Source organism: Mesocricetus auratus, unplaced genomic scaffold, assembly GCF_017639785.1.
Source record: "Mesocricetus auratus isolate SY011 unplaced genomic scaffold, BCM_Maur_2.0 Super-Scaffold_2245, whole genome shotgun sequence".
Classification (NCBI taxonomy): domain Eukaryota; kingdom Metazoa; phylum Chordata; class Mammalia; order Rodentia; family Cricetidae; genus Mesocricetus; species Mesocricetus auratus.
In genome coordinates this window covers 14,251,937-14,324,025 of record NW_024429180.1, presented here as the reverse complement: position 1 = coordinate 14,324,025, position 72,089 = coordinate 14,251,937, and positions in this window count along the sequence as shown.

The following is a 72,089-nucleotide window of genomic DNA, read 5'->3' as shown; positions in this document are numbered from 1 at the left end:
GGAGGAATACCTATATATAACAAAGTAGTGATATCTGCCTCTACATTAATCATGCTAATTATTTTAATGAATTATTTAGATTGTGTTTCCACTGGAAATGTTGAGGAAAAAATGAGTGCTCTTTTTAGAATAAAATAAAGTTGTAATTAATACATAAGCTATAAACCTATGAAAAGACAGGGAAAATAATCATGTACCTTACTGCCAAGATAAGTGCTCAACCATTATGCTTTTTAAATCTCCAATGACATTTACTGGAACATTAGAAAATGTAGATCATAAAAACCCGTTGCTGACTTTGGACAGTTGAAATAATTAGTTCAAACATAAGTTGGAAATGAATATGAAACCATTTTTAGAGATAATATAGGAGTAAATATTGCTGAGAAAGTACATTAGATTAGTATGTTGTGTCATGTGTGTATATGCCAAAGAGTGATACTACTGAATTTTTTTATTTTAATTTTAAATAGCTTGTTTTACATGTCAATACCAGTTCTCTCTCCCTCCCCTCGTCCCGCACTCCCCCATCCCCCCATCCTCCCACCCTATTGCCAATTTCTTCCGTATAGGGGATATCTAGAGTCTATTATTTCACTCAGGGTAGGGTCCAGGCTCTTCCATAAGAGTCCAGGCAGAGAGAGCAACCCTCTTTGTGTTATGGACACACGATGTCTGTTAGTATTTGAGGGATAAACACTGATCCACTGCTCAGGACCCCATAGGTAGCCCAGGCCTCCTCATTGACTGTCACATTCAGGGGATCTGGATCGGTCCCATGCTGGCCTCCCAGCTGTTGGTCTGGGGTCCAAGATCTCTCCCCTGTTCGGATCAGCTGTCTCTGCTGGTTTTGCCAGCCCATTCTTTGCCAATTTGCTCATTGGTACTACTGAATTTTATAGTATATTTAGTTTTCGTTTCGTGTGGATCCTCTATAAGGGTTCCTCGTTGTGCACAAACTCTCCAGTTGTTGGTGATCTCAGGCATTCTGACTGTGATGGAATAAAATCTCAAAGTTCTGAAAGAGATCTAGGGGATGCAAACTGGGAAAGAAGAGTCAAAGAATCATTATTCTCAGATGGTACTGTAGTATAAATAAGCAAGCCTAAAATTTTGACTAAGGAACTGCTATAGACGAAAAAAACCTTTAATGACTTAGCTGGGTAAGAGGTTAACTCAATAATAGTACTACTACTACTACTACTACTACTACTACTAGTAGTAGTAGTAGTAGTAGTAGTAGTAATAATAAAGCCATAGTCCCACTAAACACAAATGACAAATGGTCTGAAAAAGAAATCTTGGAACTAAAAACAGTAGCCACAAATATATATCTTGGGGTAACTTTATCCAAGCAAGTGAAAGATGTGTGTGACAAAATTGTTATGTAAAGAAAGAAGTGAAAGGCAATATCAGAGAATGGAAAGATTACCCATGCTTATGATTTAATAGGATTAAACTAGACAACATTTTCATTTCTCCAAAAGCAATCAACAGAGTCAGTGTAATTCTCATAAATATTTCAACAAAATTATTTATAGAACCTGAAAGGATCATGTTTCCCTTCATAAACAAAACAAAACAAAACAAAAAACAAACAAACAGCTAGGATATCTACAACAATCTTGTGCAATAATAGAACATCCAGAGATATCACCATTACTAATTTCAAGCTCTAGTATAGAGTTGTAATAATAAAAAGTATATGGTATTGAAATAAAAACAGAAACATTGATCAATAGAATCCAATCAAAGGACTCAGAAATAAATCTGATACCTAATTTTTTATAAAGAATTAAGAAAATCACAATGAAAGAAATGATACATCTTCAGCAAATTGTCCTGGTCTAACTGGATATATGTATGTAGAAGAATGCAAATTGATCCATGTATAATACCATCCTGTACAAAACGCAAGTCCAAATGAATCAAAGACTTCAACATAAATCCAGATACACCAAATCTAATAGAAGAGAAAGTAGGAAATAGGATTGAATGTACTGGCACAGGAGACAATTTTCTTAACTAGAACATCAATATCACAGACACTAATAACTATAATCAATAAATGGGACCTCATGAAATTTAAAATTTATGTAATGAAAAAGACACTTTTTAAAAATTCCTTACAAAGGACTTGTCTTTAATAGTAGAACAAATACAATCATTGGACTTACATAATTTTGAAATAGCACTGAATTTTAGAAAATACATTAGTTAAGATTATTCAGAATTCTCAGAAAGAAACCCTACCTTTTTTTAAATCATTTTTTATTTTAATTTTAAATTAATGGGACAAAATGGAGCATACAGAACATGAAAAGTTTTCCACCAACTTTAAAACCGACAAAGGTCTAATATTCAAAATATATAAAGAACTCAAGAATGTTGGCATCAGCAAACCAAACTAACTAATTATAACCCGGAGTAGAGATTCAAACAGAGAATTCTCATCAGAGGACTCTTAAATGGCTGGGAATCATTTAAAACATTGTTGAACATCCATAGCCATCAGGGAAATGAAAATCAAAGCAACTTTAAGATTCCCTAGTACACCTGTCAGAATGGATAAGACCAAAAACACAATAGCCAGCTCATGCTGATGAGTATGTGGAGCAAGGGAAACACTCCTCCTTATCTTGTGGGAGTGAAAACAAGTAAAGCAGTATGGAAATCAATATGGCAATTTCTCAGAAAAATAGGAATTTATCTGCATCAAGATTCAGTTCTATTACTCTTGAACCAATATTAAAGGCATCCTACTAAGAAGACACTTGCTCAACCATATTCCTTTCAGATTTCTTCACAATAACCAGAAAACAGAAACATCCTACATGTTCCTCAAATGAAGAATGGATAAAGAAAATGTAGTACATTTACACAATGGAATATTACTTGACTATTAAAAACAACGACATTACAACATTTGTAAGCAAATGGATAGAAATGGAAAACATCATCCTGAGTGAGGCAATTAAGACCTGGAAAGACACATATGGTATATGCTCACTAAGCAGTGCAAATTATCTTTTAAGTAAATGTTAATCACGCTAAAATCCACAGACACAGAGGCAAGAACCAAGGAGAGCTCGGGGAATGCATGAAATCCATGGCAAGGGAAATAGATTTTGAGAGTGGACTGGAGATGGGTCAGGATGGGAACAGAAGGAATTAGATAGAGGGTTGTAGGGATAAAGGGACAAAGTACTGAGAGATCACTTGAATTTGTGTTTTTCAGAGGATGACAGAAACTGCTGTAGTGGAAATTCCTTGAAATCTATGAGAGTCCCTCCTTCCACCTTCTCTGGGGTGCCATGTATATCTGTCTTGGGGTGCTTCCTGTTTCCCAGACTCTTTGGCAGTGGGATTGTAGGCTGACACTCTCCTGAACCATGTCAAAAATCCATATATGAGGGAGTACATACCATGTTTGTCTTTTTGTGACTGTGTTACCTCACTCAGGATGGTCTCTACTAGTGCCATCAATTTGCCTGTAAATTTCAAGATTCAATTTTTTTTTTACCACTGAGTAGTATTCCACTGGGAGCATGGTGGGAAGGGGAGAGGAAGCCAGGAAAAAGAGAGGAGGAGAAGAGGAGGGGAGCAGGAAGGTTGAGTTGGGAGAATAGAAGAGAGCAGCATGAGAGATACCATAATAGAGGGAGCCTTCTAGGTTTAAGGGGAGATCTGGCACTAGTGAGATTTCCAGAGATGTATAAGGATGACACCAGCTGGCAAACTAAGCAATAGTGGACAGACTACCTTAAATGCCCCCCCCAGATAAGGATTTTGACAACTATTTCATATACCATACTAGAACCTCCATCCAGTGACAGACAGAAGCAGACACAGACACCTACAGTGAAACACTGAACTGAACTCCTGTAACCCAGTGATGAGCAAAGGGGTCAAGACTGGACTGGTGAAATCCACAGAGACAGCTGACCTGAACAAGGTGGAGATCTTGGACCCCGGAATGATGGCTGGAAGTCCAGCATGGGATTGATCCAGACCCCCTGAATGTGGGTTTCAGTGAGGAGGCCTAGGCAATCTATGGGTCTTTGGGTAGTAGATCAGTATTTATCCCTGGCATACAAATGGACATTGGGCACCCTTCCCAAAACGAGGGATTCTCTCTCAATCTGGACACTTGGGGAAAGCTCTAAGTCCTCCCTGGAACGAAATGACAGACTCTAGAGATCACCCACGGAAGATCACACACACCTGGGGAACAGAGAGGGGTTTGGGTGGGGGACGGGGGGTGGTGCTATGGGGAGTGGATGTGGAGGGGAGGGAGAGGGAGCTGGAACTGACATGTGAAGCAAGCTTGTTTCTAATTTAAACATAGAACAAAAAATTAAAAAGAAATCTATAGGAGTGATCTGAAGGAAATTATATGTAAAAGGGTGATTAAAAGATGATATAGAGACCCAAACTGACTATCATCCATAGTCAGGCAAGGCTCTGAATAGTGGGACGGGGACATTAATCTGGTCACAAAACCTTAGATTTACAATTGGGCCTGCCTGAAAGATGTGCTGTGGTCATTGTTGTGCAGAACTTGTAGAAGGAGATAACTCATGGCTGGTTCAACTTGAGGCCTCACCCACCTTGATGACAAGGAACCAGTGGTAGGTCATTGTTGTGCAGAACTTGTAGAAGGAGATAACTCATGGCTGGTTCAACTTGAGGCCTTGCCCACCTTGATGACAAGGAACCAGTGGTAGGACATTCCCGAGACCCAGGATAGACTCAAACATGACTAGCTAAACAAAACAAAGCCAAAACTAAGGAAACGATTTCCAATGATAATTTCCAATATTCCTGGATAGGCCCATATCCCACTCATCATCAGAGAAGTGTTGTCCAACAAGTGTTAGGTGCAGATGCTGAGACCCATAACCAAACACTAGGCAGAGAGTCAGGTGAACCGTGCGGAAGAGGGGAAAAAGGATTGTTAGAGCAAGAGGATTCAGACACCATGAGAACAGGTACACAGAATAAAATAAACAGGGCTCATGGGGGTCACAGATACTACAGCAAAAATCAGGGATCCCGCATGGGTCTGAGCTAGGTTCTGTTCATGTACTGTACGGTTGCTTGGCTTGCTCTTCTTGTGGGACACCCAAAAACGTGAGTGAGTCATGACTCTGACTCCTTTGCCTGAGCTTATCATCCTTTTTCTCTTACTGCGTTGTCTTGTCCAAACTCGAAATTGGGGGTTGTTCCCATTCTCAATGTATCTTGTTAGGCCATGTTCACTGGGTATACCTTGGAAGTCTACTGTATTTTTAAAGGGAAAGAGAGGAGGATTTGATCTGTCAGAGATAGGAAGTGGAGAATTGGGTAAAAGCAGTCAGAGAAGAATAAAATTAAAGAAAAAGTACTAAGAGCAATTTGTTATCCAATAACAAGTGGCTATAACATTATAAGTACTGATACTCCAACGAGAGCTTTCCACTGTTTTTTACAAGAATATTGAAATTAAGGAATAATCTAGATTTAAAGAAAACACAGTAGGTTTTTGTCTTATTAGAGAGAGTAATAGGTATATTATTTTTAAAGATTGTGTCATTTTGTAAACTTGAATAAAGAAGTTTCATACACGCTACCTTCTTCTTTCCCAAGAACTTAACACCCTCTATGGTATTACTATGATTTAAAACAAACAAGTGAATAACAACAATAAAAAAGAAAACAAGATCCATGAGAGGGCAAGGTCAGACCTAAAGAAACTGAATGTCTGAATAGGACTGACTAAGGAACTGAGGACTGTGGTTGTGAAAACAGGCAGTTGCAAATTAAAATAAACACCTTCCATTGTCTTTACCTTCTTATGACAACCACCTTTCCTTATTATGACATTTTATCTCTTTGAACTTATATTCAGAAAACTTTGTGCCAAGCACAATGCTAGGCAGAGGGACTTACAGAGCTCATGATTTCTGACACTGGCTTTACGCTTACTTTGCTGTTTTTGATTCCCCCTTTTATTCAGGCTTCCTCATACTTCCCCCGCCACCCTATATCCAGATTTCAGTTTCCATGTAAGCATAAATCTACAGGGAAACATTCTGGCCAGGATTGTCATTTCTTTGAATATTGATTCATCTCTTTCAACAGGCAATCGATGTTTCATTGTGCTTGTCTTCTGTAAACTTTGCATGAGAAAGTGTAGTTCAACATTGCTGAAAATCCATATCTGTATCCTCTAATTAATATATGTACATACAAATGAACGAATGAAAGGGAACCTTATGATCTCACACAGAGTAAAAAGAAAAATTAACATTCCAAGTAAATGAGCTTTGTAATGGCAAAATGTAAACTATATTAAATTTATAAAAAATAATTGGGTCCAGTCTTTCTAAGATAATAGGTGATATTTCCCCAAAAAAGGTCCATCCTGAAATATAGACAGAGGAAATAATGAAATTGGTAAACTGAGGCACTAATTGAAGAATGATGAGCTTTACATGTTGTTTAACAAAATTATTAATAATTTCTAAAGAGCAAGTGAAAAGTGTTTTCTATATTTTATAATTCATTCATAAGAGTTTCCTTCGAAAGTCTGATATTAACCTTAAAGAAACATAGCCAGCTTCTATGTGTGTGTGTGTGTGTGTGTGTGTGTGTGTGTGTGTGTCTGTGTCTTCATACACATTAAATGTCATTAAAAACTCATGTATCTTATTCACATGTTAAGAAATTAAGTCTAAGAAATACAGTATGTTTGAGGAAGTGGCTTTAGCATTGGTCATGTTGGGGGAGACATTGTTGCCCTTTAATTTTCTGTCTACCACACAGAAGAATGTTTCATATTCTCTCCAATGTGTGGCTATGAGGATGGACTGGTTTCTAGAAGGTGTTTTCAGTTACTTTTACAAGGCCACAGGTAAATGTACAAAAACGTTATGCAATCAGATCTCCAGATATGTCCTACTTTCTATGAATTTTAATAGAAAGTTCAAGTTTATGGCAAATCCTATGTGGCTTTAGGTGAATGACATTTATTTTCACAGAAACTCTTAAGATTGTTGTGGCCTAGCCCCAAACAGGGTCTCTGAGTTGTTTGTCAGCTGATAGCCACAGGTGCATCCTGTTTTCTAGTCCTGGCTTACTGTCCCCACATTGCACCACTGACATTAACATCCAGCAGGAGGAAAACACACTCTGTTCCATCTGGGGTTTTTCCACTGTGCTGTAAGCCTGTATATGAGACTGCTCCCTCCTACAAGAGAGACACTTGCAATAGACACACACGCACACACACACTCTCTCTCTCTCTCTCTCTCTCAGCAATAAAGGCAGTACACGCATTCTCAAAGTACAAACAACTGGATATCTTGTCTTTCTTTTCCTGATAAGTTGGACTTGCTTGTGGCACTGGTGCCGCATAAGATTTTATAAAGAGAAATTTCCCAATATAATAAACAAGCAAATGTATCTTATCATAAAGAAAAAAAGAGTAAAATTTCTTCTTATAACAAAATTGAATGAAAAAAATCAATACTCCATCTCATCTACACATAAGAAAATTAAAACAAGAATTTTATATGGCTTTGTTTTGTTTCTTTGAAATCTGTGTATGACAATTTAGAGATGCAATTGTGGGAAAATGTTTGACACAATAGTATAGGTCTGATTGCATATTTTCCTTATTACCAATAATGCTTTTTCTTTCTTGCATGTATAGGAGCACATCTTGTTTATTCATCTATATATGCATAAGTATGCATATGCATACATATACATATTATGGGGGTACAGTCAAAGGGACAGTTGTGCCTCAGGTGCTTCCGACTTCTGTAACTGACAAGTAGGTTAAGCCGACCTGCCAGGACATTCTGCCATCTTCATTCATACACTTCTCAAGTATTTCATAATAAGTTTCAACAATTATACTAAGCCTTTGAACATGGTTCTGGGTTTTAAATATAGACTATTTGGTGCTTGTCATTGTAAGGCAAACATGTTACTAACTGAGCTATCTCCAAGCTTAAGTGTTTTTTCTTTGCTGTTGTTTATGTGTTTAGAGACAGGATCTTACTGTGTACTTCTGCCTGTCCTGGAGCTTTGTCAAGCTGGATGACCTCACCGTCACAGAAATCTCTCTGCCTGCCTCTGCTTCCCACATGATAAATTGTGCTATATTTGAACAGAAGATACACATGAAATGATTTTATTTTTTTGTAGATAAACAAGGAACATTTTAGATCATAAAGATGAAATATATTCAGTTCTCTGACTACAGAATCCAAAAATATATATAAATGAATATAAGGTTAAGATCTACTAAGATGCAGAACATACTTATGATATTGTTGCATTCAAATTATCACAACATTGTGTGTGGTGATATCTTGTTTGCACAAGTAAAACTTCTCTGAAGATCAGACGGTGGAGCTTTCCACTAGGTAACCATAGAGGTCTGGAGGTCTGTACAGACAGACAGGAAGTGACATGGCAGAGAAAGAATGTACACAGGAGAAGCAGGAACTCAGTCTCTTTTCTGCTGGGAAGCAAATGAGGTAAATGGGGCTTTGGCTTCTTTGTTCCTTCTTCTTTCTGATCTCTCAGCATTTTCCCATTATCTGACTCTGGGCTTCTTTTATTAAGACCTATTAGAACTCAGGTTACCATTGTGTTCTTTTTAATATAGTTTACAAGTCCTGAGTTTTCAGATTGCTATTTATAAGAATTTAGCATTTATTCATTGAATCTTGAAATTCAATTGTATTATACTGGAATTATGTACTTAAAGATTTTTTATTGATTTTATGCTCCTTTTATGAATCCATAAAAACAATAAGCTGAAGGTCATCCTTTGACACTTCAACAATATATAAACAATTTTAGATTTATTCTTTAATTTGCATGTGTGTTTTTCCTCCATATGTGTAGAATATGTCTGTTTTGTGCCCATGCAGTTCACAAGAGGATTTCAGGTTCTCTGGAAATGGTGGTAATGGCAGTTGTGAAGTGGGTGAACGCTCTGGGAACTGCATCTAGGTCCTCTGTGGAAGCAGCACATCCTTTGAACCACCAAGTCATTATTCCAGCACAGATATATACACAGTTACAAAGGAAAATGTAGTACAAACTTTACCAAGTATTAAAGATACCACAAAGCAAGCAATCTATCTGTATCACATATGTTGATACCACAAAGCAAGCAATCTATTTGTATCACATATGTTAATGGGTAGCCCGATGAGCAAAAATGGTTAAGGTTTTTGTCAAAAATAACTCTAACTTTAATATTACTCCATCATTACTGACTAAGTGCTATATACACAGTTGTCTTCCAATGGTTACTATGTATTCTATTATACAAATAAAAGCATTAGTTCATTATAGACTTGGATGATAAAAATTGGATTCATAAAAAGTATTCTTGAACATTATCCAAAAAGCTAACACCACTGAATGCAAAAAATAACTAACAATCCTGTATTATAAGTTGTGATTTATATTGTGAAACAGAACCAATGTGCTGCTTGAAATGTTTTCATATTATAATATGATTGCACCATTTCCTACCTTCTCCTTTCTCGAGGAAAACCTCCCCTTGTTCTTATTCAACACATTGCCTCTTTTATTTAATTTTTTAATATGTTTCCTCATTATAGAAATATATCATGGCTATTCTGTATAATGTCAATTGTGTGTATATGTTTCCAAGGAGGAGTATTTCATAATACATAATCAATTGATAAGCTCTTCTCAAGAGAAAACTCTTTCTACCACTCTCAATATTTCTTAGTTGCCTATAGTTCTTCCTCCAGGGTTGAAGGTTATACAAGTTTCTTCTTAGTTGGTGTTGTCTTTATTTAGAGTCATATAACTGGTCATATGGTGGATTATTTTCAACTTTTCTTGGATCCTCAACATTGATTTCCTGAGTGGTTGAGCCACTTTGTAATTCCCAGCAACTATGAATGAGTTTTTCTTAACCATTATTATTTCCTTTTTGGATTGTCATTGCAATCAGCACATTCAGGGTTACATCAGTATAAAGAAATTTAATAGAAAAGAAGTGATTTATTACATGGATTTTATTTCTATGATGTAAGCACTCTTAACTTAAAATGATAGAGGAGAAAGTTATAGTTTAAAACCAACACTATGTATCCAGGTGTGAAGTCCCTGTTGGCATTTCGGCTGGATCGGGATGGTCAGGTATTCTGGCACTCAGGAGTTACAGAATACTGAATGTTACACAGCTCTGATGGAAAGGGTATCCTGGAGCTCGGGAGCCAAGCACCACCACAGGTTGTAGAAGCTTAGCAGCTTACAGCCTTGCCTCAGGACAAGGCTTCCCCAGTGTATTTGCTCTGCTCCTTCAGGACAGGGTCTTCCAGCTGGGGATAATCGCCCAGCATAGCAGTTGTGCTTGGCAGGAAGTTTCTCAGGCAAGTTGTTACAGTTCAACTCTGCTCCAGGAGAGCAGAGAGTGGAGAGGAGCAGTGAGCAGAGTGTAACAACTCTGCTCTGCCAAGGTAAGGTTTGCCCTGCAAAAGTGTTACAGCCCTGCAGGCTCTGCTCTACCCAGAGTCACCTCTGCTCTTTTGTTGTCACCACCTCAGCCGCTGCAGCAGCTGCCACAAAAGAAGACCTTCACCCAAAGCTCATTGAAGGGGTTTATTGGAAGGAAGAGTCCAGGAGAGTGGCTGCCCTCTGCCAGAGTGGCAGAAGACAGCTGGGTACCAAGAACAGCCACAAACTGTACAGACACAGGATTTATAAAGGTCTTCCATGGTGGGGATTGGTCAGATTTTAGTGTTGAGCTCAGATTGGCTAGAGCTCTGCTCAAAGATTTGTTAGCTTTCTACATAGGATTAGGGTCAGATTTGGCTCTGGTTTCAGAGCCAAAGTGTGTTTTTTCCTCTTGTCCTTTTTAGCCTTTTGGCTCCAATTTTAGAGCCAGGGTGCATTTCTTTCACTGACTCTGATTCCAGGGACAAAGTGTGTTCTTTTGGCACTGGTTTCAGGGTAAGGGTACATTTCTTTAGTTCTGATTGCAGGGCCAATTTTTCCTACAGTCTCAATATTTAAACTTAGTGGCAAACTAGCAGAATGATCATAACTTACCATCCAGTGTCAGAGTAAATAATGATTCAAGTTCTACTAGTGCTTCTAAGAAATAAGCAATACACAAATGACTGATAGTTAATATTGTAACTTAATTTCTTAGGAAAGACAGGTGATATAAAATTCCTTGAAGGATTCCATATTGTTTTCATGTCATGAAAGCATACTCTATGAAACATCAAATTTTACTAAAATTGGATATTGACATTACTGAAAATCATTTTAGCCTCATTTTCCCTAAAACCTATTAAGCTAGTATTTAAAATTCAGTGCATATGTTGAGGGTCCATCAGCAATACTATTGTGCGTAGACCACTAACGGATTTTACACCCCTGATAAAGCAAAGATGATATAATCAAATGTAAGCTAAAACTTATGTGTGTTCCATCTATTTATCTATCTATCATCTATCTATCTATCATCTATCTATCTATCTATCTATCTATACATAAAAGGGACTTTCATCCCTTGAATCTGTACACATTAAGTCTATAATTCATAGACTAGTAATTCTCATTCGTTTAGATGTTAAAAGTGCCAACTAATTACTTAATTCTTTAAGTGTTTAATGATATATAGATAGACAACTAAACATATTTTTGCTGCCAATGCTTATTAAGGAGACAATATATCAAGCTTAGTTTTCTAACAAAGGGGTTAAAATTGTATATTCAGACATTTTATTGCAAATCCTCTACATACCTGCATTTGAAATCATCTTTTAGTGATATTATTTTCATATTGCTGAAAGCATTGTATGATTATACTTATTCTTCAAAGATGCAAAACATATTAGCATATTAAAATGCTAACTTGTATATATGAACTGTTACTGTTGCGTAACCTAAGTTATTTGTCTTTAAACCTCTTAAACATGTATGTCTATCTTATTCATTTATTTGTTCACTAGCCTATGCATACATTGATGTGCATGTAGGTTCTGTTCCTTCTATCCACCTTGTTGGTCCTACGCATCAAATTTCGGTCCTTAAACTTGGAGTCACGTGTCTTCTTCACTATGCTATTTGGCTAGTTTTTAATTCTCATTTTATTAGACCCAAATACCAACCATAGTTGGAGTCTTTCTTGGAAAAACTTGGAACTTGATATAGTTCATCACTATATATATATATATAGGTGTGTGTATGTATATATATACATATATGTGACAAATTTTGCTATTGGACAATTTAGTAGCTGTGTATAATATATACAAATCATCTGTCTCCTTTACCCTCTCCTACTTATTTGCTTCAAACTCTATCACCCTCTCTTCGTTTATACTAAACTTTTTTCCAAGACTAATGACTTGCTTTTTTGTTTGTTTTGACTCATTTGTTTTAACTAAGGCCATTCATGTAACTATTGTCTTTGAACCACCATTAAATTCAGTGGAGTAAATAGTTAGATTATGCAAAGGAAATGATAACTACTGTCCCTGAATCTATAACCAGCATAGTTCAGCAGTAAACCATAAGAGTCACTGACCTTCTTTTTCTGCTCTCCTTTCCTGAGTGTTCACACACCTATTCTAAAACATATTTGGTACAGATATCACTTGACTGCAATGACTGTGTCTTGCCCAGGCCATCATTTGTTGTAGTTAAACTCTGTAACTTCAGACTCCATATTCTTCCCTGCTTTCCCCAATGCTTCTAATGCCTTATAGAGATTTGCACAAATGTCTTTTTCAGCGATAAGTATCAATCTATGACATTGGATGTCCTTCTGTAGGCTGCAAATATGTGTTGCTTTTGCTTGTTGATGAATGAAGCTGTTGTGACCAATGGTAGGGAAAATATAGCTAGGTGGGAAATCCAAACAGAATTACTGAGGGAAGGAAGGCAGGGAAGGTGTGAATATGTTATAGAAGGTGTGTCCATATTGTAGGAAGTGTGTCACTAGAGGTGAAATTGTAGGTTTCAAAAATCATCTCCCAGTAGCCTTTCTATCAGGATATAACTCTCAATTAGTACTCCAGAGCCTATGGTTTCCAAGCACCACTGCCATGATGATAAATGGAGAGATATAACCATATAAACTTTCTCAAACAGTTCTACTTCCTAATTACCAAGCATTCAAATATATAAGTCAATGGGACCATTTTTATTCAAACCACTATATTGAGAATTATTTTATAACATTCTGAAGGACACTTAGTATTCTGAACATATTCAATTTTTCATTTCTCTACCTCTATATCTAATTATGTACTGATATATACATATTTAAAATTTAATATACTTAGAATCCAGAAAGTACCTAAACATAAATCTTGCATGTCTTGTAATATTATAATAATATTTACAGTGTGGCACATACAGTATATCCTCACCAAATACTGAGTTTTTGCAGCTCTGTCTTTTTGGTACTTTCTGCAGAACTGATAATAGAACTCTTTTCAGTAAGATCAGTTACTAAAGCTAACACCAGAAATCTTTGCAACAATAAGTGTAATTAGAAATTTTTAAAGTGGTTGTGTTAATTTTCCCAGGCTAGTGAGTTGACTAATGTACTATAGGAAAAACCTGAAGTTCATAAAAATCCTTTCTGGAAAGCATTTATATTTTTCAGTCCTAGAATTTAGCAATAAAACATGATTATTTTTAGCATGAAACTTCAGAGCCTAATTGATGAAGATGAAATACAGTGATATGCAGTACACTGTCTTTGAAATGTACAATGAACTATGGGTATTCTATTTCCTTTATATTCTCCAGGAATTTCTAGCCTATGGAAAAAGGAAAACTCTGGTATTTAAATTACTTCAAAGCCTTAAAATTTCGATTATCTTGTCCCCATCCCTGACATTTTGTCATATTTTCTGTGGTAATAGCTGCATATGTTATTGAAAATTTAATTCTGAAAGTGTAACTTGATAAAAATTTGCATAATTCTTGATTACAAATCAGGTTTCTGAGGAACAGGTAGTATGATAAATATAATGGCTGATATACTTCTCAAGGCTTCATCCTGGAAACAATTCCAGAACACAGGAAATAGGAAAATAACTGAAGCTTTCTGCTGAGCGTAAGTAATAATATACAATGCGTTAATGTCATTATTTAACTGGGGACTTATGACTTCTCTTCAATGGAAGGACTTCTCATTTTATTCTTTAATTACATGGGTATAGAATGGATATTAAACCTTAGGACACTGATTTCTATAAGAATCTTTTTATCAACTCCCTATTTTTCTTGGATTTACAGTAATACATTTAATTTTTGCAATTTATTTTTATTGCTAAATATTCCATATTGGTGATGGAAAACTAATGGTGAACATCAGGCTGTAATGTGATATTTGTTTGTGTGGGTGTGATGTATACACGTGTGTATGAGGATGGAGCCTGAGGTAGATGGGAGGTGCTTATCACTTGTCAATTCCTTTGACTGAGTTGCTGGCATCTAGGAAGACCCAGTAGTTTTCCTTTCCCCACCTTCCCAGAAAGAAGACATGAGGCCATACAACAATTTGTTGTGTTCTGAGGATTTTAATTTGGGGCCTCATTTTGCAGCAAGTACTTTCTTTGCTTACTGAACCATCTCCCAGGTATATGCTTATTTTTACATTGTGAAACCAGAATCATGGGTAATTTATTTACTAAATTTGCATGTATTAGCAGTTGAAGTGTTTTTGCCAGGCAATCTATTAGAGAGGTTATATTCACATTTGTTAATAGGAACACAAATATACACATATGCCTCATTTGTAATAATAAGTTGGGATTCCTTTGAAAGAATAATTTGAGAGCAAGAAAACAATTTCAACTCAATATAAGGCTTCAAATATGTAGGGAAGATTTTACAAATGAATAGATGTAAGTAAACTTTGTTTAGAAGTAGTAATGTAAATAATACTTAAAACTTTAATTAGTATTTTCCCAATTAGCTCAAGAGATCTTGTCCCTTTCCTCTTCTCCGGGGGAACCACATATGTCTCTCTTTTTTTTTATCATTTTTTATTTTAATTTTAAATAGCTTGTTTTACATGTCAATCCCAGTTCCCTCTCCCTCCCCTCCTCCCACACTCCCCTTCCCCCCTCCCTCCCACCCTATTGCCAAATCCTTCCACATAGGGGATATCTAGAGTCTGTTATTTTACTCTTGGTAGGGTCAAGGCACTCCCCTAAGAGTCCAGGCTGAGAGAGCATCTCTCTTTGTGCTATAGGCACATGAAGACAGTTTGTATACCAGGGATAGACACTGATCCACAGCTCAGGGCCCCATAGGTTGCCCAGGCCTTCTCACTGACACTCACATTTGGGGGGTCCAGATCAGTCCCATGCTGGCCTCCCCACTGTCGGTCTGGGGTCCAAGAGCACTCCCCTGTTCAGATCAGCTGTCTCTGCTGGTTTTGCCAGCCCATTCTTTGCCAATTTGCTCATCACTCCTCTCTCTCTGTCACTGGGTTCCTTGGGTTCAGTTCAGTGCTTAGTTGTGTGTTTGCCTCTGCTTCCATCAGTCACAGGATCAAGGCTCCCGGATGGTTATAGACATCAAGTTCATTATCAGGAATGGGCATTCGAGGTGGTCCCTCCACTATTGCTTAGCTTGCCAATTGATGTTATACCTTTAGATCACTCGAGGTCACTCTGGTGCCTGATCTGTCTTCGATCCTATGATTCCCTCTTCCCCCTATTCTACCCCCACCCCCTCAACATGGTATGTACTCACTCATATATGGATTCTAGATATGGATCAGGATAGTGCCAGTCTGCACTTCCACAGATAGAGAGTCTGGGAAACAGGAAAGAACCTAAAAGATATGCAAATATGCATAGTACCCAAGAGAAGAGGGTGGAGACAAGATCCTCTGAATGGATGAGGAACACGGCGAGGGGTGGGGGGGAGTGGGACCTGGGAAGAATAGAGGGGGTAAAGAGGAAGGGAGTTGGTCATGCACATATGTCTCTCTTAGGGTCTTCTTTGTTTCCTAACTTCTCTGTCAGTGTACATTGTAGGCTGGTAATCTCTGCTCTATGTCTAAGATCCATATATGAGATAGTACCTACCATGTTTGTCTTTTTGTGACTGGGTTACTTCACTCAGGGTGGTTTCTTCTAGTTTCATCCATTTGCCTGTGAATTTGAAGACTCATTGTTTTATTGGTTATTTTTTTATGCTGAGTAGTACTTCATTGTGTAAATGTACCACATTTGCTCCATCCATTCTTCAGTTGAGGGACATCTAGGTTACTTTCAGGTTCTGCTATTGCAAATATCAGATGTCCTTGTTGTATGAATGTGCATGTTTTGGATACATGCATAAGAGTGGAATTGCTTGATCTTGAGATAGACTAATTTGCATTTTCTAGAGGAACAGCCAGACTGATTTCCAAAGTGGGTGTATGAGTTTGTATTCTCACAAGTAGTAGAGGAGTGTTCCCCTTTCTCCACATCTACTTCAACATAAACTGCCACTAGTGTTTTAGTCATTCTGGTATCTCAGAGCTGTTTTGATTTGCATTCCCTGATAGCTAAGGATGTGGAGCCCTTTCTTAAGTGTCTTTCAGCCATTTTATATTCCTCGATTGAGAATTCTCTATTTAGTTCTGTACCGCACTTTTTAATTGAATTATTTGGTCTTTTGGTGACTAGCTTCTCTGTGTATTTTCAAAATCAGTCCTCTGTCAGATATGGTGTTGGTGAAGACCTTTTCCCATTCTGTTGCTTGTGGTTTTGTCTTGTTCAAATTGTCCTTTATCTTACAGAAATCTCTCAGTTTTCTTTAATGCTTTAAATTTAAAAAAATGATGCTTAAAAACATGGAAAAATATACAGATATTGTGAAGATTTTAAAATTCAGCAAGTATAAGAACCTTAATTTTACCATAAACTAAAGATAATATGATGACAAAAATGTTTATATTCTGCACAGTGTTTAATGACTATCAAACTTGAATTACCATTTCTAAGCTCTATGGTTTCACTGTTCATCATGTTGACCTACTGTACAAAAACACATAAATACATGCAAACTTGTAAAGAAGTATTAAGGGCTGATCAAAAAATACACCAAGATAATTGTGTTTCCATAAGATGGTCTAATGAAGAATTATCAAATAGCAAGAGAGTAGTAATATATCCTGATGTTTCAATAATAGGGTTGAGGCCAGAGAAGAAAATGACATGTTGTCTTTACTTGTAAAGTATTAGAGATTTTATCTATGAAATGTTATAAGGTCAAATAGAGGTCATAATTGTGCTACTTCTATTCAAATACAGAGAAGAATTTTACTTTAGAAATCTACAGAGAGAGACAATGACACTGGAATGCATGCTTGGAATGTCATTTTTTTTTACTCTCTAAGGTTGATACACTTTATAAATTTCCTAAATATATTTGAAATGAATGGGTCACCTGAGAGCACATGGGTTAGTTAAAACTGCTATGAAATAGGATCTTATCTCTTTTCTTTTATAAAACTTTCATAAAATATATTTTCATCATATTATTTTTCCTTACCTAACTGCTTCTAGAAGCCCCCACTAACAAGGGTCATGTTCTTTTTCTCTATTAAAAATTAAAACCATCATGGTACATACTCACTCATATAGGGATTTTAGGCCTGAAACAGGGGAGTGCCAGCCTTCAATCCCCAGTCAGAAAGTCTGGAAAACAAGGAGGAATCTAAAATAGATATACATGGTAACCCAGAGAAGGGGAACAGGACAGATTCTTCTGAGGGGACTAGAAGCATGAGGGGAGAGGTGAGGAAGCTGGGAGAAAGAGAGGGGGTGAAGAGGAGGAGAGAGCAGGACATGGGGGAGCAGGAGAGTTGAGTCAGGGGAAGAATAGAGGAGAGAAGTATGAGAGATACAATAATAGAAGGAGTCATTATAGGTATAAGAGAGATCTGGTACTAGTGAGATATCCAGAGGCCTACAAGGAGTGGAGAGGCTACCATAAATGCCTTTCCCTGATAATGTGTTTGATGATTTTCTTGTGGACACTCCTAAAGCCTTCATCCAGTGGCTGAAGGAAGCAGAGACAGACACCCATAGTTAAACACTGAACTGAACTCCTGGAGCCCAGTTGCAGAGAGGGAGGAGTAATGAGCAAAGGGATTATGACTTGGAGGTGAAACCCACAGAAACAGCTGACCTGAAGAAGGGAGAGCTTGTAGACCCCAGACTGATAGCTGAGAGGCCAGCATGGGACTGATCCAGACCCCGTGAATTTGGGTGTCAGTGAGGAGACCTCAGCATCCTTTGGGGCCTAAGGTAATAAATCAAAATTTAACCCTATCATCCATATGGACTTTTGGAGCTCATTCCCCATGGAGGGATGCTGTCTCCACCTGGGCCCTCCCCCAGATCATATGACAGACTTTGGAGATCCCCCAAGAAGAGCCTCACCCATCTTGGAGTGTGGGGTGGGGATTGGGGAGGGGTTAGGAGAGGGTTGAAGGGGGTTGGGAGAGGAGGGGAGAGGGAGCTAGGATTGACATGTGAAGAAGGCATGTTTCTAATTTAAATTAAAAAATAAATTAAAAAAATTAAAAAAAAGATTATAATACGTAGTAAATCTGTAAAAACTAACATGCTATACTGTGTCATACCATATTATATCACACTGTACAATGAAAGAAATGCCTTTATAAAATAAATTTAAATAGATAAATATTTTTTTAAATTAAAACCAAACACCTCCCCCCCCCACACACACAAACACACCAGTGACAACATGGAGTCTGGAAGGTAACTGGACAAAGCTTAAAACAATCATCCTGAGTAAAGCAACCTGACCTAACCACTCAATCCTTACCTCTTTGCGCTTATTTATGAATGTTAGGGTTTAAGCTTTAGATATGTGTACTATATTTAGAATACACCAAAGTCAGATAGCTAATGAGTGACCAGAGGCATGGAGGGCATCTTCTAAAGAAGGGAAAACAGAAAAGGGATTAAAGGTAAATTGGAGTGGGAAGATGAAAGGAAGTAAGATGGGAGGCTGAACGGGTGAGAGAACACACAGAGTTCTAATTGATTTAAGACCTTTTAAAAAAATCTTATGGAAACTAGGTGCTGTTGAACACTTCTAAAGTATATACATATGAAATATATTTAAATGGAATTATCCCATAAAGATTGAAACAATGCCCCCAGTAGACATTATATGTCATGCATAACTCCCACAGTAAGAAACATGGGTTGCATCTTTTAAAATCATTGCCTAAAGGGCCCCAATAAACTCTACCAAACACTACAGAATGTGGCCTGTGTGATTGGTTATCTTCTACAGCATAATGGAAAGACACTATTGATGAAGACATCCCATATTTACATAATTGGACATGAAAAATTTAATTGGTGCTTAACTGAAGCTTCACACCTACTGACTAGTATTCATAGTGCTGGACTCTATTATGCACAGTTCAGGAGGTGGGGAATGATATAAATCTCACTCAGGGCCTAAATAAGCAAACTGCCTGAAATATATACCCAGGGTACAAAAATAGCACAAATCTCACAGTAGTGGACCTCCCCTTTTTGATGGGGTTTAAGGACAGATCTGTGAGATGAAACTCATACTTGGCAGTGTTAATAAGTCAAAGAACCTGAACCTCGATATTCATGGAAATATTCCCTAGAGGAAAATCTACTGCTATTATTCTATGAAATAAGAACAGCAATAAAATGACTCCTAATTATATATTTCCTAGACATACATCAGAGAATCCTTGACCCTTTCTCAGAGAAACATCTTTGGTAGACATTTATTAATACAGAAACGAACAATCAGAGGTATTGGAATAGGCCTGGGGCACTCAGCATAAAAGGCCAGAAGGGCCTGGATTTTGATTGATTTTATTTTAAAGTCTAATTAGTGAATATGTATTATTTGAATCTTTTTTTGTAAAGGAATATCTTGGTTTCTCTTTCTATAGTCATTAAAGCTTTGCTAATTATAGTAGTCTGGGCTGGCATCCGTGGTCTCTTAGTGTTGGTGGAGAAGAGGAGGAGGAATGTGGGGTGCTTAGCCTCTGCTGGGAGGGGAGACTTAGTGGTGGTCCCCAGAAATTCCCCAGGCACTGGAAAGCAGGCCAGGATACAGGCCCCAGTTTACCTGTTCCAATGGGTGGAGAAGAGAACCAGGAAGTTGGGGTGCTTAGGCTCTGCCAGGAGGGAAGACTCAATGGCAGTCCCTAAGAAGTCCCCAGACACTGGAACTCAGGTCTGGATACAGGCCCCGGTTTACCTCAAAATCAATAGTTTTATAATTAGATATATGGTATAGTAACTATTATGTTTATATGCCTGAAGCAATTAATATATTCTACAAAATCCCACATATTTTTGTTTATATCATCATTATATATAATAGATAAATCTGTAAGCATCTCAAATGTCTATTGCATGAAATAAGAAGGCATGCATGCACATAATATAATATTACTGAACTGCAAAATCTAGTAAGGTACTGTACTGGCTGGTTTTGTATATCAACTTGACAAAAGCTAGAGTCATCATAAAAGAAGGAGTCTCAGTTGAGGAAATGCCTAGATGAAATCTAGCTGTAAGGCACTTAGTGATCAATGGGGGGAGGTTCCAGCTCATGGTGGGTGGCGACATCCCTCAGCTACTGGTCCTGGGTTCTAGAAGAAGTTGGACTGAGCAAGCCATGGACAGCAGACGAGTAAGCAGCTCCCCTTCAAGGCCTCTGCATCAGCTCCTGTCTCCTAGATCCGGCCATGTTTGAGTTCTTGTCCTGACTTCCTTCAGTTTTGAATAGCAATGCTGAAGTATAAGCCAAATAAACCCTTTCCACCCCAAAATAGTTTTTAGTCATGGGGTTGTTTCTCATCAATAGAAACCCAAAGACAAGTATTATATGCTACATGAAAATTATGGAATTGAAAGAAATAGCTATCTAAAAGTGATCCTATTCTTACTGTTTGGCTACCATAGGTAAATTGTAGGGATTATTGATAATAAATGAGCAAAATTATGAGATAATGAACCATGTTTTAATTTGCATGCATTTTTGTCTAATAAAAATTCAAATATGTGTACATATTAACAAAGTTTCTATACTGTAAATCTATCACCAAGACAATTACCAACAAATATAAAATGGATGTTTCAGGATATTTGATTCTTAAGTTAGTTCATAATACTGTGGACCACCATCAGTAGGAATGTTTGAATGCTACCTAATAAAATTTTAACAAAATTGGCAAAGTTCTTTACTCTGCACCCTTTTCTGTGTTAAGTATTTTTGAAGATCTTGTTTTTCTTTAGTTATTTCAAGTTTATTTGTAAATAACTTTAGCTTTACTTACTTAAAAACGAGAACACTAAATTGAAGGTGTGGCATATTGAAGGCTGCATCATTGATTTGCTTTAGAAAATGTGAGAAGTAGATAATAATGGTCACATCATAGCACTATTTTCACTATTGTGTGAACAAGTCCATGTAAAATGATCAGCACAGATGAGATGTTAGCATAACATGATTGACTTTTTCATTTAAGTGAGGCCTAGGTAGCTACACATTTGGATATAATTTCATTATACTTACTTCAGTGAATGTAGTTTTTGATGAAATTAGTATTTCAATAAGTTCGATTTGAGCAGCCTTGATTGCCATCCATGATGTGAGTTTACCTCATTTAATCAGATAAAGGACTTGGACAAAAAATAAGGTTATCTCCCACTTGGGGTGTTGGTTCTGCTAATGAAACAAGCTGCAGCTCTTCCAGCCTCCCATGCAGTTGGGAATAATAAGTATCTGCCATAATCATGCATGCCAATTTCATATTAGCTTCTGTCTATTTCACTTAGAGAGAGGCGAAAGGGGGATACCTACTATTAACATACCCTAATTATTTTTTGCTGTTTGAAAAAGAAAATCCGCAGAGAAAGATTCTGTTTTTATACAATAAATGTGTTTTCTACACAGACAAACATATGGGACTATTTTATGTATTACATTATAGGGAAATTGATTCAGAAAATTCCCTATACATTTCACTGGTTTAATATCCCTCAGAACCCTGTATAGATTTTGTTGTTTGAATGGAAAGACCTGTAAAATATTTAAGAGTTTTTAAAAGATTTAGAAACCAATAAAGCAAGTAACAAGAACAAGAAGGCATCCTGAGAAATCTGTGTTCCATGGATTTGGAGACACAATTACTTGTAGCTGGGCCGTAATTGACAGTAACATACTAGGAAAGGAAGAGAAAGAGATTTGTCATGCTCCAAATGGAGGTATAAAAGTAAAAAATAGAAAAGATGTAAAGTGAATATACATACTAGCAATTTTTCTGGGTGCTATTTTGGTTCAGAAGTACTACCACAATCTCATAAATAATTTAAGCAGTGTAAAATTCTTACTGTACAGAATGGTATCCAAACATGTATAACAGCCTTAGTACCTATTTGAAAGCTTTAAAAGGCCTGTAGGGTTCTAATATATTTATTTTCTTCAGCTAAGGTTTCCATTATTATGAAACCTGAAATAATACATTCTTTTCATTTCAATTAGTTTCAACTCTCAAAAATATCTCTGTAATAAACTATGTAATATTTTTAGGAAGTAAAATGATTCTTGTTTTGAGTTCTGAAAGTCTTTTTTTATCACTATCTCTCTAATATCATCTATATCTGTGTGCCTATTTATCTATCATATATCTGTCCTATTTTGCTTTAGTCATATCTGAAAACTAATTCCGGGAAGAAAATTCTTGCTCACAGTCATACAGCAAATTGATAGCAAAGCCACAAATAGAATCTAGGAATTCATGGTCTCAGGTCCAGACTTTAATCATTGAAACAGAAGAGTTTCCACTTTCTCTGACTGATCACTCTTAGCTGAGGTAACATAATTCAGAGTTTCTACATGGCTTATATAACAGAAAAATGTATGTGTGGAATTAATTTGCTGAGCTAACAAAAATTACAAAACTGAAGTATTTGGGGTGATAAGCCAAAATTATGGTTAATATTTTATGGTTGCTAATGGGAAGCAAATGACAAGGATATAGCATATGTTGTCACAATAATCTAGAAGCCCTACTCTCTCTGTCTAATCACACAGTGGTTGGGAAATAAATGGTAATGAATTATTTACCAGAAATTCTGATACAAATTGTATTTTCAAAGTCTGAAAATACATTTCTATCATCCCAAGTGCAGATACTATTAAATCTGGAAGAGCTAATCTTGTGTACAATAAAATGTATAAGCTAAGCCTCATGAACTAGTAAAGGAAATACAATAATCAAGGTGACTGAATATACCTAACACTGTGATTCCAGGTGCTCTGTAAGGAAGGATTCCTGTTTGAAACGGTGACTGATTTTTATTCTCAAGCTCAGGCCTGGATATAGCTTATTTTGCTTCCAGTTAAATTAGCAAGGGAGGACTAGCATACAATGTTCTTAATTGATTGATGATTTAGCATCTATGATAGAGGGCAATGAATACAACAGTAGATTCTTTTACCTTTAATACTGTAATTTTCTTTCTTTGTTCATCCATCTCATTTAATAGCTCCGTAACTTAAGGCCCTCTGGAATATTCACAGTGAAACAATCATATCAGATTAAATCTATGATGATAGGAAAAGGAAGAAATTTCATACCAGGTCCAAATAAAACTGCATTATTATTAATATTAGCAGTAGTAATATTTGTTTATTAGTACAGCTCCAGGACACTTTGTGTACATAAGCATGTGTGCCTTGTCATAGGCTTTACTAGTAGCATTATGTCTAAAAAATTTAAACATATGTATAGCTTTCCTTTTTGAATTTTTGTTGAAAATAGATTCTTCTCTCAGCAATATATCCCAACCACATTTTCCTTCCTTTCATTTCTCCAATCCCCATACCCTCTGCCCAAGATGCTCTTCCTCTACATTCTGTCTGCAGAAAAGCAAAGGCCTCCAAGAGATGACAGTCAAACAGGTTATTACAAGACACTCTAAGCCAAGGCAAAAGACCTCATGCCGGGCTGGATGATGTGATGAAACAGGAGGAAACCAGTGTCAAAAACAAGCAGTTTTATGTTAACTTGACACAAAATAAAGTTATATGAAAAGATGGAGCCACAATTGATAAAATCACTCTAAAAGATCCAACTGTAGGGTATTTTCTTAATTATTGATTGAAAGGAAAGGACCCATCTCATTGTGGGTGGGACAATTGATGAACTTGTGGACCTGGATTCTATAAGAAAACAGACTGAATCTGAAAATGCAAATGAAAACAATTCTGAGATACCATCTTATACCTGTCAGAATGGCTAAAATCAAAAACACCAATGACTTTTATGCTGGAGAGGATGTGGAGAAAGGGGAACACCCCCCCCCTTCTGGTGGGAGTGCCAACTTGTACAGCCACTTTGGAAATCACTATGGTGGTTTCTCAGAAAAATGGGAATCAATCCAACTCAAGACCCAGTTATACCTCTATTAGGCATATATCCAAAGGATACTTTTCATATCACAAGGGCATTTGTTCCACTATGCTCATAGCAGCATTATTTGTAATAACCAGAACCTGGAAGCAACCTAGATGTCCCTCAACAAAAGAATGGATGGAGAAACTGTGGCACATTTACACAATGGAGTAGTACTCATAGGGGAAAAAACAAAACAAAACAAAAATACAATGACATCTAGAATTTTACAGGCAGATGGATGGGGCTAGAAGAAACAATCCTGAGTGAGGTAACCCAGACACAGAAAGACAAACATGGTATGTACTCATTCATAAGTGGATATTAGACATAAAAGAAAGGATAATTAACCTACAGTCCACAACCCAAGAGAAGCTAGGAAGCAAGGAGGGTCCTAAGAGAGTCATACATGGACCCATTTAGAAAGGGAAAGGGAGAAGATCTCCTGAGTGAGTTGGGATCATGGGGGGAGAGGGTATAAGAGAAAGAGGAGGGGAGATGGGGTGGGGGCAACGTGAGGGAACAGGAAGGTAGAGTTTGGGGAAGAAAAGAGGAGAGCAAGGAAAGACATACCTTAATAAAGGGAGCCCTCAGGGGCTTAACGAGAAATCCCAGGTATCCACAAGGATGACTCCAGCTACGAATCTGAGAAATAGTAGAGAGACTACCTTAAATGTCCTTCCCCATAATGATATCAATGACTACCTTAAATTCCATCCTAGAGCCTTCATCCAGTAGCTGATGGAAACAGAAGCAGAGATCTATAGCTAAACACTGAGATGAATTCCTAGAGTCCAGTTGCAGAGTGGGAGGAGTGCAGAGCAAAGGGGTCAAGATCATGTTGGGGAAACCAACAGAAACAGGTTCCCTGAACAAGTGGGAGGTCAGGTCTTCCAGACTGACAGTTGGGGAGCCTGCATAAGGCATAAGTAGGCCCCTTGAATGTGCATGTTAGTTGGGGTGCTTTGGCAGTCTATGGGGCTGCTGGCAGTGGAACCAGAATTTATCCCTAGTGCTTAAACTGGAATTTTGCAGGCCATTCCCTATGTAGGGATACTTTCTTATCCTAGATACAGGGGGAGTTCCTATGATGATCTCCCATGAGAGGCCTTACCCTCTCTGAGGAGTGGACAGGGGGTGGAATGTGATGATGATGGTGGGGCTAATGGGTGCTTGGGAGGGAGAGGGAACTGGGATTTGTATGTAAAATATGATTGTTTTTAATTTAAATAAAATTAATTTCAAAAATGAAAAAGAAAATAGGCAGAGCAAACCACGAGCAGCAAGCCAGTAAGGAGCATTGTTCCATGGTCTCTGTATCAACTTCTGCCTCCAGGTTCCTGCCCTATATGAGTTAGTGTTCTGGCTTCCTTCAATAATGGACTACAAATTGGAAAGTGAAATAAAGGCATTCTTGTCTACCTTGTTATTTTGTCATGGTGTTTCTTTGTAGCAATAGAAACCCTAAGACAAGTTGGTACTGGGAATAGGGTATTGTTGTGACAGACCTGACCATCTTGCTTTTGAGAGGATTTGGAACTTTGGCCTAGAAAACCCATTGAATACTGAGTACTCAGTGGGGTGTTCTGTAGCAGCTTGAAAAATGCAAATGTTGAGAGTTGACAGCATGATGGAGGCCTGAATTTTGAAGTTTCAGGAAGATTAAAGACTGTGGAACCATTTGCTATTTTGACTAAGAGTCAATGATTCTGTTCAGGTGGGCCTGAAAAGTCAGTGGGAGTCAACAAGAGACAGACATCATTGAAGTGACATCTTTGTATTATTGGAAGAATTGAGGCTGACTGGCTGAGGCAGAGAAATTATCTCTGATTAAAAGGAAACTACTGAGCCAAAATAGTCTGGGCTGTGTTTAATGAGAGGCAGCACAAAGAAGCTCTGTTCCAAAGGTAATCAAAATTGTACCTCATCCTGGCAGCCAAATTTGGAAGTGCAAGAGTTCCTCAGGTGGCACTGGTTTTGAAAACATGAAGTGGTCATGGAGAGCAGCTGAGACTGGGTACTGTGAGACCCCAGGAGAGACCACTGGTGAAGGTGCAGCCTTAGTGGCAGTTGAAGATGCAGGACAAAAGAGGTCATGCAGAGAAGTTGGGAGTGAAAAGAGTATAAGACAGGCTATTGATGAAAGTGCAATTCAGTTGCAGCAGAAGACACTACATTTTGGAGATGCTAGCTCCTTGGGACACCATCCAAGAACTGAAACAGCAGTGGTATAGAGCCAGTCAGAACTGAGAGAGCGAGATGTTTGTCCTGCAGAAGAGCAAGCAGAAGTGATCCAAGCTCCTTGGAGGAGTCTGAACATCGGAATTGGATCCCAGGTATTGGACATTTCATTATTTCCTCTGTTGAGAGCTTCGTTTTGTACTGTTAAGATTGTAAATGTGTTCTGTTCTTCCCTCTTGAAGTAAGAAAGAAGTTATTTTTTATTTTACAAGAGTCAAGATTTGAGAGACTTTAAACTGCTTTTCAAAAGAGATTTGGGGTTTTACAGATATTTTGATTTTTTACAAGAGGTTTTATGTTTTCAGGAGACAACTCTTAAAAATTTTGGATTTGTAAGGCTTAGGGACGTTTATGTTTGCACAATGTTTTATATTGTGTTGTCTTTATCAGTGTGTGATCCTGGGGACTAACAGCAAAGGAAAGGATGTGACTTAAGAGAGGTGTGTTTATGTATCAGCTCGCCAAGTTTTGATTGTGCTGGAGAGATTTACTTCAACTTGAAACAAGCTAAGGTTATGCCAAAGGAAAATGCCTACATGAAATCAAGCTGTATGATCTTGTTTTAATTAGTGACTGATGAGGGAAGGCCTAAGCCTTTTTGGTTGTTGCAATCACTGGCCTTGTGGTTCTGGGTTCTATAAGAAAGCAGACTGAGCAAGCCAGTAAAGAGTCCCCAATCATTGTTTCTGCATCAGTTTTGGGCCTACTTTCAACTATGGACTACTATTTGGAAGTAAACTACATACACCCTTTCGTCCCCAACTTGTTTTTTGGTTATGGTGTTTCGTTTGTTCAGTACAAACCCTAATTAAGATATTAGTCATATAAGTCTCTGCCTGGGTGATGGGGGCATATGCCTGTAATCCCAGCACTCAAGAGGCATTTATTGATTGTAGAAAATACTGTGTGTCTTTATGACATACATGGGTATAATATAGTTTATTTCAATCTCCTATTACGAGACCAGGCTCAGCCACCCCCCACCGTGTCCTTTACTCAACACAAAAGTCTATCTTCTAATTTCTTGTGTTAGCTGTAGTTATCTTTTTCATTTATTTATTATTTTCACATTGATGCACAAATATAATATATATATATATATACAACTTCCCGAATCCATTTTGTTTTGGTTTTATGTGTGTGGAACTTGGTTCTCACATGTGCCATTGGATAACTAATTGTGGGCTCATCATTGAGAAAATCAGATTCTCCTTCTCTGAGCAGGTATTAATTGACTAAAGATAGTCATCTAGGAGTGTGCCCTTGTGAGATTTTCCCGTATTCTACATTAGCGTGCCGCTAGCTAATGTTGTTAACAGAAGAGATTTTTTAATTTTTTTTATTTTAGAAACAATTTTATTTTACATATCAATTCCCCCATTCCCTCACCCTTCCATCCTCCCATGACCCCCAGCAATGCCCCCACGCCACCCCTACCCACTCCCCAAGGACAGAGTGGCTTTCCATGGGGGATCATCAAAGTCTGTCACATCATTTAGGGGAGGGCCTATGTCCTCCTCTGTGTATCTGGGCTGCAATCGCTTCCCTCCATAAGGAATGGGCTCCCATAGTCCATTTGTGCTCTAGGGATAAACACTGGCTCCACTGTTAGAGGTCCCATACATAGACTGCCCAGGCTCCTAGCTGACACCCAACTTTATGACAGGGGGCGCTGTGCTCTCACCAGGGAAGATCATTAAGTAATCATACTGTTGGGATTCCATGGGCACACTTTTTTTTTCCTATATTGAAGATGTTGTCTCACTGGAGATGTCTTGGTCAAATGGTTCTTAAGGTATTATGAGTTTCTATTTTACTTGTACTGAAGACACATAGCCCTAGAGTCACAGGATGAATTACACAGATTTTAATAACTTAGAATATGTTGAGTAAAGACATGTCAATATACACTTAAACTTCTATAACACTTCCTGGGTTTTTAAGTTAGATTAGGTTTCCATGTGTATTCAGTATTAACTATAAATTCATATGAAACAGACTCAGGTTTAAGAATATTTTAAAATATGCATGAATGACTATTTCTGATGGCTTTTAACTGTCAGGAGTGAATTCATGTGAAATTAAGCTTGTGAAATTAATATTTCAAATATTATAATTTCTGAAGACAAATGCCATCTAGAAAAATGGAAAAGCTATAGGTTTCATTTACATGCTTATGCTTTACTGCTAATAATGTTAATGAATACACAATAATATCTTCTTTCTACTTTCACACTTCATGATTTTATGACAACAGGAAATTTTCTGTAAGACAAATGATGAAAAACATGTATACCAAGGACAAAAGTGTTACTAAAGAAATATAATAACATTATACTTTATTGTGTTTATATACATCAAATATTAATTATGTGAGAAGGTTAATTGTAGCTACAGACAACAAAACCATCTGTTCCTAAGTAATATGGGAGTTACTAAGAACCTCATTAATGAATCCTTGACCTTAGATCGTTATTTTTAACTCAATATCTTGCAGACTGATGACAGAGTTTAATAGCAGTAGTTATCATAGTGGTCAACTCAATAAATTAATTTAATTAGAATAAAACACTGGTATTGAAAAGAACATCTTCATTTACCTCTTTAAAACTTAGAAATATCTAATATCATATAATTAAGTTAATGTATACATTTCCAAAAAACAGAAAATTGTTAATAATTATGTTAATAAATAGGTCACAAAGTGTAAAAGAAAATACATATTAACCCATAGTATGGCAATATTTCCTGAAAACTTCTGAAAATTTATATTTTCATTACTATTATGAAAATATAACAAGATTAAGAATGAAAATCACTACACATTTATGAGATATTTCTAAATTTTATTCACTTGAGAAATGTCACTCATAATATTTTGTAGATGTATCTTCCAAGTGAAGACTCTGTTTTTGTTCACACTCCACATATAAACAAACTCTTTGCTTTCCTTCAATGCTATCAAATTTAATACTCTCACACTCATGTATTCTAAGCACATGAGTGGACAGCAGTTTTCCTCCAAACTCTCTATGTGCTCACACATATATCATTAAACACATCAATATAAAATAATTACATTGATTGTAATATCTGCATTATCATCTACTTTTATGTATTGAGAATGCAAATTGTATTTTTAAGTATTCTCTTCTGTATTAATTGTAATTTATTCTTCATGTATTTATTTTTTGTTCTCTTGTTTCATTTGGTGTAATTGTAATGTATTCAGATACTAAGACCTGGGTGGGTCATAAAATACAAGATTTATTTCTTTATTTTATTTTACATGTTTATATTTTTTTGAAATCTTAAATGCATTTTCATCAGATACTTGTATTTATTTATTTTTCAGTTTAAATTTAGATAGGAAACAAGGTTGCTTCACAAGTCAATTCCAGGGCCCTCTCCCTTTCCCTCCCCTCCTCCCATGCCCTCTGCCCAACCCCCCCATTATCCCCTCATTTCCCCAGGGAGAGTGAGGTCCTCCATGGGGGTGTCCATAGTCTGTCATTTCATATAGGAAAGGGCCTAGACCCTTCCCCAAGAGTTCAGGGTGAGAGTGCACCTCACATTGTTGGATGGGAGTCCAAAGTCTGTGTGTATACTCGGGATGGGTACTGATGCCTGGGATTCAAGAGTTAACCTTTGTCAGGTCAGCTGTTACTGGGGGTTAAACCATCCCAATCTTAATCCCTTTGGTCATCAGTCCTCCCTCTCTGCTACTGGCTTTCTTGAGTTCAGCTCAGTACTTAACCTAGGGAGTCTGCCTCTTCTTCGATCAGCCACTGAATGAAGTTTCTGTTTCCCAGACTCTCTGGCCATGGGATTGTAGGCTGGCACTCCCCAGACCTATGTCTAAAATCCATATATGAGAGATTACATGCCATGTTTCTCTTATTGTGACTGGGTTACCTCACTCAAGATGGTTTCTTCTAGTGTCATCCGTTTCCCTGCGAATCTCAGGATTCCATTGTTTTTTTCTGCTGAATAGTACTCCATTGTGTAAATGTACCACATTTTCTCTATCCACTCTTCAGTTGAGGGACATCTAGGTTGCTTCCAAGTTCTGGCTATTAAAAATAATGCTGCTATGAACATAGTGGAACAGACATCTTTGTTGTATGAATGGGCATCTTTTGGATATATGCCTAAGAGTGGAGTTACTGGGTCTTGTGGTAGGTGTATTCCGATTTTTCTGAGGAATCTCCATACTGATTTCCAAAGTGGCTGAACCAGTTGGCACTCCCACCAGCAATGGAGGAGTGTCCCCCTTTTACCACATCCTCTCCAGCATAAATTGTCATTGGTGTTTTTGATTTTAGCCATTCTGACAGGAGTGAGATGGTATCTCAGAATTGTTTTGATTTGCATTTCCCAGATGGCTAAGGATGTTGAGCACTTTCTCTAGTGCCTCTCAGCCATTTTAGACTCCTCTATTGAAAACTCTCTATTTCGTTCTGCAGCCCACTCTTTAATTGGGTCCTTTGATGTTTTGGAGACTTGCTGTTTATGTTCTTTGTAAATTTTAGATATCAACTCTCTGTCAGATGTGGGATTAGTGAATATTTTTTCCCATTCTGTGGGCTGCCTTTTTGTCTTGCTGACTGTGTCCTTTGCCTTACAGAAGCTTCTCAGTTTCAGGAGGTCCCATTTATTAATTGTTGATCTCACTGTCTGTGCTAGTGGTGTTATGTTCAGGAAGCTCTCTCCTGTACCAATTCGTTCAAGGTCACCACCCACTTTCTCTTCCAAGAGGTTCAGTGTGGCTGGATTTATGTTCAGGCCTTTGATCCATTTGGACTTAAGTTTTTTTTAATTTTTAATTTTAATTTTAAATAGCTTGTTTTACATGTCAATCCCAGTTCCCTCTCCCTCCCCTCCTCCTGCACGCCCCCATCTACCCCCCAGCCTCCCACCCTATTGCCAATTCCTTCCACATAGGGGATATCTAGAGTCTGTCATTTCACTCAGGGTAGGGTCCAGGCACTCCCCTAAGAGTCCAGGCTGAGAGAGCATCCCTCTTTGTGCTATAGGCACACGAAGACTGTTTGTATACCAGGGATAGACACTGATCCACAGCTCAGGGGCCCATAGTTTGCCCAGGCCTTCTCACTGACACTCACATTCGGGGGGGGGTCCAGATCAGTCCCATGCTGGCCTCCCCACTGTCAGTCTAGGGTCACAGAGCTCACCCCTGTTCAGATCAGCTTCTTTGTCAAAAATCAAGTGTTCATAGGTGTGTGGGTTAAAATTAGAGCTTTCAATTCGGTTCCATTGGTCTACCTGCCTATTTTTGTGCCAATACCAAGCTGTTTTCAGGACTATAGCTCTATAATAGAGCTTGAAGTCAGGTATGGTGATGCCTCCTGAAGTTCCTTTATTGTATGGGTTTGTTTTGGCTATCCTGGGCCTTTTGTTTTTCCATATAAAGTTGATTAATGTTCTTTCCAGGTCCTTGAAGAATTGTGATGGAATTTTGATAAGGATTCCACTGAATCTGTAGACTGCTTTTGGCAAGATTGCCATTTTTATTATGTTGATCCTACCAATCCAAGAGCATGGGAGATCTTTCCATTTTCTGGTATCTTCTTTGATTTCTTTCTTTAAAGACACAAAGTTCGTGATATACAGGTCTTTCACTTCCTTGGTTAACATTATCTCCAGATATTTGATGCTGTTTTTGGCTATTGTAAAGGGTGATGTTTCTCTGGTTTCTTTCTCAGTCACTTCATCATCTGTATATAATAAGGCCACTGATTTTTTTGAGTTTACCTTGTATCCTGCCACATTGCTGAAGGTGTTTATAAGCTCTAGTAGTAACCTTGCGGAGTTTTTTGGGTCACTTATGTAAACTATCATATGATCTGCAAATAGTGAAAATTTGACTTCTTCTTTTCCTATTTGTATCCCGTTTATCTCCTTTTGCTGTCTTATTGCTGTAGCTAGAACTTCAAGTACAATATTGAAGAGATATGGAGAGAGTGGACAACCTTGTCTTGTTCCTGATTTTAGAGGAATTGCTTTGAGTTTCTCTCCATTTAGTTTGATGTTAGCTGTTGGTTTACTGTATATTGCTTTTATTATATTCAGGTACGTTCCTGTTATCCCTGATCTCTCTAGGACCTTTATGATGAATGGGTGCTGGATTTTGTCAAAGGATTTTTCAGCATCTAGTGAGATGATCATGTGGTTTTTCTTTCGCAGTTTGTTAATATGTTGGATTACATTGATAGATTTTCTAATGTTGAACCATCCCTGCATTCCTGGGATGAAGCCTACTTGATCATGGTGGATGATATTTCTGATGTGTTCTTGAATCTGGTTTGTGAGTATTTTTGCATCGATGTTCATGAGGGAAATTAATCTATAGTTCTCTTTCTTACTTGTGTTTTTGTGTGGCTTGGGTGTCAAGGTAATTGTAGCCTTGTAGAAAATGTTTGGCAGTGAACCTCCTGCTTCTATTGTGTGGAATACTTTGAGGAGTATTGGAATTAGCTCTTCTTTGAATTTCTGTTAGAATTCTGCACTGAAGCCACCTGGGCCTGGGCTGTTTTTGGTTGGGAGACTTTTTATGACTGCTTCTATTTCATTAGGGGTTATAGGTCTGTTTAGATTCTTTATCTGTTCTTGATTTACTTTTGGCAAGTGATATCTAACCAGGAAATTGTCCGTTTCCTTTAAATTTTCAAATTTTGTGGAGTACAGATTTTCAAAGTATGCCCTGATGATTCTCTGGATTTCCTCAGAGTCCGTTGTTATGTCCCCTTTTTCATTCCTGATTTTGTTAATTAGCATGGTCTCTCTCTGTCTTTTGGTTAGTTTGGACAGAGGTTTGTCTATTTTGTTGATTTTCTCAAAGAACAAACTCTTTGTTTCATTGATTCTTCTCAGTGTTTCCTCCTCCAACTTCTTCCAGATACTTGTCACCTCTGTAGACTCATCCAGCTTCATGACTTTGTGTTATATGTTTTTCCCAACTAATCAATAGAAAACAAAAATCAAATCAGCACAAAATCCAATAAGATGAAAACTACCAAAATGAAACGAAAAATAACAAAATCAAAAAAATCCATTTTGCGTTGGTCTGCCATGCAGTGTAGTGGATGTAGCCTGTATCATTCCATTGAACAAAACTTATTTTTAGGATAATGGATACCTCAGAAGGTATCCGTCAAAATAGATTTAAAATGGGAGGCACTTAGTGTCTGCTTCTATTTTGGTGGATACGGGTTTGTCTGGCTTGAAATTACTTGGTTCTTACCCATGTTCTCAGGGTCTCATAAGTTCACATGCGTATCAGCCAGTAGTGTCTGGAAGACAGGTTTTTTTTTTTGGTTTTGATTTTATGAGTAGTGGCCTGGAGGGAGTTATCTGTCACCTCTTGCTCTTAAAATTTGTTTGTTTCCTACATAGATCCTTAAACCTGAGTGAAAGATATATTGTAGTTTTCAGGGTTTGTAGCTGGTTGATATCGATGACTAATTTTCTCTGTTAGTGTGAGAGTGAGATTCAACCCCATCAACACTCGTTAGATTTTCATTTCAGCATAATCACTATTAATAAACAAACTTTTTGGGCTATTTGTATGAATTTAATTTTCTGATAGTCAAACAAATATAATTCAAGATCACTTCAAACTAACTGCATTCTTACAAAAAATCTATGACATGAGAATAATGTGGTTTATCTCCCTTATAATTTTTCTTTCTATATGTTCAGAAATATCTGATATTATTCAGAGTAATTTTGAAATTGTAGTGTACCTAAGTCTGGCTTTGAGTTCCTGAGCCACGTGCTTCCGTGTCCCACATGACAGAAGTTTCCTTATAATGCTCTCAAAAAGTAGTAGCATCATACAGCAAAAATGGCAACAACACTGGAAACATTCACAGAAATCCAAGCTCCTTCTCTTTGGAAAGAAATCATTCATTTTCTTGTTATTGAAAATCTCTAACAACACTGAATAATAAAACAAAAGACCTTGTTTTGTTAATAAAACTAAAATTCCAGAAAGCAATCCATCAGTAATTCATTAATCTATTTTGAAAGCTGTACCATTGTTGTTGTTCTTACCAGGACCTGGAGGGATAAACAGTTCACACAACATAAATGATTTTCTCCCCTCAAAGATATTACATAAATGCTCTAAAAAAGAATTGTTATCTGCTCTGAAAGAGCTAACAAATTTTCTACTTATAACAAATCTATGTTAATTTTAGTAAATATGTTTTTAATTCTCATAGATGTACATAAATTTTAAAATTTCTATTTTGGTATTTTTATTCAAAAATAAGAAATGAATTAAATATATGCATCAATTTAACTAGATGACAAGGCAAACCAATCCTGTATAATGCAAAACCAATAAGCCCAACTTGAATAGTTATACTAGCTTTTTCTATTTGGACATAGTATATTGAATGCCCAGGTAACCTGACCTAGTTCACTAATAAAATTTCCATATTATAACATATATAATATACATTTATGTTATATTTGTTTAATAGCTACTGTAATCAGAAAGTGTTTCAAATTACAAAATTAGGAAGTTAGTCCTCAAAGTTGTAGGATGTTTCACTGTTATTAGTCATCCATATGGTTCCTCTCTCAACTATTTTATTTATTGTGTGTGTGCTTATGTCTATATATAGTATTATCTCATACTCTTTGGTATTCAGCAATTTCTAAATTGGAATTCATGGGTTCAGAAAGCAACATATGGGATGGGCTTAAGGAATCTACCTGTGTGTGATCCACAAAATCTCTGTGGTTACAAGAACATAGAGTGATGTCTGGCTTTGTACATGTGCTTTGAAACTGCAATTTCATATCCCTGCACTTTACTAAATGTGATATCCCACATTCCCATCTTAGATCCTTTATTAAAATGATATGTACTTCAGAATAATATCAAATATGTAAAACACAATTATTTACATGTTCCTTTAATTATTTGGTCTTATTATACTTCATATGGACATAGATTGATGGAGCTTACAAACAAATGTCTTTTTTCAATCATTTAACCATGCATTCATTGCTTAAAATACATTTCACTTATATTCCTAGCACTCAATATATGATATCCCAAAATCCAGAATGGTTCAAAATGAGTAGTATACATCATCTGTACAAATAGAACCAATGTGTAGGAGTTTTAAGTTAAATAATAGTTTCACAAGAGTATGACATTTTATGAACTGTGTCGTTATACTTTGTGGTATCAATACCTAAGATAAATCCAACCACTGGAGCAAGCTTCAATGTAAATAGTCTTCATTGACATCATCACGACATTTTTATACAAGTAAATGCAGTTCTCATTTATAGTGCAAATTGCTATGGTTGGTTCAATGACAGCTTGAAATTATTATATTTAGTTATTGGCTTAGATCTTTGTATCTGTGTAAATGAAACTGGTCAATTCTTCAAAATACCTCTGTAATATTTCCTATATAATAGCTATGGAATATACAGCATTCTCTTTTACTAAAACATCCCAATGGAGATGAATATTGTTATTTTGAGGTGTGTGAATAATTGTGTTGGGGATTTGATGGGTATTGCGTTTAATCTGTAGACTGCTTTTGGTTAAGATTGCCATTTTTATAATGTTCATGCTACCTATCCAAGATCATGGGAGATCTTTCCATTTTCTGATATCTTTTATGTAATTTTGAGACAGTGACAGACTATGCAGCCTTTTGAAATTAGACTGGGTACATTTTTGCATTATGATATGGCTGGAAGTCTCTAGGGGCCAGGAAATGGAATATGGTCATTTAAAGAATGGCTGCCATTCGTCATCAGCAAGTGGCACTCTTTGAGAAACTCAGTGTGGCCTTGTTGGAGGATGTCTGTCACTGGTTGTGGGATTTGAGGATTTCAAAAGCCCATGCTAAGCCAGTGTTGCTCACTCTGACTTCAGATCCTCATGCAGCTTTCAAATACTTCTCCAGGGTCATGCCTGCTGTGCCTGCATCCCTGCTTCCTCCCTTGAGGAAATAGACAAAACGTTTGGAATTCTATGCAAGCCCTATCCTCTTCAATATTTTATCTGAGTTGCCTTGGCCATGGTGTCCCTTCACAGCAATAGAAGAGTGATTAAGTCTTAGGTATTATAACATGATTATCATTTACTTAACAGCTAAAATCTACGTATAAATAATTTTTTGTCTTTCTGAGTCTAGATCACCTCATTGTGGATAATTTCATTCTAGTTACATAATTTTTTCTAGTGTATCACCTATCTGCACTCTCTGTATTTCTCTCTCTCTCTCTCTCTCTCTCTCTCTCTCTCTCTCTCTCTCTCTCTCTCTCTCTCTCTCTCTCTGTCTTTCTCTCCGTGGCTCTCTACTTCCTTGTAATGGCTGAGGAATAGTCCATTGTGTAAATTTACTATACACCCTTCATCCAGTCGTCTGTTGTGGGACATTTACATTGTTTCCCATTTATGACTACAATGAATAAACAGCAGTAAATATGGTTCAGCAAGTATCTATACGCTAGGATTGAGACTCCTTTCTCTATATGCTCATTATGAATATACCTTGATTTTCACGTAAATTGGTTCCCATCTTCCTGAGAACATGCAGCTATGATTTCCATAGTGGCTGCACAAATTTGCCCACTCACTAGCAACTGATGAATGTCCTCCTGACTCCACATGCTCACAAGAACAAAATATCACTGATTTTATAGAAACTTTTCAGTTTCATGAGCACCCATTTATTATTGCTATTAGTGCCTGTGCTAATTGTGTTCTGTTCAGAAAGCCTTTGACTGTGCCAATAAGTTCAAGGGTATTTTCCACTTTCTGTTCTATATGGTTCAGTGTATTTGGTTTTATGTTGATGAATCTGATGCATTTGCAGTTGAGTTTGTGCCAGGTCCAAATTTTGTATCTATTTGATTTTTCTATGCACAGTTATCTAGTTTGAGCAGCAACATTTGTTGAAGATGCTTTATTATTTCCATTGCTTATTTCTATATTCATAAAAAATTAGGTGTTCACAATAATGTAGGCTTATGCCTAGATCTTAAGTTCAATTACATTGATCAAATTCTCTTTTTATAGCAATACAAGGCTGTCACAGCTCTACAGGACTTCTTTGAATCATGGGTTTTTATACTTCTAGAAATTATTTTATTATTCAGAGAGTATGGCGTGGTAACTCTAAACAAGTAAAAGACTCATATGTTAGAATTTTATGCTACAGAATTTAGTACTCATGAATTCTTATCTTTATAGCCACTGAGATCGGTAAATCAGAAGCTTACCTTTTCCTACACTAAGGCTACAGACCTGTGGATTTATATATGGATTTCCAATTTGGATATTGTTATCAGATCTCAGCCCAATGCACATGCCAGGAAAGCTCTTTCCAACCAAGCTATTTCCTCGTTTCAAGACCCATATGTATAATCCTGATTTTTTTCCCATACAAAGCACAATGGCTACAATGAATAGAGCATTTAATTTTTAAATGAGGACTGCTTTGCAAGTCATTCTTCTTCATGCTTAATTGACTTTATTTATTCTTAAAATGTACTTAAATTTCACCATAAATAAATGAAATATTTTAAAACAGAATTTATAAATCATTATATGAGCTCCTCTTCTATGTTTTACATCAACATGTAATGTCCATCCTTACTTTACTAAAGAAAGAAGTTAGAAACTGACATGAGAAATATAGTTTTCAGTATATCTGAGGGGTACAATTAGCTTTATTCTCAGTTTTAATTTCCATTTTTAAATAACATAGATATATAATTATTTAGTTAGTTGATATTTGTTGATTATTATTTAACTAAACTTTTAAATATTTAAGAACTCTCATATTTCACCAAATAAAGGATTAGCTGGATTCAAATTGAACAACAAAAGTCAGAAATTTTCATTGCATATTAAAGTATGTTTTCTTCATTTATATAAAAGACAAGAAAGTTTTCTTAAAATGCACCGTATTTATTAAATTATTGTTTCCAATTTTGGATATTAATGACAATGAATAACAAACATTTTTAACGTAGAATTGTTATCCATATATTCGCTTATATACATATATAATAAGATATATATGTATAAAAATGAACGTAAATACTTAAAAATTGTTATTAAATAGATAATTTTCCCAGATTATAACACCTACCAGGATAAACTGAGATCATATAAGTAACATATAAGTAACATACTCATTAACAATGCCTTGTGAAATAGAAGCAGTAATTTTTTTTTTTTTGGTTTTTACGAGACAGGGTTTCTCTGTATTGTTTCAGAGGCTATCGGTCCAGCCAGGGCTCGAACTCACAGAGATCCGCCTGCCTCTGCCTCCCGAGTGCTGGGATTAAAGTCTTGCGCCACCACTGCCCGGCTAGAAGCAGTAATTAAAAGTCTTCCAGCTCCCCCCCAAAAAAAACCGTCAAGGGTAAGATGTATTTAACACAAACTTCCAGAAAAAGATTACCAATACTCTTCAAATTATTCTAAAAGTAGCACTCGGAGAATTTTCCCTAATTCTTTTCAAGAGGCCATAGTTATCCTCATAAAAATATAACAAAGAGAAATACAGACCAACTCTCTTCATAAATATAGAGGTAAAAGTATTTGCAACCCAAATCAAAAAACAAAAAGATTAAACAACATGAATTTCATTAACCACCTAATTAGACCTCATCTCAGAGAAGCAGGCATGGTAAAACATATGTAAATTGATAAATAAAATCCACTACATAAACAGACTGAAAAGCATAATTATATAATCATCTCATTAGATGCAGGAAAGACCTTTGACAACATTCAACACCCCTTCATGATAAATGTCATGGAGAGATTAAAGACATAAGTAACATATCTCAATGTAATTAAAACAGTTTGGAGCAAGCCTGTTGTCAACATCAACTTAAATGGAAAGAGAATCAAAGCAATTCCAAGGCAATATTTTCTAAGCCAGATAACTTCAAGATAGATCTTGAAGTCTCAGCTAAAGTAGTAAGACAACTGGAGATCAATGGGATGCAAATTGGAAAGGGAAAATTCAAAGTACCTTTGTTTGCAGACGATATTGTAGTATAAATGTAACCCAAAATTCCACCTAGAAACTCATAGAGCTGGTAAATATTTTCAACAAAGTAGATGGATGCAGAATTAACTCACAATACTCAATCGACTTCCTACATACAAGTGACATAAGGACTGAAAAAGGAATAAGAAAATATATACATTTAACAACAGCTTCAAATAATGTAAAATATCTTTTGGTAACTTTAGCCAAGCAAGTGAAAGACTTGTGTGATTAAATAAAAATCTTCATGTATTTGAAGAAAGAAATTGAAGATGATACCCCCATGTTCATGGGTCAATTTAATACAACAGTCATCCTACAAAAACCAATCATCAGATACAATATAATCTCCATAAAAATTAAAACACAATACTTCATACATATTTAAAGGACCATTTTTGGATTCATATAGAAACAACATAAATCAGCATAATAATAATAATAATAATAATAATAATAATAATGATGATGATGATAACATTAACAACATCTCATGGAAGTATCACCCTCCCAGCTTCAAATTGTACTATATGCGTAGAGTAATAAAAACAGTATGAGATTGTCATAGAAAAAGACATGCTGATCAATGGAATCAAAGTAAAGATGCGCATGTAAATCCAAACACCTGTGGACACTTGATTATTGATAAAGCTGCCTGAATGTAGGTGTCAGTGAGGAGGCCTTGGTAATCAATGGGACCTCATGTAGTAGATCAGTATTTATCCCTGGCGTTCGAATGGACTTGGACTTGTGGAGTGTATTTTATATGGAGAGATGCTAGCTCAGCCTGGACACATGGGGGAGGGCCTAGACCCTGGCCTTGATGATATGACAGACTTTGGAGATCCCACATGGAGTGCCTCACCCTTTGTGGGGAGGGGATGAGGGGGTTGGTTAGAGAGTTGGGGGTGGGGGAGGAAGGGAATGAGAGGGAGCTGGAATTGACATGTGAAGCAAGCTTGTTTATAATTTAAATAATAAAAAAGAATCAGACAGGTATGTATTTGTTCCCTTTCCATAACACTTAGTTTTGTGGATTTGTAAGTATGTCTGTGATGTATAAATACTTTTGGATATGTATAGAGTGTGTATGAACTAATATGTTGTATATACTATAGACATAATAAAACATGAACTTTAAAACACCTGATAAATTAGGTTTGTGTGTGTGTGTGTGTGTGTGTGTGTGTGTGTGTGTGTGTGCTGTATATCCTCCATTTTAAGCTGGACACAGAAGAATATCAATACCTCCTAATGTTCCTGCTTCCTTCCAGGCAGTATATTCTACTTGCTCACAGAGACAATTGCTATTATTATTTCGATAAAATAATTTTATTTTATACAAACATTAAATATCAAAGTTTCCATCATTGTTATAATAAATAATGTTAATTTACATTTATCTCAAGTAAATATTAATGAGATCACAGTATTTGCACAAGAACACAGAAAAACAGAATTGCTTTAACATACACACATTTATATTTTTCTCCATGTCACTTCTTTGTTCTTTAACACATAAGGTTTATTTTACACCTAGTCAAAAATTGAGATACAATTAATGTGTACTAGGATTGGAGCACAGGAAATTTTTTTTTATTCTTTTTTTTTTAAATTTAGATAAGAAACAAGGTTGCTTCAAAAGTCAGTTCCAGGTCCCTCTCCCTTTCCCTCCCCTCCTCTCGTGCCCTCCCCCATCCCCCCCCGTTATCCCCTCGTTCCCCCAGGGAGGGTGAGGCCCTCCATGGGGGTGTCCACAGTCTGTCATTTCATATAGGGCAGGGCCTAGACCCTTCCCCAAGAGTTCAGGGTGAGAGTGCACCTCACATTGTTCTATGGGAGTCCAAAGTCCATGTGTATACTTGGGATGGGTACTGATCTGCTGCCCAAGGCTCAATATATTCCCTAGGCCTCCTCACTGACACCCAGATTCAGGGGGTCTTGATCAGTCCCATGCTGGATTCCCAGGCTGATGCCTGGGATTCAAGAGTTAACCTTTGTCTGGTCAGCTGTTTCTGGGGGTTAAACCAGCCCAGTCTTAATCCCTTTGATCATCAGTCCTCCCTCTCTGATACTGGCTTTCTTGAGTTCAGCTCAGTACTTAACCAGCCACTAAATGTAGTTTCTGTTTCCCAGACTCTCTGGCCATAGGATTGTAGGCTGGCACTCCCCAGATCTATGTCTAAAATCCATATATGAGACAGTACATGGCATGTTTCTCTTTTTGTGACTGGGTTACCTCAGTCAGGATGGTTTCTTCTAGTGTCATCCATTTGCCTGCGAATCTCATGATTCCATTATTTTTTTCTGCTGAATAGTACTTCATTGTGTAGATGTACCACATTTTCTCTATCCACTCTTCGGGTGAGGGACATCTAGGTTGCTTCCAAGTTCTGGCTATTACAAATAAAGCTGCTATGAACATAGTGGAACAGACATCTTTGTTGTATGAATGGGCATCTTTTGGGTATATGCCTAAGAGTGGAGTTGCTGGGTCTTGTGGTAGGTTTATTCCCATTTTTCTGAGGAATCTCCATACTGCTTTCCAAAGTGGCTGAACCAGTTGGCACTCCCACCAGCAATGGAGGAGTGTCCACCTTTCACCACATCCTCTCCAGCATAAATTGTCATTGGTGTTTTTGATTTTAGCCATTCTGACAGGAGTGAGATGGTATCTCAGAGTTGTTTTGATTTGCATTTCCCGGATGGCTAAGGATGTTGAGCACTTTCTCAAGTGCCTCTCAGCCATTTTAGACTCCTCTATTGAAAACTCTCTATTTAGTTCTGCAGCCCACTTTTTAATTGGGTCCTTTGCTGTTTTGGAGACTTGCTTCTTGAGTTCTTTGTAAATTTTGGAGATCAACCCTCTGTCAGGTGTGGGATTAGTGAATATTTTTCCCATTCTGTGGGCTGCCTTTTTGTCTTGCTGACTGTGTCCTTTGCCTTACAGAAGCTTCTCAGTTTCAGTAGGTCCCATTTATTAATTGTTGATCTCACTGTCTGTGCTACTGGTGTTATGTTCAGGAAGCTGTCTCCTGTACCAATTCGTTCAAGGTTACCACCCACTTTCTCTTCTATGAGTTTCAGTGTATCAATTTTGTATTGGAAAAACAAAAGACCCAGGATAGTCAAAACAACCCTGTTCAACAAGGCAACGTCCGGAGGCATCACCATCCCTGACCTCAAGCTCTATTATAGAGCTATAGTCCTGAAAACAGCTTGGTATTGGTACAAAAATAGACAGGTAGACCAATGGAATTGAATTGAAAATCCGGGTATTAACCCACACACGTACGAACATCTGACCTTTGACAAAGAAGCTAAAAATATACAATGGAATAAAGAAAGCATCTTCAGCAAATGGTGCTGGCATAATTGGAGACTGGCATGTAGAAGAATGCGGATCGATCCATGTTTATCGCCATGCACAAAACTTAAGTCCAAATGGAAATTTTTATTTTAAAACAGTTTAAATATATTTATTGTTACTATACTTTCATAAAATTCAAAATTAAATAAAACATAATTTTTATCTTTAAGTTGTAAATTGTCATTATGTTTGTCTTTTTGTTGCCCTTAGAGGCTATAAATGAAATGGTATGGAATGTAAGAAAAGATGGAAACTATTCACAGAGTCTCTGAAGAAAATTATACTTCACTTCTGCTTAATAACCCTTAATAAGAGGATATCACATTTTCTAACAAGCTTTTGTGACAACTTCATGAACACAGGCAATAAGAGAGTGTTTCAAAATCAGTGGTCATGGTCCTTATAGGGCTTTACAATGAAAGATATGTTCCCCTATATTAATATGAAATGTTCTTTTGTTTACTTGATTCAATCTTTGTGTTCAGTAATGTACTTGGCAAAGTGTCAGGGCATATATTATATGCAGAACTGAGAAGAATATTTTGCATGCTTCACATCACTTTGAATATATTAATAGATTCACATTAATCATCCTAGTACCTGGATTGTTGCAAATAATTGACTTATGAATCTATGGAACTAGTAATTCTGTGAAAGCACTCCAGGTAAAAGGAACTGAACAAAACTACAGTAGAAAGTAGCAGGCAGTTTACTTTTTAATGACTTTCATGAAGCCACATGAAGATTTTGGAAGTGTAACAGAAAGGAGTTAAAATTTCCCCATGAATAATTTTATAGTTTCAAAGAGGCCAGTTCCACAGCAGGAGATCTGTTCATTTTGTTTATAATCTGGTCTTTGAACTGTACTCTGAACTTACATAGATCATTTCTGAGCAGTTGCTTGGGTGGCATGACCTGTAGTCCCTGGCAGATATAATATTTCAGGAAGTTTTTATGGTAATGATACTGTATCACTTCTGCAAGTGAATCTTATCCTATTTCTTGTCTTATCGAAAATGTGACATACAACTATTCCCTGATAAAATGCTGTAACTTTCAACTCTCAATTTTACAAAGGTAAACATGTTTTTAATGCACAAATATACAATAGAACACATACTCTATTTGAATATGTTACTAACTTCCATCACTGTAAGTCCAGAAAATGATATGTTACATAACTAAAAAAATATTGTATATTTCTACTGTGTACTATAATGTGTAATATCTGAGGTACTGCCATATTTACTGCCATTATGACATCATGAAGTGTGCTATATTATGTCTGAATTAGAGAACACCATTATATAGTCCACAAGCAGATTTACCCCATGCACTGGACAACAAAGACAGAAGTGAAAATTAACTCCTGAAATACAATCTATAATTACCTATATGTGATCTTGGAGCTAATTCTGCTATGGAAAATGATTGTTATAATTGCAGGTTTTAGAATTTCTGTCTTCGGGTAGAGAAAATGTGGTACATCTACACAATGGAGTACTATTCAGCAGAAAAAAATAATGGAATCATGAGATTCGCAGGCAAATGGATGACACTAGAAGAAACCATCCTGACTGAGGTAACCCAGTCACAAAAAGAGAAACATGCCATGTACTCTCTCATATATGGATTTTAGACATAGATCTGGGGAGTGCCAGCCTACAATCCTATGGCCAGAGAGTCTGGGAAACAGAAACTTCATTTAGTGGCTGATCGAAGAAGAGGCAGACTCCCTTGATTAAGTACTGAGCTGAACTCAAGAAAGCCAGTAACAGAGAGGGAGGGCTGATGATCAAAGGGATTAAGACTGGGCTGGTTTAACCCCCAGAAACAGCTGACCAGACAAAGGTTAACTCTTGAATCCCAGGCATCAGCCTGGGAATCCAGCATGGGACTGATCAAGACCCCCTGAATCTGGGTGTCAGTGAGGAGGCCTAGGGAATATATTGAGCCTTGGGCAGCAGATCAGTACCCATCCCAAGTATACACATGGACTTTGGACTCCCATAGAACAATGTGAGGTGCACTCTCACCCTGAACTCTTGGGGAAGGGTCTAGGCCCTGCCATATGTGAAATGACAGACTATGGACACCCCCATGGAGGGCATCACCCTCCCTGGGGGAATGAGGGGATAACGGGGGGGGGGGTTGGGGGGAGGGCAAGGGAGGAGGGGAGGGAATGGGAGAGGGACCTGGAACTGACTTGTGAAGCAACCTCGTTTCTTATCTAAATTTAAACTGGAAAAAAAAAAGAATTTCTGTCTTCATATGGAAAACAGATATGATACACACCCACCATTTTTTCAGAACATTCTTTAGTTTTCTTGATCAGTTTATGATTAGTCACTGATGTGGAGACATACTTTGAGGATGTAGCTTCTGACATTCCTAGGAAAATGGAAAATTGTGCACAATTTTGCTAATTGTGTTATAAGTGGTGAATTGGTTTTTCTGGTAGAAACTCTTAAAAATTCTCATAGAGTCGTATTTGAAGTCTTTAAATTAAAGAGAGGAATCATTTCTTAAAAAGATAGTTTGCAAAAATCATGTTCAGTAGAGGTTGTATTAATTTTCTCCATTTTCCCTAAAATTTATATATTCATTGACTCTAATCAACAGATTATTTTTTCCAAAACAATTGTTGTCCCATATGGAATTAAGACCTCTACACAGCTGATGAAACTATAAATAAAATAATTGCGTTAGAAGATTTCTAATACTCTTTGAATTAAAATAAACACTATTTATTTGAAAAACAAAACACAATCTAAATAGACTAAATTCTGTTTGAAATTTATTTCCTAAATGAAAAGAAAATGATATACATTATACATTTTATTTTAATGATATATTGATAATATATTTCAAGTATCAAATAATACTATCCTGATTAGGTAAAAGATGAAAACAATTGTTCCCACTAAAGAAGAACCAAATTGAAGGTTGTACTTTAATTTATTTTTGGTTAAAGAAAGAATCTTATTTAATTATTCTACATATTATTGAATAACACAGTGAATTTTTGTTATTGGAATCATGAAAGAAAACTGCTAAGATTTGGATAGCATAATTATATTCATAATTGTAATTTTATCATGAAGAAAAAATATTAGTAGTTCAGAGAAAAACGAAAATGAAGTATCTTAAGTAGTTATACACTTCTGGTGAGTACGCATTAAATTAAAACTTTAATTTGAAGTTCATAAATAATAAATGTTTTATCATAACCTAAATTTTGTCTCTCTGATTAAGTTAGTTAGAAATTGATATGTAACCTACCAATCACAATCTCAATAAGAAATCATAAGATTATTGAAAATAAATATAAAATATTTAATCAGAGAACGTGGAATAATGAATTTTTTTGGAAATGGTACATGTGTCTAAAACTATTTAGGACTTCAAATTGTAAATTTGTGAAGTAAAACTTAGGTTAAACTTACCTACTTTATACAACAAGTGGATTTTCTTCTCTTTTTTATGTTCAATAGCTTCAGTATAACAAAGATCTGTTTTGAGAAGTTCAGTATACACAGGTCAAAATGAAATTTCAATAGTAGAGGGAAGAAGGTCATTTTCTAAATATCATGTGTATACCGTTTTATGTGTTTGGTTAGAAAAACAGATAAAACCAAATAGGTTGCTCGTTAAACCGAAGAATAGAGCCTTCTTCCAGTAGCTGATGGAAGCAGAAGTAGATATTCACAGCTAAGCACTGAGCTTGACTCGGGAATCCAGTTCTAGAGAGGGAGGAGTGATGACCAAAGGCTCAAGACCTTGCTTGGGGAAACCCACAGAAACAGCTGACCTGAGCAAGTGGGAGCTCATGGACTTCAGACTGACAGCTGGGGAACCAGCATAAGACCGAACCAGGACTCCTGAACATGGGTGTCAATTAGGGTCTTGAGAAGTCCATGGGGCTGCTGGCAGAAAGTAGGAGGGCCTAAGTCCTGCCCCAAATGATGTGACAGAGTTTGATTATTTCCCATGGGTGGCTTCATCCTCCCTGGGGATTGGATGGGGGAGGTAAGATGGGGAGATGGTGGGAGGAATGGGGGGACAGGAGGCAGAAGGAACTGGTATAGGTATGTAACATAAGATTGTTTAAAATTTAAATTTAAAAATTTTTTAAAATCTTAGAAGCCATCTGAATTGTGCCCATCATATCCTTGCATGCCTTCCAATCCTTCCATTTAAGGTAATCTTTTCCTTCTTAATCAGTAATCTTATATTCTTTTTGACCTTCCTCTAAATTTTGTGTTTATACATGTGTTAGCGTTTTTTAAGTGTATCACCCACTCTACTCTCCATGTAGTAGAAACAGTATTAACAGGTGCAGGAAACAAGATCCCTATACAATGGAAAAGGTGACCATAAGGTATCTAATTAAAAGAAAAAAAATCAACAAAATGGGCATACATGTTAGCTAAAGTCTCCTGATAGGTCTATTTATCCCCAGACTCTTTGAAATCATTAAAATATGTTACAGACAAGAAACATTCACAATAGTTTTGTAATAGTTTAGCCAAATTAAATTGTGTCCCTATTAAAATTAGGCTAAGAAGATGTTCCAGCAGATATTAACATTGACTGCTCTTTCAGAGGCTACAAGTTTGGTTCCCAGTACTTACATGTCAGTTCGAAAACATCTGTAATTCTATTCCTAGGGGATCCAATTATTTCTGACTTCTATGAACATTTTTTATATACTATATACGGACATACACAAAATCTAAACATTCATACATAAAAATAAAATATATTTTAAAAGCTTAAACACATATAATATTTTGAGTTGATATACTAATGAGCAACTAATTTGTTTAATTTTTATTCATATGCTTAAACCAAATAATTTAATATTTGACCTATGGTCCAAAAATACAATGTTAATGATGTTTGTTAAAGAAAGTAGTTGGTCAAAGAACAAACTTAATTTAAAATGAAAATATTGGGATGGAAAAAGAATCAAGAGACTTAATGGATCTTCAGTTTGAGATTCAGTGTAAATAATACCATGTTAATTACACTCATAAGATTAAATTAAAAAGATTCTTGAATGACCAAGAGTGTTTTTTCATACAAGTCTGATTAAATATTTTCCATACTCATGTTTCCACCAAATATTTTATGTTCCTTTCTTATATTCTTTATATAGATTCCATATTACGACAATGAAAACTTTTGCACTAAAATTTATAGCAATTTGTTAGAATTTCTCCATTTATACTAATAGAATTTCAAGAACATAAAACAGTATCCATGCAACAGATCCAAGTAGATATTACATAGGTAAGGTAAATTCATTATTTTTCTAAAACTAATTTCCATTTCTTTGTAGCCCTCATGACATTGTATAAGCTTCTGCTACATGACCTAATAAATTATCTGGAACTTGTAAAAGATGAAGGATATAGAATAAAACAAGAAAGATGCTCAAGGGAAGCAACGAGAAGAGAATTTTAGGAAACAGCCAATAATTACGAGTGTGAAAAGCATTTAAAACCTCAGAAATTGTACCAGATGGAGTGCTACTAGTTGTAAGTCACTGGCATCTTTGTAGAGAATGGAATCATAAAATCAATTATAAATTGAAGTTGCAAAACCATGGAATAATCACTCCAGGCATTTATTGGTACATAATGATCAGGAAAGGAACACAGGAGAAACAGAGGATTCCAAAGTAAACTGGTATTTTACTACTTACCACTTCATGGACTAATGACTACATATACTTGACCCTACTTACTATGTGAACAGCTTATATTCTGTCTCATTTTATCCATTATAAAAAGGAAATCCGAGCTGTTCTGAGCAGCGCAAAGGAATCCATACTTAGATTTCAAACTTGAATATATTTTGTTGTCCTATTTGAATACAGCTAATCCTTCATTTGGTGAAATACGAGAGTTCTTAAATATTTAAAAGTTTAGTTAAATAATAATCAACAAATTTCAACTAACTAAATAATTATATATCTAGGTTATTTAAAAGTGGAAATTAAAACTGAGAATAAAGCTAATTGTACCCTTCAGATGTACTGAAAACTATATGTATATTTGTAAACCTGTTTTGACTGCACCCTTTAGAGGAATTTACTAGAGAGGAGTACCTAAAATTCAAAAGGCAGCCACGATGGCAAAAGTACTAAACACAGTAATGGCACAGACAATAAAGCACATTATTAGTATGCTACATAAGGGATCATAAAGTTTAGAAGATGTCTACTCATAGTGCCTCTTTGTTATGTCACTGTCAGGTTGAATCTTTAGTATTACAAGCAGAATGCCCATCACACATAGGAATTTTCATTTGAATTACTACATTTATTCAGTATTATACATTTATGTTTTATATTAAAGTTGGACATAGTAAAGGCTAAAGTGCTTAATCCTCTTCAGATTAAAAGGGCACTAACATTTACCCTTCTTTGTGTGTGGCATTAGATGATCTATTTATGCAGTATTAAGTCACAGAAGTTTTTTTTAAGATTGCATTTGCAACTGTTTAATTATGACCAGTTGTGCTTATACTGATGGCCCAGTTTACTAATTGATTTTAATTGATATCATACATTTTATCATTGTTTAAACTGAAACTTCAGGTATGGTAGTTTCCCTAAAATAATAGATGATTTTTAGTGCCTCAGAAAGATCCATTGCACAGTGAATGCATAATAAAAAAGGGATATTAACAATCTAGCAAACATTTGTATTCATTAAGGAGAACTTCCATAATCAGACCCAATCAGACCTTGATTACACAGCAATTTAGCAGTACCTGCACAAGAAGTTTCGTCTGTGTTCAGGGATTATTTGGGATTCTTGTTAAAATGTAACTATAAAAATGGAAAGTTCTTTGATACTAAAAAGAGTAGATAAAAGAAATCATTTACTTTTTTCAGTCTCCCTGTCTCATAGAAAGGCAAGATGAAATCAAGATTTTGTACCTGTCATCTCCAGCAGTTTGATGTGTTGATCTTAAGCTTGAAACTCAATGTCAGTCTCACACTTATTTTCAAGCATCCTGTGGTACAGCCCCAGGCTCTATGAGACAGACATTAGCTCCTCATACTCCCTGCTATAAATCTTGCTCTCTGTCAGTCGACCTCCCAGAAGTAAGTGCTGTATTCTCTTCCAAATCAGAAGCTCATTATCCTCAAATATAATTTTTCACCATAAATCTACTATCCTTAAGGGGTAACAAATTTTCCATATCCTCTGTAGAATATCACATACTTATATCCATTTTTCCCTCTAAATTTTTATCAATATATACTTTTGGGGTCATGAACACAGGATTTTCTTATAATATTGGAACAGCTTGAAGAAAATAATTGTTTTACCTATCTGTATTACCTGCTATTCGTTTACACAATACATATCAAGTGGATGTGGTCATGAATGCAATTATACCATTATTATGCAACAACAAGAACATGTAGACTATGTTACCATTACTGGCACTTTACTTAGTTGTGTATTAATAGCTTTTATTTGAATCTAATCTACCCATAAGGCAAGAAATGTATTGCCTGATTTCTAACGTGTTTTCTTTGGTTCTGTGCTTTGTACTATTTTATTTTCTGTCGTATGCTCCACTTACTTCACTAGCATGCTGAGAGTCTTCCATCTCCACCACCAAGTTCTTACCTTAAGTCATTCAGAATTACTTTTAAATTAAGTACCAACTCATTTAGGTCAAAGGGTTTTCTGGGCTGATGAACATGACTGCCTAGAAGTAGAGCAATGTTTTATAAACGTGACTAGATGAAAGAAGACTACCACTGATTCCAGTTGCTTTGAAAATTTCACATTAATCAAACAAATGTGAAAACATCATATTAATTCAAGCATGAATGCACACTCTGTCTTTTTCTCTCTCACTCTTTCTTCTCTCTCTCCCCCCTCTCTCTCACTCACTCACTCACACACACACACACACACACACACACACACACACACACAAAGTATGTCTCAGTAAAATTTGTGATTTGCAAAGGCATTGTGACAATTTTTACATACACACATATACATATATGTGTATCTGTGTGTGTGTGTGCGTGTGTGTGTGTATGCGTGTGTGTGTTTGTGTATTTATTTTCAAGGTATTGTCCTTAGGCAATACTATATAAAGTAACAGTACATGACCTCAGTGATTTTAGTTATTACATCAGCCAATTACATGTAAATCTGTAACTATCCAATATTCTGTTTAAAAAGTCATGATTTTGTGGTTAATCTTGAAGCTACCACAGTATTACTAACAATGACTGCTTTATCTGTACCAGTTACTTTCCTTGTTGGTACTGGGAAAATATATGACAAAGGCAACTTAAGGGATATAGGGTGTCTTTTGAGTCCCAGTGTGGACATGTAATCCATTACTTTTGCAGGACTATGGAGTAAAAGGAGATGGAGTCTCAGCTCCAAATCTGTCCTTTACTCAGTACATAAATCACATCACACTAGAGTGAATCATTTGATGTCGTTACTGCCACCTAGAATTTCCTTCCAGCCATGCTAAAGGGTTTCTCATATATGATTATAGAATCTGTCAAAGAAAGAATAAGCATAAAGCATCATGTCATCATAACAATTCAATATTTTTTAATGTTAGTCAATATTTATTTAACTCAAAATCTATCTAAAATCATTTTAAATGTCATCATTAGCCTAAAATAAGCACATTTTTACACTATTAAATGTTCTAGTAACTTTATTTTTAAGGTTTATTTCATTAGGAATTTGTGGTTTTGCTGTGTGTGCAGATGTCTACTGGGCGCTCGAACTTGTGCAGAGTTTAGAGGAAATTTTGAGAAGTTTACTATGCTTTATAAGGGGGCCAGGATTGAACTTGGATCAGCAGCCTTGTCATTGTAAGCAATTTACCTGCTGAAGAATTTCACTACGCTAACACTCTTAGCTCTCAAGTTACTTTCATTACTTATCCTTGTCCTACAGATAAAAGCTTAAAATATTTTTGGTATTTTTGGTAAGTATACATGTTAGACTGACCACACTTTTTATACTGCAGTGACTGGATGGTTCCTCATTCTTGAGATAAACTGTGGGGAAAAAGCAAATATAACATTGAAGATTAAGTATAATATTGTAAGCAACTCAAACTCAAATTTTAAAAATTGACATCTTTCTTTTCTCATATACACGTAATTGCCACATTCACTACTTTTGACACATATATGTAAAAGTTTGCATGATCTCGGTAGATAACAATGAGTAATACACATTTTTATATAAATATATAATTTTACTGTACAAATATCGTCATACCAGTGATACTAGAAACAGCCACATTATATCAGGTCTTCTTCATTAGAAGGAGGGATTAGAATTTTGGATGATCACCATACTCGAATTTAATTGGCTAGTGATGAAGGAAGGGGATTTCTCAAAAGAGGGCACTACTGTCAGACAGGGGAAGCAAGCTTGTTGCTTATTTAAATAAAAAAATACAAGCAAAGTTGGTTTGATGAGCATTCATTCATGGGCATGTATGAATATACACAAATACCTGTTAGGAAATATAAAGATCAGTAATGCAGACACTTCATGTAGAGTTCCCCACAGTTCATGACAGATTTGTTTGTTCTCTGTAGCTGTTTGCTAAGTGAGCTCATCTATTTCTTCTACTTTAAATAATATCTGGCCACATGCATTCAACAAATTTATATCTTCACACCAGGCTTTCCTTTGAACCATCGAGCATCTAAATATGTTTCAAATTTAATAAGGCCCAAATTAATATACAGACCTCCCTCACACTTTTTGTTTGTTAGATATCAGCAATGGTAATTTGGTCCTCCAGCTGTTCAAGTCGGAAACCTGGTATCATTTCTTTCACAGGCCACATCCGATTCAGAAAACAACCTCTTTTCAGCTTAATTTTTGAGACATATTCGCGTCTGTTTCCCTTATATATACAGGAAAATAAGTGATTATCAGCTATGAAGGAATTTGTTTTCCTATAGTATTAGAGAATTTGTAGAAATACTTTCATTCTTAAATTTTAAAACCTAAGGTGTTAATGTCATTCAGCGGATGGAGATCATGGATGTTAACAATAACCCACACAAAACTGGGCAGTCTTCTGCAAAAAATAAAATTACACTGTTAAAATAGAAAGTTTGCTTTCAAAAATATCTACATGCACTAAGATACTATTTGTTGCTATTATTTTATAAATATATCCATCTTTTATTTACTTTGCATACCAACCACAGTTTCCCCTTCCTCCTTTCCTCATGTTCTCTCCTCCCTTGCACACCTCTGTCTTCATTAAGGAAGGGTAAGGCCTCCCACGGATACAAGAAAGTATGTCATATCAAGTTAAGGCAGATTGAAGCTCCTCCCCCTTGCATCAAGGCTGAACAAGGCATCCCACCATAAGGAATAAGTTCCACAGAGCCAGTTCATGCATCAGGGACAGGTCCTGATCCCACTGCTAGAGGCCCCAATAAGAAACGCAAAAACAAAACAAGCTAAACACCTTTCACCCTAATGCAGAGGGCCTAGGCTGGTCCATGCCTGCTCCCTAGCTGTCCATTCAGATTCCATGAGCTCACACAAGCTCAGGTTATTTGTCTTTGTGGGCTTCCCTGTCATCATCTTGACCCTGCCTTGATAATATAATTCCTTCTCCCTCTCTTCTGATGGACTCCTGAGGCTCAGCCCAGTGTTTGGCTGTGGTTCTCTGTATCTGCTTATATCTGGTACTGAATGAAGTCTTTAGTATGAAAATTAGGGTAGTCAGTAATCTGATTATAGGAAAAAGCCAGTTCAGGCACCCTCTCCACTAATGTTGTAGTCTTAGCTTATCCTTAACCCTCATGGTAAAAGGTTAATGACTGTGGATACAATTTGTTCAGCTGCTTCAATTCCCACCTTTCAGGTTCTATCTGCCGTGATAGCCTGTACCTTTGAGATATGAGCCCAATTCAGCATTATTGTCCTTAAATAATAATTTGATATATATTTTTATTGTGGTACTTAAAATTTATTTACTTCTGAAGTTATAATATAATTACAATATATTTTGTGAATTTAAATAATAATTTGATATATATTTTTATTGTGGTACTTAAAATTTATTTACTTCTGAAGTTATAATATAATTACAATATATTTTGTGAATTTCATGGATACATTCAAAGCATTTCTGTTTTTAAATTTTTACTGTATTTTTATTACTTAAAATAATTTTAAGCTCATGTATATTTTGATCATATTATTCTTTTCCCCCAAGTACTCCCAGGTCATCTCCTCTTCCCTACCCATCAAACTTTAAGTTCTTTCCCAAAACACACACACACAAATCCAAGACAATGACAAAATTAAAAAAACAAAATAAATTCAAATATAAAAACAAAATAAAACAAAACACAAAATTAACTGTCAGCCACCTACTCTTGTCCTCACAGAGTTGATATATCCAGTGTTCCTCTACCAGAGAAAATTGATTTTCCCTCTCTCAAGGAGATATAGGTGACAATATAGTTGTTAGTCTTTACCATAGCAGCTAAGATTTAATTTTTTAAAAAAACTATAACAAAATAAACTATAATAAAATAAAACAAAGACTATCACACGTTGGTTATATAAACCAAACCAACAGAAGAAAAAGTGCCTAGAGAAGGCACAAAAATCAGACACTGTGCCTACTGCTTCAGTCGCTGTGAGTTCATATGAGCTTTGTCCTTGTTGATTCAAAGGGTCTTGTTCTCCTAGTGTTCTCCATCACATGCGGCTTTTACTCTCTTTTTGCCTCCTCTTCTCTGGAGCTCCTCAAGCTATGAGGGGAGGAATTTGATGGAGATACCCTATATAGTGTTGAGTGTTTCAAGGTCTCTCACACCCTGCATAATTTCTGTCCATGGGTCTCTATATTTCCTTCCATGTGGTACATGAAGAAGCTATACTGAGGATGACTGAACAAGGCAGTTCTCTTTGAGTATCAGTAGGAGTCATTTTATCAGTATATTCTTTTTCCTTTTTCATACCAGTAACATTTCTTTTTTTTGCCCTGGGACACTGGACTATCTAGTCTGAGGTTCTTGGTCATGCAAGCTGTGCCAGTTATGGGTTCTATCTTGTGAAGAGAGTCTTAAGTCAGATTAGTTATTGAGTGGTTAATCCCAGAACCTTTGAAACACACACTCACTGGAGAAGGACTACTGAGGGATGCCTACATAGAGTCATCACCACTATGTTCCAGCATCTTTGGTACATAGCCTTTTCTACATGCTCTCACAAGAGAAATGTTTAAGTATCAAGCCTCCCTGTATCTACACTTGTATACTCCATATAATGGGAGAGTCCTGTGTATATGTCAATAAACCACCGTTTGCCAATAGGGAAGCAAGATAGGTGGTACTAGGAGTCTAGGAGGATTCTGGGAAATGCAGTGAAGATGCTGTTTGGCATATTACTCCCGGGAGGAACAGACTTGTCAGGAGTACGTCCTCACAAAGATAAGTTCTTGTAAAATATGTATGAGTAGATATGTGTTAATAATCAAGCCAGACCTAGCTGATAAGAAACCAAGTAAACAGTCAACAGCTTCATAATTAATATAGTGTCTTCTGTGTTCAGACAGTTCAGCAGGGCCCAGGCGGCTGCCAGGGAAAACTACACATTATACTGCATATGTTGTGTTTTCCTCTTTTTCATTCTGACTCCGTCCTTCATTTCTGCATAATTCTCCTTTCATAATTTTGTAACCCACTGAATCCAATTAGTTTTGCTTATAAATGCTTAGATGTGTAGTTATGAGGGCATCCACTGTTTTATGGTAAACCTGGCAGGGACCATACGCATAAAGAGCTTATTCATTTCATGAGCCGTTACTATCAATGCTTCTCAGGTAAGAGTGAGTGTTGTATGTCCCTCACCCTTCCATCTGGAATGCTGAATAACTTACTTTTATGAAGGCCTGATTTCAGTTGCCATAGCTACCATGAGTTCCTCAGTTCAACAGTCCTTATATTTCTAGAAGTTGCAGGTTCGGCATGATCATCCCTGACCTCTGGCTCTGACAATCTTTCTGGTCCATATTCTACAACAAAATCTACTTATATTTGCCTCTGGACCCAGTTTGGTCCTTTTGCCACAGAGCTTGACTGAGGTCTGTCTTAACGCTCACTGTGATCAGCAGAGGCCCAGCTCCCACTGTTAGATGCTGCTTCCTCAGCTTCTCTTCAACCACAGTTGGGTTTATCCATTAACAGTAAAGAGTCTGTTATATTTCTATGTGCTTCCCACCTTGGCAGGACACTTACGACCTCTCACCTTCTATCATGGTCATTTTGTAGCCTATAGATATTATGTATATATATTATATACATTATTTATGGCTCTATGTTCAGGGTTACAATCCCACAAAGCACTTGAGAGTAAGCAGTTGATGTCTGATCTGAATTAAGGACTAGTCTACAAGAGGGATGCCATATCCAAAAGTGCTTTGGTGACAAACTCGAAGCTGGATGCTCCAGAGATCTAAAGTAAAACCAAATACTTCAGGTCTTAAAAAGAAGTCAGGAAAAAATAAAAGTGATTACTAATAAAAGGAGACATTTTGAATCTTGAATACTACTATAGACAAAGAGTGGTAAAAATTATTTATATAGATGTTGTAGTTGGATAATTTTATTCCCCTTCTTTCCCATTGTATGTTCATGTAAGAGGATTTTAGATTATCTCTCTTCGGCCTTCAACAGATTTACAGCAGGAAGTAAATAAAGCACTTAGCAGGATTTCAGAAGCAAAATAGGCAGGGAAAGGAAAGATTACATCAGAGAAAGACAGACTTAATTGCATTTTAGATGACAAGTGGTTCTCTTTAGAAGTGTGTAGTAGAGCAATAGATGAGAAAAAACTGTCCAGCCAAGCTAAACAAAAGCCATCAACCAGCTGCCTTGAAGTAGCTCAGGAGAGAGCTCAGGAGGAGGGCTGGGCTGATTCCATAATCCATAATAAGTGTAACATGTTTTCTTTACCCCTGAGAGATACAGTTGAATAGGTAACCAGTATGCAAAGTAAAGAAACTGAGTGGAATGATAATACTGAAAGTAAACCATAACAAATACACTGAAAAATATTCGCCAGTTACAGATTGGATTTGTAATGTTGAGTACTATAAATACATAACCCGAAACCCTAAGATTAAATGGCTAATTACACAAACATTTTTAATCAAACTATAACTAATGATTTATGATGTAATAAGAATTCAGTATCAATGGTAACATAAATGATTAGTGCTTTCATTTCGTGGAAACGACTCTGTACAAAATAACTAATGTCCAAATATATGCAAGCATCTTCATATGGAAATAATACTTTGAATGATACACTTTATAGTTGTTCTGTGACCAATGTAGTACATGATGATCTCAAACCTGTTTACTTAAATGCGTTAAAAATATCATTTATGTTATCTTTTTCTCCTATGAAACAATCTGAAAATCAATTCATCAAACTGATTACAAAAATAATAGCAGGTTTATATTTTAAATAATTTATTTTGTTTATTCAAATTATGTGACTACATACTATAATGCAAAATTTAAACATTCAGAAGGCACATAGAGTTGACTTGGGAATTGGTGGCTCATGCCTTTAGTCCCAGCACTCGGGAGGCAGGTCGATCTCTATGAGTTTGAGGCTAGCCTTGGCTATAGAACAAATTCCAGGACAACCTCCAAAGCAATATAGAGAAACCCTTTCTCAAAAAACAAAACAAAACAAAAAAGAACTTAAATTCTGACAGTGAAAGCTACTAGAATATACTTTTATTAGTCATTCGTCAATAGCTAGGTAAGAAGTATATTCCTATTTTAGATAAAATATGGGTGAGTTATTTTGTATCTTCATATTATGAAGTACATCTCATTTGAATACATTGTATATGGTACAGTTTGACTTAGTATGTTATCTATGGACCATAGCTACTCTACATTCAAATATTATATAAAATATGCAATCATACTTGTATATAATAATATGTGATTGAAGAAAAGGCAGTGGATTTGACAGAGAGTGGGAAGAGTTATATGAAAGTGTTTGCAGGGAGGAAAGAAAAGGGAGAAGTGTTATAATTATATGACAGTCGTAAAAGTAAAAAAAATAATTATTTTATAAATAACATTTTATCCCTTAAAATTTCATTTTGTGTTTGCAATCTATGTTGATAACATTCATCTGCCATTATCTTTTTCAGCTTTCCCAGTACTGTTAACTTGTCTCCCTCTGAACTTCATATCTATTTTGATATTAATAACCTGCTGCATCTGATAAGTGATGTCAAAGGCAGTGTGGCCACTTACCTGAAGATGAGCGAAACTATCATTGTTCATGTTCCCAAGTAACTTGACCCTCCCTCAGCAGCCCCTGATGCCTTGTCAACACCGCTTATGAAAAGTGGAGAGGCTGGATTTCTGCCTGGCTTCATTTTATACAAGTCTTGTGAAGGTAAGCCCAGCTGATGTGAATGGATACATGCTCCAGTCATGTCATGTATAGAGTTGCCACTGCCCGTCTCTCCTGAAAATCTCTTACTTGTTAGTAAACTTCACAGAGCACAGAGAAGGAAAGTAAATAACACGCAATGATTGCCTATTATAAACAGCTTTGCTTTCATTTCTGTATAGTTTTCTTTAAGAAACGGAAAGGTTGGATAAAAGTATAAGTTTATATTTAAACAATTGACACCTATTGCTTTGTTCACCTGAGGCAAATCTCAAGTAGGCTGTCATCTATCCTTACTTTATGTGCAACTGCCTAACAACCACAATCCCACTGGTCCAGAATAATTATTTGATAGTGCCTGTATTCTATCCCTTTTTTATAACAATGAGGCTTATTTTGTACCATATAGATGGTATTTGTGTTGTTCGTTAGGAGTATTCCTTTCATTTTCCTATTTACACTTTTGATAAAAATTTATCTCTGTTAAACTCAGTTAGCTGTTACATTGCTTGAGTTTTCTTGTCCTGCCGGGTTCCACTGCCAAATCAAAATATGGACACTATATTAATTATAAAACTGTTGGCCAATGGATAGGGCTTCTTATTTGTTAATTCTGTTTTAAATATTAACCCATTTCTATAAGTTTATGTATTTCCATGTGGTCTTGACTTGACGGAGAATGCTTGGATCTGTTTCTTCTTTTGGAGGCTACAGGGCACACCTCTTCACGCCACTCTCCTCCCTTTCCCAGGATTATACTCATCTCCTAGTCCCGCCTATCTTCCTGTCTCCAATGGCCAAACAGTGATTTATTCATCAACCAATAAGAGAAGCATATACACAGGACATCACTCATCTCTGGTGTTTTAGATGCATGCTTTGAGAAAGATTTTCCCCCCAGGATGACTGAAAACACCTTCTTAAGTATTGATGATGCTGTTTAGTATAAATAGTAACAAAGAAAGATATTCAGTTCAGCTTTTGCCAGTTTCCCAATTATTTTTTAATATTTACTTCTTTGGTAGGGTAGGGGTAGGGGAACAAACACACATGCCACAGTATTTATATGGATTTTAGAGGACAACAGGTAGGAGTCAGTGCTTGATTTCTAATGTGTGGTTCCTAGAGATGAACTGGGTCCTTGGGTTTGGCAGCAGATATTTTAATATACTGAGCCATCCTGCTGGCTTTCAGTTACATTTCTGTGCTTAGCTTCCAGTCTCTCCATTCCTCAATGATAAGGCAATGTTTCACAAAGACAGTAAAGTGTATGCTTACCAGCATTTACTTTTTAGAAAAGACAATTTATTTTTCAACTATAATTCACTTTACTTTAAATAACATAATAGAATTCCATACATCATAATCCTACTTAAAAGTTAAGCTAATATTACCATAATCAGTTTTGTGATATGTCTAGAAATGAAATTATTACTAGTTGAAATTCTACTAACATTTTGAATGAATAAATATCTTTATCAATGTTCCCATCATTGTTTGTGTCTTACTATGCCATCATAAATGTACTCTGACTATATTTTATGTTTGCTATATTTTATGAAAGTGTTTAAATATTTAAAACCTTGTTGGACCAGTTACTGAACTTATCCTAAACATTTAATAATGAACTTCTCTTTTGTGATACTTAGCAAAAAGAAACAGAAGACATTTTTTACTTTCACTATTTTGGTACTATTTGACTATTTACACATCTATTTAAAAACAATAAAACATTATATATATATTAATCAAGATTTGTGTTACATCTTAAAAATACCTTTAGTTTGTGACTATGTGCTTCTTATATTGATCTAGTATTCTATTATGACCATACTATTTCCCTCATTATAGCTTTGTGTAGCACAAGAAATAAATGGCCCAGAGACTGATGTTTGGGTTTGAAATTCAAGCTGAAGATCAGAAAAGCAAAGCAGCTGGCCATTTGCTTCTTACCTCTACCTCATGCTGAAAGGACTGATGCATATTTGCTTTATCAAGCCTCAGACTGCTGGTTTTCTTCAGTGTGGTTGGAGAATGACCTTGATTCTCTCCTATACAATTCCTTAATGTTGGTTTTAAGGGTGTGAGCTATAATTCTCTTTAGATTGACTCACTCTTGCATAGATCTTGGTGGCCTTGTACTCACAGAGATCCATCTATGTCTTAATCATGTGTCCAGGGATTAAAGGTGTGTATCACCACCTCCACCCTACTGGCTACTGGGATTAAAAGTGTGTACCTGGCTTCTATGGCTTGTAGTTGACTTTGCTTTCTGAATCTTCTGGTAAGATTTAACAAATCATAAACAATGTATCACCACAATTTTGATAATTTTTTCTGTTTCACATATTTTCAAATACATATTTTTGTTTTGTGAGATTATATTGTAATTAAACAATTTCTCCTTTACACTTTTCTCCTCCTTCAAAAACCTCTCATCATCCATTTTGACCTCATTAAAATTCATGGCATTTTATTTTTAATTATTGTTGCATGAATACATGTGTAGTTTAATAGAAAGTAGAAGATAAATCTCTATTCTGACATCAGTTGTAGTGCAGTCACAATCCATTCTCACTGTTAGTGTACCTTTGTATGTTTTCTTTGTAGCTTCCTCCTCTTGAAGTTCTTGTTAGGACTGAAAGCAGTGTTGCTGCACTGTTCTCCTGGGAGATTGCCTGGCTGGCTGATCCATGTTGTTTATCTGTTCAAATATCTACAATTTCACAGAACATTGAGATCAGACAAGGTCATTCTGTGCCCATGATAGAACGGGTGAAAAAAGAACACTGCGCAGAGCCATACACAGACAAAACAAGAACACTGTGTGTTACAGAAAAATAACCATACAACTCATTTCCATTAGTAAATGTGAGTGATTGTAGTTTATGTACCAATTAAAAAGGAACACATCCCATTTTTCCAATTTGATACAACTAATTTTCTAATTAAGAATCCACATTTTCAGGTCACTCAATCTCTACCTCCGGAATCCTTTGCCAACTTACCTTATTCAAGGTCACATCAAATTGCAACCACCTTTCCACAATTCTTCACTCTATTCTTTTTGACTTGTGCTGTTTCTTGTTTCAATATATAAACATACCAAATGCAGATTAATGTAGGTATTCCTGATGGTCTTTGATGGGTGTTGACATTTTCAAACATTTTCCATTTACTCTGTTATGTACATTTTATAAATAACAATCCACATATTGATAAGGCTTTTCATCTCTTCAAATCTAAAATTTACCTCTTCCTGCTATGTGTTTTTCTCTCATTTCCAGTACAAGAAATCATACATTTATATTTTGATAAAAGGAGTTGTCATAAGAAATTCTACAGCTTAACTTATGAAGATTTCTGAATAACAGGTATTGTGAAGAATTGTCTTAGGAGGTTTATTAAATATTTGAAATTCCCTCTACTAAACAACAAGTCTGTACAGTGCAAATGAGAAAAAAAACTTTTTGCCATTGACTTGATGATGTTTCAGGTATTTGAAATGAAAGCATATAACTGATAAGAATGTGATCAGTGATTCCTTAAATTTACTGATTGATGTAACAAAATACAGCATAATGATCAAGAAAAATGCTCTTCTTTATGTCTTGTTTGGACTTTGATATACAACTTATTTCCTTTAAATAAAAATTTTCTTCTTTGACCAGAGTCCCAGGCTATCTTTTATTTTTCTTCTAAGTTTAATTTCTGGACACATAAATTTCACTCACTTCTTTATGACTTTTTGTGGTGTTGAGGAACCATACTTTGAGAGTGAGTTCATTATTCCTATAGATGAAATTCCACTGAAAAAAATCAAAATATCAACTCCACTTTCCCTAACTTGTACATGGGAAGCTATGCTTTACTATTAGTTTCTTCCAAAGATAAAAAAGATAAATTTTCCCACCTCTTTTGTTTCTACATAGTGGCATTATTTACCCACATACAGTACATATGTAAGGTGATGTTTGTAGACACACAGGGGAATTTCTCTGCAGAATATGCTGGCAGTGTAAAAAGATTGAATTGCAGCTTTTCTCTTTAGTTTTCTTGAGGGGAATATTTTAATAGCTTTCTGCTTTCATGATTTTAATGTTATTGCACTCAGCGTAAGCCTCCCACAGAAATTTAAGAACCTTTTTTTCTTTGATTGGTTTAAAGAAGAAACTTTGGTTTAAAATACTGGTATATTTAGATATTACCATGGCATATTCTTACCAAGGACTCCCTATCAAGATTCTCAAAATTTGGCTAAAGAATAATGTTTGTTAATAGCAGCATTATATGTAATAGCTAGATTCTGGAAGCGACCTAGATGCCCCCCAACTGAAGAGTGGATAGACAAAATGTGGTACATTTACACAATGGAATACTACTCAGGGGAAAAATAATGGAATCTTGAAATTTCCAGGCAAATTGATGGCACTAGACGAAATCATCCTGAGTGAGGTAACCCAGTTACCAAAAGACTAGTATGTACTCACTCATATATGGATTTTAGAAATTGATCAAGGGAATATCAGCCTACAATTACAGTGCCAGTGAGTTGGGGAAACAGGGAGGTTCCCAAGAGAGATGCATGATACCCCAGAGAAGTGGAATGAACCAAGATCTCCTGAGCAGATTGGGAACATAGTTCGGGGAGAGGGAACCAGGAAAAAGAGGGGGGAATAAGAGGAGGGGAGCAGGAAGGTTGAGTCAAGGTGAGAATAGAGGAGAGTAGGATGAGAGATACCATAATAAATTGAGTCATTATAGGCCTGAGGAGAGAGCTGACACTAGTGAGATCATCAGAGATCAACAAAGATAACACCAACTGGCAAACTAAACAATAATGGAGAGACTACATTAATAGCCCCTCCTTGATGATAAGGTTCATGATTACCTTATCTGCCATCCTAGAACCTTCATCCAATGACTGATGGAAGCAAAGATAGATACCTATAGTGAAACACTGAACTGAACTTCTGGAACCCAGTGACAGAGAGGGAGTAGTGATGAGCAAAGGGATCAAGACCATGCTGGTGAAACCCACAAAGACAGCTGACTGAACAAGGGGGAGCTCTTAAGTCCCAGACTAATGGCTGAGAGGCCAACAGGGAACTGATCCAGACTCCATGAATGTAGTAGTGTCAGTGAGGAGGCCTCAGAAATCTCTGGGGCCTTGAGTAGTAGATCAGTGTTTACCATAGCATATGAATTCCACATGGAGGGATGCTCTCTCAGCCTGGACACAGGGGGAAGGGCTTAGGTCCTACCCTGGATGAAATGACAGACTCTGGAGATCCCATCAAGGAGGGTCTCACCCATCCCTGGGGAAAGATATGGAGACTGGGTAGGGGGCTGGAAGGGTGTGGGTGGAGGGACAAGGGAGGAGCAGTGGGAGAGGGAGGTGGGATTAACATGTGAAGTATTCATGTTTCTAATTTAAATAAAAACATATAGAGGCAACAAACAAAGGAACCAAAATAGAACAAAGCAAACAGAAAAAAAGCAACAAATACACAGGAAAGGAAACAGACAAAGACACCAAGACATACAAAAACAAGGAAACCAGAATAGGACAAAACAAACAGAGAAAAAAGAAGAAAAATTACCACAGGAAACATATACTCATGTTGAGACACACACATTTGCACACACAGAAAAAAAAGAAGCCCTAATATATAAGCAAAAGATCTGTAAAGGAAAGAAAGCACAAACAAAGCATTGTGAGACAAAAACTTCTTCCAAAAATAGCATTGAATCTCTTTAGAGTTGGCCATCTATTGCTGAGAATAGGCACCAACCTTAAGAGTGATTTGTGTACCCAGTGGGACTTCATAGGAAAAGGATAATTATTTTTCATTTACAGGTGGTTTTCAATTGGAAAAAGCTCTAGGTTAGAAGTTGAGGACTCATGGCTTCCTCGCCTCTCCCTTCTGGGGCCAACCTTGCTCAGATTTGTGCAGGCTCTGTGCACACTGCCTCACTCTCCATGAGATCGTAAGTGCATAAGTCTTTTTGTATCTAAAAGACCTGGGCTCCTTTGTGTCTCCCATCCCCACTGGCTCTTACAATCTTTCAACTTCCTGTTGTTCAGGGTTCCTCATTTTAGAATTGAATATTTCAAGGCAAATAATCTAGGCATGATATCCATTGGTGAGTTTCTGAATATGCTTCCATCTACTACAGAAAAAAAGCTTTCCTGGTGTTGGCTGAACAAGATACTGACCTATGGGTATTTCAGGGTATCATAACAAGTCATTTTAAATTAACAGGGTGTGGTAGCACACAACTCTAGTCCCAGCTCTTGGTGGGCAGGGGCATGTGCAATTCTGTGAATTGGAAGCTAGCCTGGTCTACAGAGAAAGTTCCATGTCAGACAGGACTATACAGAGAAGCCATGTCTTTAAAAACAAGTTGTTTTCTTGTTGGATTCCTTAAGTGGAGCAGAAACTTTGCCTACATGTATGTTTGTACACATCACCTCTTTCTGCTGTTAGCAGAGAATCAGAAAAGCATGTCAGATTCTCTCAAAATGAAGTTACAGAAGATAGTGTCCATTTCAGAACTGGGTACCAAATGAGGGACATCTTGAAGAGCAAATGTCAACCCAGCTATTCTTTCAGCCCCTCAGACTTTTGGTAGTTTATGATGTATTTTTCTTTCTACTGTCCACTCCTGTCTCCAGAAATAAATTAATCTACCAATGTTGTCAGTGTAATACACTCACTCTTGTCAAGGTCCTTAACATCCAGTAAGCAAGAAGCACATGCTTACTACATTAAATGCTTCTGTGCAGTGATTTGCTGTAACTATGGTTTCCCTAAAAAATCTCAGTTGTTATACTCTGTTTCATTCAAAACGTTCCTGCTAAGTATTGTAGAATCCTGTTATTCATATGATGCCTGAAATGTCCTTAATATCACTCACATATTACAGGCTTAGAAAAGAAGCAAACACGATAGAAGAAAATGTGTGACTCAACAGACAGGATATGGGTGAAACATTTCAGCAACAGGTTTAACCCGGGCTGTGGCAGGCAGGGAGGAATGAAGGAATAGCAGTTGGATACCCTGATCAATGGTGTATGAATTAGCTTTATGAAAATCGCAGGTTAATTATATAAGATTTTAAAAGCAGATTGGACAGATTCATACTCCACATGCATTTATAATGCTGAACTCTTAAGACATGATAATAAATACCTTACCACCATGCACAGTTGCCACCATAGAAGTTATTATAAGATATCAGTAGATGGCTCCTAAAACAACACAGGCTATTGATCCTACTTGTGATTGTCTGCCTGTAATTACAAGGTAAGAACTTATTATTAATAATGTTGCACGCTTTGCTTCCAGGACATAGTGAAATCAGTCTTGAGATGACCTGGATTCTCTCTCTCTCTCTCTCTCTCTCTCTCTCTCTATTTGCTGGTCAATGTTCATAGAACTAAATGTGCTGTGGAGCATGCTATGGGAGAAAAGACATCATTGATCTTACGCAGCACAGAACACTACATGCTGTAATCTGGACATACAAGACAGTATATGTATAGTGGTGAGAACTTGTATGGTAATAACTATGATTAGATCTGTGGCTTGTTCCATAGGAAGGAATTTATGTCTGAAACTGCAAACCTTATAAACCCATGGTTTGGGGAATTACAGTTCTAAGGAGAGAGCCCACAGACATCATTTTGATAATGATCTTGCTGTCAAACAGTCTTGTAAATATTTAGGTTTAGGTTTGTATCTATTTGTACCATGCCTAAAAGTGATCAGAGAAACTTCTTATTGTAGTTGGTAGGGGTTAATGCAGAGACTAATCACTATTTGAAATACAGACACTGAGAAGATTTGAGTGTCCAACAGTACTTGAGATTAAAACATATGTACACACAGACACAACCTCATAAATATCCTAAAAATAAAGGTATACTACCGAAAAAGGTCATGGGGGATATTCTTCTGTGTGCTATGAATATGTACCTCTCTTATGGGTTGATGAATAAACACTGATTAGTTAGTCTCCAGGTAAGATGTATAGGTGGGCTACTAGACCTAGAGAATACTGGGAAAAGGAAAGGGAGAGAGGAGACATGGATTAATAGAAATAGGCTAACAATTGAGAGAGAGAGAACAAATAAGAAGACTGTGCCATCAGCTAAACTGTTTATAATTAATATAAGCCTCAGTGTGTTTATTTGGAAGTGAAGGGCAGCAGGAACAGAAACTTCTACCTACAAAAAAGTAGAAAGCGTGGAAGAGTTAGATAAGGAAAACTACTCTGAAATAATTCCTTCTGGATACCGGTTTATGTACACATCAAATTAGAGCAGCTGTGGTTACCTGTGTATGACCTGTAAAAGAGCAAGTTGTTTTGGGAATATAAGGACACATGGAGAATTTTGAGGGAGTTGAGGAAAGGGAAACATGTTCAAAATGTATTGTATGGGAAAAAATTAAATAAACTCTAATCCCAAAAACGACAAGAAAGTTTCCAATGATCCATTCCTTGCTTATGAGTTATTGAATGCTGATGGTTGTTCGAGAAAAGGTTTTGCATTGTTGGTGTAGCCACTAGTAGTCTCCATCAACTAGAAGAAGACCTGGACTCCTGAGGATTTGGTCAAGTTTTAAAGCCAGTGGCCTGTATATAAAAAAGGATGTGCATGAAGTAGAATGAGAGATACATTTAGGCTGTGAGCCTAGGTGGACATGGAGGAAGGGAATGAGAAATAGGTATAATAAGGATACATGGTTAATATGATTGAAATCTGCAAAAAAGAAAAAAGTGATTAAAAACTCCTGTTAGCCAAAACTTAGTGCCATGTAACTAGAAGATGATCTCAAAAGAATTTTTCTCAGGTGACTGATAAAATCTTGGATTTAGTTGTTGCTCTGTAATTCATTCTGAAAGTGTTATAACCTAAGGAATAAATGAAAATGACAATTTCCCTCACCAGACATGTTGATTTTCAATGTAAAATTATACAATTTTAGGTGAAAATGGATTACAAATAATGTTTGTTGATATATAAAACTTGTATGTAATTAAGACATTAACGTATCTCACTTTGGTCTTTTCCTAATCAGTTAAAAATATCAAATAATATTAATATGTCCTACTTTTTTCAAAAAGATCTTTCACTAAAGCAAAACTATTTACTCATACCTTTCCTTCCAGATGTGTAGGTAACAAAGATTCTATTTAGAAAACAAATCATTTGTAGTTTATTATGATAGCTAAAACTTTCTGCATTAAACAAAAGGCATCATTATATTACACTGTATGGATAGGTTTGGAATATGTAATAGAAAAAAGATTAATTGAAAGTTTGACATATTAGTATTTATAAAGATGAGAATTTTTTAAATAATAAAATTATTGTACTTTAAACATACATATATACATAAATGACAAATCTGTCACAGTTTTTGATTTTAGAATAATTTCTTGGGCACAATATCCATGAATTTGATCTATAGACCTAATTCTGAAAACCATATCAGGTGACCTAAATGGAGTGAGAACAAAGTACAATGTAATGTTATAGTGTAAATATAGAAACTGTAAAAAAAAATCATTAAAAATATCTATGGGGCCTCGGGTAATAGATCATTATTTATCAATGGCATACACATGGATTTTGGGTTCCCATCCCACAAAGAAGGATGCTCCCTCAGCCTGAACACATGGGGGAGGACCTAGGCCCAGCCATGGATGAAATGACAGACACTGGATATCCACCATGGAGGGCCTCACCCTCCCTGAGGAATGGGGAGGAGGTTGGGTGGGAGTTGGGGTGATAGTTAGAGGTGAAGAGGAGGAGGGGAGGCAGAGGGGGCTGGGATTGACATGTGAATCAAGCTTGTTTCTAATTTAAATTTAAAAAGAAAAAATATTAATGAAGGTTTTCTATTGGCTTCATCTTTTAATATAAGGTTTTAGACTGTATGTGTATCTATTATTTTGATTTAATTAGGGAATATGTACTTATAATAATAATTTATTTATAGTATACTAATTTGTGTTTTTATCCATGTATTTATTAATACAAAATGTGTATAATACACAAAATAATTATTATAGCATGTTGACAGATTCTAAAATGATTGTTTTATATTGACTTAACATTTTAATTTAATCAAAAAATATGCAAAGACTGTAAAAGATACATATATGCATCATGAATTTGTAACATTTTTGTTAAGTGTAATTCAATGTTATTGGAAAACTGAAAGATTGTTCTACAAATGTTAGTATTTGCCTTTTGAGCATATTATGAACTGAAACTGAGAAATAATGAAAGCCTCAATATGTTGTGTTGAATGAAAAGTGGCAAATTTCATCTCAAAAGCTGTACTTATAAAATATATTTGTATCATTATTGTTTTCTCTATTTGCTGTATCATCATTATCTGCCTTGTACTCAGAGCCATAATCATTACACAGAAAAATGATAACTAACAAAATATGACCTTTGAAAGCTACCAAATGACCCTGTGTATTTATTCAAAGGACTTCAAACCAACATAATAAAGAACCTTGGACATGTTTAGTGCCACAACTTTTACAGTAGGTAAATCATGGAACCAACATGGAGTCCATGACCACAGAAACTGATAAAGAGCAAGTTGTGTAGCGGTCTTATTCCTTAACCATAAAGATGGATGATGCAGGAAAGTGACTACTGAAGTCAAACAATCCTACAGGGTTCCTTCTTCATGGAAGAGTCTGCCAGACGTTCTGCAGGACACAAAAAAAAATGACTGACAAACTACCAATGCAGGCAGACAATTTAAAATTTCCTGCTTTGCTGAGAAGTCTGCCAGATACACTGAGGCCTATGGGCTGAAGATCGATGCCCCAATTTTACAGAGGAATTTTGGGTGACTGTACAGGTATCAACATGTCTCTGTCAATTCTTTTTATTTTTTTTTTAACAGGTAGCAGGGCTGTAAGAAACTCAACCCAACTGGAGCCGAATGTCTCCTGCAGCAGTCCACTCTTGCTCTGCATTCAAGTTCTCCTTAACAGAGTGTTTGGCAGTGAAAACAGGAGAGCTTGAGTTCCCAGAGAAGGACTTCCAGTCCTTCTTCCATGGCTGGTTAGTGTGAGGTCATCTGAAGTCTGCTGGACTCCCTTGCTTTGTACAATCAGCTCTACCAGCAGTGATGCTTTTTTTTATTATCACTTTTTATTTTATTTTTAAATAGCTTGTTTTACATGTCAATCCCAGTTCCCTCTCCCTCCCCTCCTCCCCCACCCCCATCCCCCCCATTACAGGCTTACCTCACTCAGGATGGTTTCTTCCAGTGCTTTCCTGCAAATTTCAAGATTCCATGTTTTTTTGTTAATCTGTATAGAACTCTATGGTGTAATTGTACCACATTTTCTCTATCCACTCTTCAGTTGAGGGGCATCTACTTTGCTTCCATGTTCTAGCTATTAAAAATAATGCTGCTATGAACATATTGGAACAGATGTCCTTGTTGTATGAATGTGCATTATTTGGGTATATGCCTAACAGTGCAATTGCTGGTTCTAGTGGTAGGAATAAGAGGTCCGGAACGCTTTCTCTGGTAAGAGAAATACTTAGATTAACAATTATGGCTTAAATACTTAAGTCAGAGCTAGCTAGTAAGAAACAAGCAAACAGCCAACAGCTTAATAATTAATATAGCCTCCTGTGTGCTTATTTGGGACTGATGTGGCTCTGGATCTAGGCTGGTGGGAAGACTACACAACATAGCCCTCTGTCAGATGCGGGGTTATTGAATATCTTTTCCCAATCTGTGTATTGCCTTTTTGTCTTTCTGACTGTGTTTTTTGCTTTACAGAAGCGTTTCAGTTTCAGGAGGTCCCACTTATTAATTGTCGAACTTAGTGTCTGTGCTACTCGAGTTATATTCAGGAAGCAGTCTCCTGTACCAATTCATTGAGGGTTACCTCCCACTTTATCTTCTAACAGGTTCAATGTGGCTGGATTTATTTTGAGGTCTTTGTTCCATTTGTACTTATGTTTTGTGCATGGAAATACACATGATCTATTAGCAGTCTTCTACATGTCGGTCTCCAGTTATGCCGGCATCATTTATTGAAGATGCTTTCTTTTATCCATTGTACAATTTTAACTTCTTGGTCAAAGATCAGGTGTTTATATATGTATGGGTTAATGTCAGAGTGTTCAATTCCATTTGTCAATCTGTCTATTTTTGTGCCAATACCAAGCTATTTTCAGGACTATAGCTCTGTAATAAAGCTCATACCCAAACTTATGTGATACTTTGAAAGAGGAAAATTTATCAGCAGAAAGCTCTGGCACACAAAGAGGCAAACTCACCCAGGAGGAACAGACACCAGGAAATAATCAAATTGAGGGCTGAAATCAGTAAAGTATAAACTAGGAAAACAATACTAAGAATCAATGTAATGAAGAGTTGGTTCTTTGAGAAAATCAACAAGATAGACAAGCCTTTACCGAAACTTTCCAAATGACAGAGTGTAAACATGAAAATTAACAAAATCAGAAATAAAAAGGGAGACATAATCACAGATACTGAAGAAATCCAGAGAATCATCAGGTCATACTTTTAAAACCTGTACTCCACAAAATTTGAAAGTCTATAGGAAATGAACAATTTTCTGGGTAGACATCACTTGTGAAAATTAAATCAAGAACAGGTAAGCAATTTACATAGACCTATGACCCCAAAGGAAATAGAAGTGGTCATCAAAATTCTTGCAACCAAAAAAAAAAGCACAGATGGCCTCATTGCAGAATTCTACCAGAAATTTAAAGTACAGCTTATACCAATTCTCCTCAAAATATACCATGCAATAGAAACAGAAGGTCTTTGCCAAACTCTTTTTAACAGGCTTCAATACTCTGGATACCCAAGCCACACAAAGACACAACTGAGAACGAGAACTTAAGACCAATATCCTTCATGAGCATTGATGCAAAAATACTCAGTAAAATACTGGCAAATCAGAGCCATCAGAAAACTCATCCACCATGATCAAGTAAACTTCATTCCAGGGATGCAGGGATGGTTCAACATATGAAAATCTATCAATGTAATCTAACATATAAACAAGCTGAGAAATAAAAAATCAAATGATCATCTCAGTAGATGCTGAAAAAATCTTTGACAAAATCCATCACTGATTCATGATAAAGGTCTTGGAGAGATCCAGAATAATAGGAAATTACCTAAACATAATAAAAGTTATATACAGCAAACAAACAGCCAACATCAAAATAAATGGACAGAAACACAACATGATTCCTCTAAAATCAGGAACAAGATAAGGCTGTCTACTCTCTCTAACTATTCTTCGATTATACCCATCCCAAAGTTTTTATCTTATTATATGGAACTGTTACAAGTTGAGAACAGCATATATTGTTA